The 61,849-nt window shown below is 40.4% G+C and overlaps 4 protein-coding genes across 6 annotated transcripts; 1 reads left to right on the forward strand and 3 right to left on the reverse strand.

Moving 5' to 3' along the window:
- Positions 1 to 635: 635 nt before the first annotated feature.
- Positions 636 to 8,540, reverse strand: crabp2a (cellular retinoic acid binding protein 2, a). The gene is made up of 4 exons (XM_084944860.1): positions 8,222 to 8,540; positions 4,727 to 4,905; positions 4,035 to 4,151; positions 636 to 1,290 (listed from the first exon to the last, which is right to left on the reverse strand). The coding sequence occupies exons 1-4, from the start codon at positions 8,301 to 8,303 to the stop codon at positions 1,237 to 1,239; spliced, it is 432 nt and encodes a 143-aa protein (XP_084800986.1). The 5' UTR covers positions 8,304 to 8,540; the 3' UTR covers positions 636 to 1,236.
- Positions 8,541 to 19,134: 10,594 nt separating this feature from the next.
- Positions 19,135 to 20,389, reverse strand: LOC146377772 (uncharacterized). Its single transcript, XM_084944362.1, has 2 exons — positions 20,273 to 20,389; positions 19,135 to 20,078 (listed from the first exon to the last, which is right to left on the reverse strand). Exon 2 carries the CDS (start codon positions 20,064 to 20,066, stop codon positions 19,488 to 19,490), a length of 579 nt encoding a protein of 192 aa, XP_084800488.1. The 5' UTR covers positions 20,067 to 20,078; positions 20,273 to 20,389; the 3' UTR covers positions 19,135 to 19,487.
- Positions 20,390 to 22,293: 1,904 nt separating this feature from the next.
- Positions 22,294 to 35,501, reverse strand: ca14 (carbonic anhydrase 14). Of its 3 annotated transcripts, XM_084943934.1 has the most exons (13): positions 35,319 to 35,501; positions 35,055 to 35,078; positions 31,538 to 31,717; positions 31,169 to 31,314; positions 29,679 to 29,774; positions 29,483 to 29,549; positions 28,278 to 28,435; positions 27,509 to 27,635; positions 26,328 to 26,351; positions 26,101 to 26,185; positions 25,883 to 25,924; positions 24,652 to 24,705; positions 22,294 to 23,108 (listed from the first exon to the last, which is right to left on the reverse strand). In XM_084943934.1, exons 1-13 carry the CDS (start codon positions 35,386 to 35,388, stop codon positions 22,997 to 22,999), a joined length of 1,185 nt encoding a protein of 394 aa, XP_084800060.1. In that variant the 5' UTR covers positions 35,389 to 35,501; the 3' UTR covers positions 22,294 to 22,996. The 3 variants fall into 3 exon arrangements, with proteins under 3 accessions (XP_084800060.1, XP_084800058.1, XP_084800059.1); XM_084943932.1 differs by lacking the exon at positions 25,883 to 25,924 and having other exon boundaries at positions 35,319 to 35,462; XM_084943933.1 differs by lacking the exons at positions 24,652 to 24,705; positions 25,883 to 25,924 and having other exon boundaries at positions 35,319 to 35,462.
- Positions 35,502 to 45,049: 9,548 nt separating this feature from the next.
- On the forward strand, positions 45,050 to 51,580 carry LOC146377774 (uncharacterized). Its single transcript, XM_084944793.1, has 6 exons — positions 45,050 to 45,288; positions 46,741 to 47,093; positions 47,242 to 47,317; positions 47,691 to 47,769; positions 48,122 to 48,305; positions 48,431 to 51,580. The coding sequence occupies exons 2-6, from the start codon at positions 46,743 to 46,745 to the stop codon at positions 49,001 to 49,003; spliced, it is 1,263 nt and encodes a 420-aa protein (XP_084800919.1). The 5' UTR covers positions 45,050 to 45,288; positions 46,741 to 46,742; the 3' UTR covers positions 49,004 to 51,580.
- Positions 51,581 to 61,849: the final 10,269 nt, after the last annotated feature.

Raw genomic sequence — 61,849 nt, forward strand, 5'->3', positions numbered from 1 at the left:
GGTGCTATATAAATCAAATTTAATTTAATTTAATTTGTTCCTAAATGCTTCCCTTTTGCCATAATATCACTTACAGCTCATTATTATACTTTTGGATTGGTGCATACCAGGTGTGGTGTGACCCAGTACTTTTGCCCATATAGTGTCCGCATGTCTAGGCCTTAAATATGTAAAGGTGGAATCAATCTTCTCATCTAACTCTTGACTGGAAAGTGAGTAAGTGGATTAAAAACACAACATATCCCTGAAGTCAAGCAGACTTTTAGGGCTTTAAAAGTATGAATCATTTAACCAACTGGCAAATAATATGGAAATAAAAGAAATGAGAGCCAGCTGCCAGGGAAACATTGCAAGATGAAACTGTGAGAGAAGAATAAGGAGGACATGTGGCACCGAGATGACTGACAGGGAGAGGGAAGGGAGGGACGGGAGGTTGGGAGGAAGCAAGACTAAACGGGAGGGGACAGACAAGTTATTCTAGTTGCAGACAGCTGACAGCAAACCCAAAATAAGATGGAGCCGTCTAATGGGCACACATTCTGCAGCTACACTCACAAACCATAAAACACTGCTGGCACTGTTAAATGCGCTTCTGCTCCTAATGGTTTTCAACACAGGAGAGCCAAGAGTCGAGCTGAGTTAATGTCGTAGTTTATTGTTTTCCCATAGAAAGTGTTGTTTCCTACGATCACATTTCGTATAAAAGAGACACAATGTAAAAACCGACACTAGCGTAGTAATAAATATAAAATGTCATCATGAGATAGAAAAAGGTTAAAGTTGTGAGGGCAGGGCAACAGAGAGGACAGAGGGACACATCAAAACTGACCCGGAGACTGGAAGAGCTCATAGATTGGTTTACACGTCTACAAATATAGTCTCACACCCCATCTCCTTCCACACACACACTCAAACACACACAATGCCAAATACACAAGATGTTCCTTAGCAAGTCTACATACAATGCAGAAGACATTTTCATGTTCAAATCTTCAGCTGGTCACGTTTGATGGGTCTGGAAAGACAGACGGATAGCACAGTAGCTAAGACTATAGTGCACATGTGACATGCTAGATATAATTACCACACCTATTATATAGTGAAGCTAACATTGATGCTGGAATAAAACTATAGGTTGCTATTTCTCAGCTCTGACAAAGAGGAGCAATGATGCAAAGCGGTGATGCTGTAGACACGGGGCGCGCTGAAAGGGCGAAAAGTGAGAAGTGCTCTTGTTCATTGTTGTCGTTCGTAGACTCTGGTGCATATCACATCATCTGCTCTCATGGTCTGAAAAGAAAGAGAGGGCAATGAGGGCAGTTAATGAGGATACTCGCACACACTGAGGCAAAGTACTGGCATGGAGTTAGCCATAAATTCATTTTTAAAAAGTTAAAACTTTCACAGAACAGCCATTCATGTTAATCCACCCTAAAAGTCCAATTTTTATTGCCTCTAGCAGTTATGACTAACATAATGTCACTGTGCCAAACTGTTTTGACCAATCACTGTGTATGCAAAGAGTAAACACACTTTTCTTGCTTTCCCTCTCTCTCTTACACACACACAAACACTACAACTACGCTGGCTTCTAAAAACCAGTTGTGGGTTTGGTGCTTAACAAGACTTCAGGAGTCTTAAATGTGAACTATTTACTGCCAGCCCTCAAGCTAGCATCTCCCCATAAATACTTACTGTGTTTGCAATTTCTTCACTTTAAAAACAGTTCACTCCAGACTGAAGCCTGCGTGGTATCTTATCTCTAGCTGAACTGGTTTGCTGGGTCAAATAAGAATTTTAATTAATGTAATTTAATTTAATTACATCTGAAAGTTTGTTTTAATCAACATGATGTCATGTCTGTGTGTAGGCAGGCAGGAAGAGAGGACCCAAAATGCAGGACTCACTGAGGCGGAAGTAACTCAAAACACACAGCTTTATTGCTGGTAAGAAGCAGAACAAAAAAACACTAACTCAACTGGAAGAACAGAATAACTAGGCAGGAGGCTGGCTGGCAAACGGAACACACAGAGGAAGCGAGGGTGAACAGACGTTAACGACGCGACACCGAGTAGGGGAAGACACAGACACTAAATACAAGAGGTGAACGGAGCGAAGAAGAAACAGCTGGGAGACACGGCTGACGCTGATTACACTGACGAGACAGGGAGAGCACAAAGCTGAACGCACTGACATAGGACACAGACCTACAAAATAAAACAGGAAGCACACGACAGACAGAGACACAGACTCGTAAACAGGCATAATGACGTCATGGGCAGACAGAGGGACATACGGCCAGAGAAGACTAAGCACAGGCAACCTAAACCAAACATGAGGGCAAGATAACAAAACCTAAACCAGAAATAATCATCATCGTCATCATCATCAACATCATCATCATCGGATAACTAAAGAATCAGAATATAATTATAATCAAAACAGTATCACCAGAGAATAAGAACTAATCCATAATGCAAAAATAAACCAAAACATAAGAAACACAAAATACTGGGTCGAACCGACCCAGGACCGTGACACATGAAGTGCTAGCTGGGTGGGGTTCCCCATTAAGTGCAATTATGCTTCTGTGTTTATGTTTTCATTAGATTAGTATTTTATTGTAAGAAGGCAGCAGATATAAGTGGACTCCAAAAAGGTTATTTGAGTACAATAACTCAACTCTGTGTGGTGAGTGTCTCGCAAACACATGCAGCTAATGTCAGAAGTGCAATGCTATAGCCCACGCAGCCCTCGTTGCTATAAACAAAAGAATATTTCTAGGTTTCACAAGTAAAACGAGATCCACGTAGCAGCTTTTGTCATGGTCTGTTCAGCCAGTTGTCTTGCTGTGACACAGAGTACACACTTTGTTCATGTGATGACAACTGAACTGTCTTCACGACAGCTGAATAAAATTTTGCTGATGGCAGAGTTTAAATAAGGGGAAACAACCTGGACTAAAGGACAAGCGCCCAACCCCCCCCCCCAAACTGCAGTACTGTGATTGGGCACTTGAGGCTGGCACCAAAAGTGAGCCAATCCCCACAGACTGTAATTAAAAGATGGGCATAGCCAACGTGAAGATAACCTTCTTATCTCCGTTTTTGACTCAAATGAGGACCATGATTTAGAAATAACATAATTATTGTGTATTAAAGTTAAAAGTGCTAACTGAGAGCATAAACTCATTGGGGGAGCATTTAATGATGTCATAGATCATGTGAGCTCAAGAGTTGTTGCACCCATAGACTTCTACACAGCTGGACTTCCTTTTGCAGCCAGAGGAGTCATGAGCTATTAGGTATTAGAAAAAAAATGCAGGGTTAAAGCATTTCTGCACTTGGTTTACGAGTCCTAGAACTGATGAACATCTATTTTATACAGCCTGTAGTTTATCCACATAGACAAAATAAACAGGTTTACAAACTGGTCTCTCAAGCTAATTTCCCCCTTCATGGCCACTATGTTAAGGGTGTAGCTTCTTTGACTGACAGGTGACTGGTAGCTCATGCAGATGTTGCTGGTTGGTGAATGCTGGGTTACTGAATTGGACCATGTCACTGTGTTTCTTGTGCTTTATGCTGCACAGCAGTTAGCAAATGTCTGTGCGTGTGTGATCCTGTATAAATTAGGGATGTCAAATTTCCTGAAATTAGCTGACAACTTCGCACCTCATCCTGTGGTCCAATTGCGATTATTTATGGCTACAAAATGATAAATGGGGATGTTCACAACGCTAAGGTCAAGGCTTCAAAGTGTACATTGGAGGCAGCACAGTGGCAATGTCCATTTTTTATATACAGTTCATAGTTCATTTTAAGATTTACTCCTTAGCCACTTTTTTAATAATGATCTTTAAAACACACATTTTTTAAAAAAATTAGTTAATTTCAAGTCTGAAAATTCAGTTTAGTAGTAGATCAGTAGTGGATAGTATACAATAATTTGTGAACTATAATCTATGGTAAAGCTTTGCACTTGTTAGTCTCCAAATCTAAACTCTTGCTCAGGTGATAGTTTGTGTGTTTTACCAAGATCAACTTGCTGTCACTGGTGATCTCTCGGGTCCAAGATGTCTTAGGCCCCTCTCCTTTCTGCAGAGTCTGCTCACAGCTGATCTTGCTGTCTGTTTCCCAACGTGGAAAACTCTGAAAAGCCATTAGACCCACGAATGAATGCACAAATAAATGGACTCACGAATAAATACAATGCCATTTATAGGGAAGGGAACTTAATGAGGGAGTGTCTAATGGAGAGAGAGCACAAAAAGGCATTAGCAGGGTGATCACTGAGAGGTGATAACTCGTGATGCGCTCATCGTTAGTAGAGCGAAGCGCTGGCTGGGTTGCATGTGTTTGCTTTGGAAACGGCTGAACAGAGGCCATCTATGGGAAATTGGAGAGAGTAGCGGGGAGAATTAGGGAGGGACAGAGGGTAGCAAAGGGCAAGTAGGGGGAACGGAGGGAAGATGGGAAGTTGAAAGGGATTGTAAAGTGTGTGAAGGAGCGCAGTGTAGCATGATAGGCCTTCAGAGACCAAGGGAGGGGTAAAGCTGTGCTATCAGTCCAAATATGATGAAAAGCCAAATTAAACAGATTGATGTAATCTACACAGCTCCCACCCATATCTATTGTGTATTTAGTTATGTATGTGTGTCTCCATGTGTAGTCCAAGAAGAGATGAAGTGCATTTAGTAATATATTCATGTCCATATTTTGTGTACCGTGCAGGGACGCCCATCCACAGTGGTCTCATTGAACTCCTGCCCAACAGTGAAGGTGATGTGGGTGGTTCGGACTGTGGTCGATGTTTTAATAGAGAGCGTTTCTCCATCCTGCGTAATCTCCACCAGGGGCTTAGAGGCTGCCTTCACTGCAATCTTGCGTAGCATCACGTTCACACCTACACAAACAAGCAACAGAAAATGCGAAAGAGCATGTGTGAGAAGAGATTTCCAGAAAAGACAACACATAATGACAAAAAAACAGTGACAATGCTCTTACACAGCTAAATGTGGTGCCTTGAATTAACACTACTGCTTCCACTAAAACTAAAACTATTCCCTGGGACATTGGTAAACTCAGTTCATGGAGATGGATCTATTTTTTTTCCTGACACAAACAAAGACAAGCAAGCCCTGTATCAGCTTGCTGTGTGGTTGTGTTTGAGTGTTGTTGTGTTGCTGCTTATCTGCAACGTCTTTCTGCACACACGGGGCAAAATTTGGAGCAGACTTGAAATGCACAGTGCTTTCCAATAATGATTGCACAGGAAACAATGAGGTCATATGACAAAGCATGCCTCAATCCCCCTCCACAGACTTAATCGTCGTTGCGACCATGCAAACACACGCTTACTGACTTTAACACTCACACCGTGATTGCGATTTGCACTTCCTGAAGTGTAATCTCAGTTATTCCCCTTTTTTCTGTTTCTAGGAAAAAAGCATAACTCATTCAATATTTTGTGTGACTGTAAAAGGCTTCTCCATACGGGGGTAGTTTGTGGCATGTTGGTCATCTGTATTTCACAATGATTTCACGAAAGAGTGACCAGAACAGCACTCCCAAGAAAAAGACAAGTCACGTAAAATCTAACTAATTTTAGTATTTGTTAACTTTAGCCACATTTATAAACTAATCTGCAGTATTATTTTTAATAAAATTAATTTCCCCAGCCTTTTTTCCCACTGAAATGTGCTTAAAAGTTTAAAAAAAAAATGTGAAGGAGGAAAAGGTTTGTCCGATAGTGATTATCTGAAAAGGGGAAGGAGGAAAAAAAATGATGTTACCCCGTGGGAAAAGAGAGGGAACAAGGAGAAGACCGGTGTGGGGGAGGGAGGTTGGGGGCCTGGGCAGACGAGGGGCAGCGGTCTGCGTGTGGTGTGCGAAGATCTCTGTCCAAGTGTGAGGGGAAATGTGTGTATGCCGCCCAGTGTGTATCTGCTGCGAGTTCGGTTTCACACTTCTCACCTCTCACACATTCCCACCTGTCACCAAGTGTAAATATATACAGAGAGAAATGCACAGTCATTTGCCATGCATTGGGCTGTCCAGCCTATGCCCTGTGTATAATTTGTATGCACTGTACAAGCAGCTTCATATATATATATATATATATATATATATATATATATATATATATATATATATATATATATATATATATATATATATATATATATATATATATATATATATATATATGCATTGTGAGCTTGTGGTGTGCAGATGAATGTCCACTCATTGGAAAGACATTATTTTGCAGGAATTACTTGCACCTTTTTTTGCTCCAGGTAATTATTAATACTTCCAAGTACTTAAATATTATGTTATGCTAATAATTCTCAACATTTCAGGGGGCATTTGCAGTATGTGTGTGTTTACATTGTGGAACGACTTGCTTTATTTAATTTGGTTATATAAATACTTTTTGCACCCCTCCATGCTGTGACGAGGTGGCAAAAGTTTGAAAATGTGATTATTTATTTACTTTTTATTATTGTAAATCACTGCACATCATAGCTGCTACTGTGCATTTATACATGTGCTTTATAGCTTTACTCACAATGTAGCCTATTTTCACTTTTTTTCCCCCACTTACACAGATAACATATGTAATGACTCCTTGTGCACGACCAAGGATAAAAGCCTAGAAGTGAAAATGTGGCCCCCATCAGTTTTTTGGCTTAGACGCTGCTGGCCTGCCAAAACCTTTGGAAGCCACAGAGGGATACGAAGGTTCTCAAGGTATTCCCCGCTGTTAATTTTTGTGACCGAAATTCTTTAATTCACACAAGTTTCACCACTGGGGGACAAACACAATTTCAGACAGACGGTCAGGGTCAGAGGTCAAAGATCATAGGGCAGAGGAAGCATTTGGGACATGGAGAGACGAGGGTAGAGGGAGGAGAGCTGGAATGAGGAAAGGAAGAGAGGATAGATGGAGGGAATAGGGTAGTAGGTGATGACAGTATGCATCCAGCTGTGCTTTGCCTCCAATGAAACCAGGGATCAGAGCCCATTCCCCTCTGTCAGTCATCCCAATGTAGAGGTAAATTAAAGGAACACACGCAGTCATGGGTGTGGATGTGTGTGTGTGTGTGTGTGGTAGTTACACAGCATTCCTGCTGTTGGAATGTTGTCTTATAATAATAACAAGAGATAAAATAATTCAAATACAAAGTGCACAAAGCAGGCGCATGGCAAGAACAATGCATTTTAGAACATATGCTAAAACCATTTAAGGAGAAATAAAAGAAAAAGAAGAGTATTTAAAAAATGAGGTGATGAAAGTATATCTTAAGAGGAGATTTAAAGGTTGCTACAGGCGCTCAGATCTCTCTTTTTATCGAAAAGTCATAGAAACGTCCTTTTAGACAGACAGTATACGCATAAAATATCCTGTCCTCGCATTATTGCGCACGGTGCCATATTTGCCTTTGGACAGAATAATCTGGATCAAACAGACGTTAAAACTAACTGATGATCTTTCATTTGTGTAGTGGTGGTACGAGATTCATGTAGTTCAGTTACCTCTATATGTGTAGGTAGCTAAGAGACTAAGATAAAGGCGGTGTTGTTGGCGCTTTGCGATAAAACGGATTCCAGGTGTGCACTGCCAAGTCATCTAATGAAAATTGGCTACTAACGACAGATGCGCGCCTGTAGTGCGCCCTACAGGCGCGCTCACGCACACACTGGCTGGTTTGCAAATGCGCCAGACAAAAAAACAGCGTGGATCTCAGCAGCAGGTATTTGTTCTTCTCTCGGACTGTCACTTCGGATAACGATGCCACTGTCCTGCACTGTATTGTGTCATAACGGTCCTCTTTAAAAACACACGCAAACAATCTGAGGTTGAGACACAGACAGATGTGTCGCCGTTTGTCTCTATTGTGTTAGCAGGGGAGGCCAAAAGGGGAGATGAGAGAGGATAAAAAAGAGAGGGGGGGCTGGCTGGGGGCCAAGAACGGAGTTTGGGGTTCTGCAGCAGAATGACAAAGACCCCCCACCCATGCAGTACGCTGGTGCACGGACGCAGAGGTAGACTCACAATGTGCTGAGAAAGCTACAGTTTGAGCTGACACATCTGATCTGTCTCTATGAACAGAACTAAATGCTTCATCAGGAACCACTGACGCATAAAAACGTTCAAACTGCCACTTACAGTGATGATGATTTAAGAAAAAAAAAAAACCTTGCTTCACATTACTTACCTAACACTTTCAAGAGTTCCTCAAAATTTTCAGAGCTCTTCATCTCCCAAGTGCCGGAGAAATCTGGGATTTTGCGCTCCATGTTCGGTGATAGTTTGCTTAGTGGTGTGGACTAGATAAGCTGTCAGGTCCTGGGCTGCAGTCAGTGCGCGTCTGTGCGTCAAAAATGAACAAGTTGTGTGTGCGCCAGATGGCTTGGATCTGTCCGTGACTTGGTTTTGCCTTCTTCCCGGGATGAGAGACCTACTGACAGCAGCTCTTATCTCATCTATCTAGCAGTGCACGTTATAAGCATTTGCACTTCAAATGAATGACACGGAGCGCAAAGATACTTGTGTAGGGATGCACACGCCCCTTTCTGAACGGACACGCCCCGGAGGCCGACAGATTACAGGCACAGGCCCACAGTGCTTTAACCTGAGAACACCCCAGCAAGCACTCTGTGCACTTCGGCCCAGGGAGACGCCGTTTGGAGACCCCTCTCATCCACACGCGCACCTGTCACCACCCAAACTAACCACTCCCCGAAACTCCCGCGTGCTCTGTTTATTAGGTGTTTAGCCACTTACTTTAGGCAATTACATTAACTACATATTACCATCAATGTTGTCATTGCAAAACAGAAAGGATGTAACCAGGTCAGTATATTGACAGAACATGTCGTCTTGGCAGGGCGGCGCAAAGGAAGAACAAGTCAACTGCCAGCCTGAAGAGATGGCGGAGCGGTTTGTGTGGGTGTGTGATGAGAGAGAGAGAGAGAGAGGGGCCAAGTTCATCTCCCAGCCTCCAGTACGCCCTGGTTCTGTGTCATAAAAATATAAGCGGTGGTAATGGGATACATCTAACGGCTGCAACTGGTGGGCTAGCCTGCGTCAGAGGAAAAAACAACCCGAACCCATGAGGGAAATATATTACGTGGGCCTGGGATTAAAAATAAGAGGTGGTATTGGCGCAGGTCGGCGGTGGCTCTCCTTATTAAAGTTTTTCGCCCCCCGCTGCCGGAAGAAAGAGGAGGGGAGGAGACGCGTCAGGCGGGGTCAGGGGCCCTGCGGGGTCGGAAGGTAGTCCTATAAAGAACACACGGAAATGCACACGCACACACACCCTATGTATGCGCGCTCACGCACGCGCTGATGATGGATGGCAACTGGACAAAGCAGACGTTAACTATTGACTCTTGATGGATGATCCCATCCGCTACACTGCACGGCGAATTAGCGCGAGGTAACCCGGGTGACTTTAAGGCGCGGGCATTAGCCCCCCCCCCCCCGCCCCCCGGCTTAGGATATAAGCTTCACGCACACACCGGCTCAGTGTCAGTGTTATAACAAAGACACAGTGACTAACAGAGGTGAATAACAGTGTCAGATTGATATTTGGTAACCTGATATGCGCTTTTGCGCACAGCCCTGCGTTCAGTTGCAGGGGATTGCATCGGGCCGGCGGGTCTGTTTGATGTGAACAAAGCTTGCTCTCATTGTTTCCTTCATCTACACACACACACACACACATCTAACATCTAAGTCACTAGCCACACACCATGCCACAATCACAGCATGTCCTCACAAGACAGCCATATTAGAGGTGTAATTTGCACTCCAGTCTTCTCTTTTTCTTCTTCAATGTCACTCATGTTTTTTGTAAGCTGGCTTGCCTCTTCTTCTTTTTTAAACTCTTTAACAGTTTTCTCTTATATTATTAAATCAAAACACCTGATAGTGAAGTAAAAAGTGAAGTTTATTACTGAGATCCATCGAAATCCGCATGGGAATCTTTATATTAAAGCACAGCATCTGTGGTGGTCTGTGGTGATCTGTGGTTCAGAAAAGAGGACATGATCACGCCCCCAGTTTAAAGGTGGCTGATTCAAACCACAAAGGTTACAAAAGACAGCTGGCTACCATGGAGTAATTCGTCTTCAGCGTCATCACAGGCCATTACTGCTTTAGCATGACATAACAAGAAATGCATCAAAGGCCACTGAATGAAACAGACAGCCATGCAGTATAGGACGATAGCCTCACCCATGTTGTGTGTGTGCTGTTCAGATTGGGGGGGGGGGGGTTGATAAAGAGCTCTGAAATGTGTGTGTGTGATGCTGCATGTCAGCACGTGATGACAAAGCAAAGCTCAACATTCAGATCCACTCAACCGTGCCCCGCTCCTCTCAGCCTCTCTCTTGCCCCCCATTCCTTCCCTCCATTCCTCTTTTCCTTTCTGTCTCTCCTTTACCTCATGCTACTTTCTGCCCCCCCTTTCTTCTCTTTTTCGACCTTCTCCACCTCCTCCTCCTCCTGTCAAGCTTTTGTTCTTTTGTTCTGCTTTGACACATTCCTCAAGCATGTTGAGGAGAGGGAAGAGGCAAAAACAGAAGGGGAGAGGATGGAAAGGAGAATAAAAAAGGAGGGGGGGCTAGTTAGTGAGAAAGTTAGAGACTGAAGTGCATGTCAATTTTTGTCTCTTTGTTGTGGGGAGAAGGATAGGGAGAGTGAGTCAGCAAGAGAGAGTAAGGAGATCAAAAGCCAACAGTGATGGAGAGGTTAAGAAACAGTGGATGAATGAAGGCGACAGATTAAGATCTGTCTTCGGAGGTGTAAGAAGTATTATTTTCCTGCTCCTGCGCCAACTTTATCTAAGCTATTTCCTTATGTTCCAGCTATTATCCTCACATATACTGTTTACTTCTTTTGTTCTGTCATCTTCATCTTTCTGTGTTCTTTCTCATACCAAGATTATTATTGGTAACTGATATCACCAACTGCCATCACAGAGACTGACAGGCAGGCTGCACCATGTGCAATCTAAACAGAATCTCTTGTGTCCTGTTTACAGCCACTTTTGGCTGTTATCAGCATGGCTACAAACATTCAGCATTTATAGAAACAATAACGTAAGGCAGCAATAATACCATAGAAGAAGAGTAGGACGCTGAAAGAAATTCGGGGTTCTGTTTGAGAAATAATCATACAATTAGTTTTGACAATGAAAATATTATTTCCAGCTTATGCACAATCAGATTTTTCAAACTTTCTAACTAATGTGACTAAATGACATCAGCAAAAGCTGATGATAACTAAGCCAGTGTTTTCATCAAATCAAATGCAGCAGCAGCAGCAGCAGGGGTGACACACATGCAGCTTCCAGGCCACTAAGAGTCCAGTAGGTCCCCTTGGCTGTGTGTCTTGTGTCTCTGCAAAGTAAAAACTGCAGAGACATAGAACAGACGCATCACTGGAGGTTTAGCTCTCTTGTCCTGCAGACACATTTGAGACATTGCCCATCTGCAACCTTCTTATCGATTAGGACATTATCCATGCTACACCAGTAAACCAGTTTATCTAAAGGGTTGTGCTGAAGAATTTCTTTGATTTATGACACTAGTGTTTCTTTGCCTTGACAACAGACAGCAAGAATGCAGGAAAACTCAGGTATTTGAAAAATTCTGCATAGTTTGTAGGACATCAAAGGTTGTGAATAATCATGATAATATAATAAACCCGTTTTCTAAATTAATCTTTCTTTAAATGAGAACCTTTTCAGAATGTACTTGTACTTCTTTGAACTAATAGAAAGGGAAACATTTGGAGATGTGCGGTTTCAGAGGTAGTGATGGGTTCAGTTTAATACTTCAATGGCTTGAAATTGGATCACATAGAAAGGAATGAGGATGCTAAATAATTGGTTATGTGGAGCCTGCTGCACTTTGCCAAATGCTATTAAGGAAGGTTCGTTCATTTCTGTGATGAGAAGCACAATTAATCTGAATCCTTTACACAGTTGTTTAATTAGAATAAAACTGGGCCGACTGTGACACTGACATCCTTGGTGATACCATGAAACAGTTAAACGAAATCATTTGGTTAAACAATCTATACCCTGCAATCTTCACAGTTGTGTCGCTGGCAGCAGAGAATTTCCAGCTGTATTTCCTTCTCTGTGTTACATTTAAAACAGACTGAGCCTTGTATCAACACCCTCCCTAGGGTGACCTGTACCATATCTCCACACTCACTTCCTCTTATGCTGCGTATTGTTTCCTATTTCCTCTCCTCATTCAAATGACACAGATTTGAACCATATCTGTGAAAGTTACAATCTACAGACTATTTACTGTTCCAAAGTTTCCTCATGTGGTCATGAAAGAAAACAGGAAAAAAGCTCACACCATATTAGATTTAATGCAAATTGTATCTAAAGTATGTCTAAAATGTGGGTGTCCTATTTCAGATGTCTTATCGTATTTGTGTTGCAATAAGAATAAAAAAATATAGCGACATGTATGCACAAGTTGGAGCCTGTGCGTGTGAATGCGATCAGTCGGGTTAAAGCCACACTTCAGTGGCATTCTCCACTTTATCATGCCGATGACCTCCAGTAAAAATTCTCACCCACTAACCTTAGTAATCCCAGATGTGAACTTGACCCAGGCCTTCCAAACTGCCAGCTCCTGGAAGTCATTATTCCTGGCCTTTACCCTCACAGGAAACCACTGGGCAAGAAGTGCACATGCATGCAGACTAACATTCCCCAAATTACCGTATCTTTCTTTTATGATTTAACCCTTGGTCCGTGTGGGCTTGAGACCTCCCCAAAGAGTCATGAGATGAATCGGGCGCCTTTTAGATGACTAATAGAACAGGAAAGAACACAAAACATTTACGTGACACAAGACTGTGTCTTTTTCTGTAATCTTTTCACTTTTAGCACAAAATGCATGACAGCTGAACCTCTTCCAGCCTCTAAAAATTACATGCCGAGACATAAATAAGTTTAAAGGGGGTCACAGCATTAAAACATTTGGGAACCCCTGCTCTGTGTGACTTTCACAACAGTTGCAGACACACATGTTCGCAGCCAAAAGTGTGTGCAGCACTGTTGGCTGCTGGCATGCTGACCCAGCAAACCATATGGGCCTGATTAGAGATGGCAGTATTTAACTGTGTACATGGAAGAGAGGCAGAGAGTTCAAACCAAAGAGCAGAGGAAAGATAAGAAATTAGAAAAGTTAAGAGCGCACGTCTGTGTGTGTAGCATGTTTAGATATCTTTGTCAGGACCAAAAATTGGAATTTTACTATCCTTGTGGGGACCAACAGTCTCTTATGGGGACAAAATGGATTTTTTTGAGACTCAAAATTAGATTTTTGTGTCAGGGTTACAATTAGGCTATGGTTAGGTTTAGGGTTTAAGGGTTAGGGTTAAGCGTTCATTTTTGATGGTTAGGAGCAGCAGCTAGGGAAAGCATTATGTCAAAACATGAAAACAAGTTTGTGTGTGTGTGTGTGTGTGTGTGTGTGTGTGTGTGTGTGTGTGCGTTTCCCCACATAACGGTTACTCTTTCCTTATTATTTTTCTTTGCAATGGAAATCATCAGACACAGATTGTTCCTGACGCACGCACACACACACACACACACACACACACACACACACACACACACACACACACACACACACACACACACACACACACACACACACACACCACATCATCATGCAGACAGTTTTGCATTTAAAGTATCACTAATGGACACTGTGTGTGTGCGCCTGTGTGTTGCATACATGAGACTGAACCTCTAGATGCCTGTGCCGTTGCAGCGAGACGCCTGTATTACTCACACTCTATTTGTATTGTCCTTCAGAGCTCCTCCTTGCTTTCGCCCCACTCCCAAAACCCCCTCTTCTCTTCTTCTCTCCTTCTCTCCTCCCTCGTCTTTGTGGTTCTAATTATCACATTTGTTATGAGCCGGTCTGGACAGCAGGAGAGCAAGAGCAGGGAGAGGTTGATTAGGAAGGGGAGGAGATGGCTGTGACTGTGAGCACTGAATGAAAAGAAACTGGAGAAATAGATTACGTCGAGCTTGTCTTTATTTGGTCCTCCTTGTGTGTTCAATGCTTGAAGTTTTCCCTGTGTTTCCCTGTGTACACTGTCACCTGCACTTCCTCTGAGGTGACAACTGCACTGAGTGATGCTGAATTGTCGTGCAGCCAACAGAAGACAGCAGATGAGAAGGATGAAGAAGAAAAGAGGAGAACAGTGAGGTCAGATAGGCAAAGAAAGGAACTGAGGGAGGCTGAGGTGTTCGTGAAGAAGGTTTTGTGAAATGAAGCTAGCATATGTGGACTGGAGAAAAATGGAAAGCTGCGAAGACAAACAAGAGCTGGTTCCCATACTTTTATTGCTTTTCACCTTATTTTATTTTTTGTTTTCCTGAAAACCCCAAAAAAGTTCAATAAAAGTCCAGCCCTGCTTTTATCGTATCAGCCCTCCTTCTTCTTGCATCCTACGACTCTGCCCCTCCACCCTCGCTCTGCCTCTCACTCCGCACTCATTCTTTTATTCTCCCGCTGCCTTTCCTCTTTGACCCGAGTCAACGATTGTTGTCCACTTTTGCTTTTTCCTCAGCCACGATTGTGTGTCAGTAGTGTCTCCAGAAGGCAATGTTCTCATCTGTTTAAGTTTGTCCGTGCATTTGTGCACATATGGATGTATGCACGACTGGACAGTATGTGTGCATGCGATGATGTCATAGATGAAGAATTGCTATAGTTAAATACTTGGCGCAGGTCACCCTCTGGTCACTGTTGCTGTGCGTGACCACAGTGTGTCCCTAAAGACTCTACAATTAACTGACACAGCGTCAGATTTATGCTTTATTGTTCTCTCGATTGCCTTGAATAGCAGTAGATCTGCATATCAGTGAGTTTGAGGCAGAAAACTGGAATATGACATTAAGCTCTGTGATTTCTTCACTCTGACTTTGCCAAAGACGTGTGAGAAAATAAATGCTCAATATGAGGTTAAAAAAGCTTTTACTCACCTGCCTTTGCAAAAACATGATGGGGAAGAAAGGTACGAGAGATAGCTATACATGAAATGGAAAGGTGTGATGAAATTTTACAAGGTGCAGTGCATAGAGATGGAGTCATCTGTGATACTTTCGGTGTTGCTGTACAAGAAAACCAAGTGAAGAATTGTCATTTCTTGTCAAATTCCAAGCAAGTCATCACTTCTTTTATTTTTGATTAACTTTTCTGCAAATCAATGAGCCTACTGTTTCATTCGCACTTCTATTCATTCATATCAGTGTAGTGTGGCTTTGTACAAGCAGATGTATACAAAATAAGCTCAATAAGAACTCCATAACTTTTTAAAGCATGCAAGAAATATTATCTCTTGATAATAACACCTCCACCCTGCTTATTTCGCTATTTGAGTCTAATGCTTACGCTTTAGAGGTGCTAAAAGTTCAGTGTTTTTCCATCATGTTTTACTGTAAATGGCTCAGCAGCACAAAGTTTTTGCTGGCGTAGTACCTGACCTCCACATTTGATACTATAAGTGACTGTCATTTTAGCTTGATAGCTTGACATACTGGGTGAGTGTACTGGGTTCTGTGTTGGAGTGGTTCTGTGGCTTATAAATTAACCTCCTCGTCTGCGTCTCTTGCCTGCTGTGTGGCACAAGGTTCTGTTTCTGGCACTTTACAGTTTCTTGTATATCCACTCCCTCTTCAGCTCATTTTAAGCTTTTTAAAGGGCTTTTATTATCGCTGCTACACAGATGACGTTCAGTTATATACCTCTTTTAAGCCCCAAGATGTTTTAAAATGACAAATTCTGCATAGTTTATAATAGACTCTATTAAAAGATGGGTGGCTGACAGTATTCTCCAACTTAATAATGAGAGGTTACAAACAGAAGTCCTTGTTTGTGTCCTCCAACATATGGAAACACCAGGTTTCCTCGCCACTTTTCCTAAATCTTCTGTCAGGAACCGTTTTTAAAAATAGTTTGGGACTTTATTTTAGCCTTTATTGTATAGGACAGGGACCCAGCAGGGCCCTGGGGTCATTTGTTCAGGCCCTGCTTGCTGTGCAGCATAACTAGGAGCTTTTGCAGTGGTCCCCAGATTCTGGAGCTCTTCCCTACTGAGCCTGAGATCTGTGGACTCAGTGGTTTAAAAAGCAGCTAAACGCTCGTCTTTGTCACCTTGTTTTTCAGAAACGTTTTGTCTGTATGTTTTCAGTATCTTGTTGTGATTCACATTGTAATTTTTATCCTGAAAGGTGCTATATAAGTAAAGTTTTATTCTATGTCATTCTTTTAAAAGGGGTCAGGTGGTCTCCAGGTCAGAGTTTAATTTTTTATTGTTATTTATTATTTTTTTGCACAGAGCCCAAAACAAGAGGGGACATTCAACTGAACGGTAAAAAATAAATAAAGACCAAAAAAATCCCAAAGTTGTTTATTCACAATCTGATCTGTACTGTCCCAACGTATCATATTACCTGTTATCTTACTTATATTTGTGGGATTCTTTGATCCAAAAAGGTTGTTGCACTTTAAAAACTCTTCAAGACTAATTTGCAAACAAATGTTGGAAGTTTAGGACGATCATCTCACAGAGACCGCTGCAACAATCTAGTCTCACCAACAGCAAGCGAAAATGAGCCAAAACTAAATTCTAGCAAAGATTAAAATGCATGTGTGTTGGAAGATTTGTTTGTATGATGTGTCATGTGCCGGCCGTTATAATGACCATGACAAAGTAGACATAGCATGGGAAAAACCTAGCAGAGTTGCAGATGACTTTTTAAGTATTGTCATTCTGCAGTTTACCATCAAACTTTATATTCTAACCAAGTTTATTAGGCTCATACGATGTGACTTGCAATAAAATACATGACCGATGAAATCTCACAGGATTTAGCTGTAGGTGCCTAAAAAGACTCTAAACAACTAAAAGTCTTTCTCTTTTAGAATAAAAGATGAAGGAACCTTTTATATTTTTAAATGAATTTAAGCCTGAAGGCTGTTTGTACTGTTATGCTCAGGCTTTTCTTGGATCCTGGGATTTTGGTGAGTAGCCTAATGAGCAACTCTCCTGCCATCTGGTGGTGGCAAACTGACGGTGCTGTGTCTAAGTCTTCAAACTCTTTATAACCTTTTGGCTCCACATGTAGAAGATGTCTGGGCATGTGAGCCTACTGTAACTAATCAAACTATTGTTATTAGTGTTTACAGGAGTTTAGTGCCCTCGGCTTTGCGTGACTGCAGGCCTGCTAATGCGCCTGCAGGGACAGGTGGAGTCCCAACACCCACAAGTCATCCTGATAATTTTGTTTGTGTTTTTGTCTCTCTGAGAACCAGTTTTAATGTGATACAGAGTGGCAGCAGTTCACCCAGGCCTTAATTTGTTGCAGAGCTTCTTAAGAAGGCTATGTCAAAGCTGCGAGTTAGCTCTTATGCTGTTAATGTTCATTTAACACCACAAAGTGCAAAATGAGAATAATAAAAGGTCAGCTCCAATCACCACAAAGCCAGTAGACAGATTTGAGCTGAATCCGAGCTACTTGGCATTTCTGGCTCTAATATGGGAAAAGTGTTGTTTGCCAATTCTGGCACAAAAATATTGAGCTGAGCCAGGCTTTGGTTGTGATAAGTTTTATGTGGGCCATGTGCCACGATACACCTGACAGTTGGCTCATGCAGCGGGGCCTGTGGTTGACTTGAGGCAGGCTTTCAGCCCACTCAACATTCACTCAGCCTGAGTTAACACTCGCAAAAAATAGCAGTGCCTGTGAACTGTAACAATCTACTATTTATCTTTTGCATTGAATCTTCTGTGTTCTGCGACCTGTGAACTTGTAAATAACGTGCCTATAAATGATTCTGTGCTTGTTGTTCTTCTTCTTCTCTTTTTGTCAAATGTCATGCAACGACTGGTACTGAACTGCACTCTGTACTGTTGTTTGACCCCTTCACAAGGCCAATTTTAAACGTCACAAAAACCCCTCAACCCATTTGTGTGTAAAATCAGTTTATTTTAAATTTCTGTGACACCTTTCTCCCTTTTCATTAACAAGCTGCGTCTAAGATACGTCACTTCACTGACTACATCCTCAAAAGTATAAAAAAAACCCTGAAGAGGTAGAAAGAAGTCAGCTTGGCAAACCTATGGATCCACTTCTCATCTCTGCTTGAAGCATAGCACATATAAATACTTTCGGTCCAGCGCAGCTACAAAGGCTTTCTGTGCTCGTTTTACTAGTTTCTGTTTTGCTTGTTTGTGTTTTCAAACTGGTAGGCTGTCCTTTACAAGGTCGAACGTAAGAAGAAGGCAGCAGAGGGTGCTAATCTGAATCAGCAGAGACCAGAGAGGCACTGTGGCAAAGCTGTGTTAAGATTGTGATTGAAAGCAGCTCATATGCTGATTTTTTTTTTCTTAATCTCAGACTACATCTGTATTTAACCACACCTGAAAACTCTTATTTCATTTAGTTAAACTGCCATCATGTGCATGTTAAGCTATTCAGCATGTCAGATAGTGATGAGCAATTTGAGTCTCGATTACATGCGTCTTCATGGTCTGATATTTCCTGTGGTTTCCCCATCGCATGCAATAAGTGCACACACAGTGAGGTACCGATACTTTCATCACTGACAGACGACAAACCCATTTGGTTAATTTGCTGGAAGGAAGAACAAAGCAAATATTAATTTCTTGAATTTTGAAACTGAACTACTGGATCTTTTTGGTGTGACGAGACTTCTTGTTATGAATGTATAATAAGTATATCAGCTGCTCCAAACAAAGCTCACCTAAACAATAGTTATTATCAGTCTTCTGTGCAGCTTGAATGGGTTTGCTGTCTAATTGCTGCACTTTCACTGTAGCTTTTGTGGACTAATTAGCAGGCACATCAGTTAAAATAAGACAAATCTAGAGACACAATCTTCACATGGTTGTCATCTACCTCATTTGTAAACATGAATCACTAACTACTGGTGGATTAAAATAAAAGACGTGGATGGATTGGAGCGATTCGTTGAGTTTGTGTCAGATAAAGATGAAAGAAAAATTCCTGCAGTTGCTTTTTGAGAATTTTTATTAAATTTACTCTTCGTGGGCTCATAATTTAGCACCAATAATTTTATTTTTGAATAATATTAGAGTCAGTCTCAAGAGAACATTGTTGTTATTCAAACCCTGCACACCATGTCTGCCATGTCCACAATCAAATTATTCAAATCAAACTCATAGACAGACTCACCTGAGCAGTACATGCATAAAAAAAGTAGCAACATTTGTTACAAAAATCCATCTTTAAATAACTGAATACTTGACTTTTTTTTTTGTTTGTTTTAATATTGCTTTGAAGTCAGAAACTCCAAATCAAATTTCATGACTGAAATGTGAACTGAATTGAAATGCCTTCAGATAAAAAAAAAACAAAACAAATCCATAACATTTAATTAATCAATTTAAAAAAAGCTTATAAGGAATAACAAAGTAAACAACAACCAGAGCCATGTCGTTTTTAAGCTGGGAGCATGGCTTATCCTGGGGTCCTGGCAGGCTTTGGCATTGTTATCAGGCTTCAGGTTCGTGGGGTTTCCCTCAAAATGGACCGGCACACACTCGTTGTCCAACACTTCACAGGCCAGGATCAGGTGTTTGGTTTCCTTCTGGACACTTTTGATACCACAGGTGTCCTTAAAACTTCTCACTGTGACAAAGGTGAAAGGCTGCTGGCTGATGCACAGGTTATCCTTGTACGTCTTCCCTCCATTCTTTGAGCAGACAGCCTTCACCCTCTTCAGTTCCTTTGGATCAATGAAGGACTGTGTGGGTCTGCTACAGTCGCCGATATTCTTAATGTAACTAAACCACTCATTTTGATCAAGGGTCGTAGGAGTTCCATTGCGAACGTGGCGATCCATGAAGGTTTTGAAGCCTTTTTTCCAAGTGGAGAGCTGGCAGGGAGCATCGCTCATGGCAACAGTTTGATGTCCCAGAAAAAGACAGACGGCAAGCGAGAGGTAAGTCTTGGGAGCAGCCATTACCCAGCGGTCCTGCAGAGAGCGAGAAGAGTTATAACGGAGCTATAAAGAAGTCGTGAACAAACACTTTACAGCTTTTCGCTGAACAGTACATAAAAAGCAGCTGAATTAGCGACAGAGCCACAGCTGACTGTCTGTGCAGTTTTTAAAACATGAAAACGGGAGCAGAAGTAGAAAACCGCTGCTTATTTGAGACAACTTCCTACCTTTTGCCAGCTGCTGGTTCTTCTGTGAGATATAGAAGTGAATATAGAGCTCCAGATGTGAGACGACTGCGCTGTCTTTCAGTTCTCTTCCTGTGCAGTAGGAGTATACTCCTACAGTAGTGGGAGTGGCCTGAACTTGTGCATTACATAAGGCCGACCACATGGCCTTGACTGCTATAAATACTAAAAATATAAATACTAAAGGTCCAGTGAGCTATTTTGGCTACTCACTGTGTGAGTCTGCTGCATTGAAGGGCTGCTTTTTGTAACACGTTAATTTAATTATGCAGATTCTTATCATGTTTCAACCAATACATCACTGTCTCTGTTTCGATAGCCTAGCCTATGTTCCTGCAGACGTGACCTTTCAATTATAAATCATCTGACATCGTAGTCAGCGTAAATTATAGTTAAGATTGAAACACAGGAATACTTAAAATTGCTTAAGATTTCATCAAAAGTCAGAATATGTTACAAATGAAGAAATCATATCTCATTTACAGTGGCTTGCAAAAGTATTCGGCCCCCTTGAACGTTTCCTCATTTTGTCACATTACAGCCACAAACATGAATCAATTTTATTGGAATTCCACGTGAAAGACCAATACAAAGTGGTGTACACGTGAGAAGTGGAACGAAAATCATACATGATTCCAAACATTTTTTACAAATAAATAACTGAAAAGTGGGGTGTGTGTAATTATTCAGCCTCCTGAGTCAATACTTTGTAGAACCACCTTTTGCTGCAATTACAGCTGCCAGTCTTTTAGGGTATGTCTCTACCAGCTTTGCACATCTAGAGACTGAAATCTTTGCCCATTCTTCTTTGCAAAACAGCTCCAGCTCAGATTAGATGGACAACGTTTGTGAACAGCAGTTTTAATGAGATCAGAAGATGTTTGAATGGCTTTGCTTTCGTGAGTGAAGTGTAACCAAACTTCCTCATTGTCTTTTCTCGCTTTCATCTGAGTTGTGATCTAATCTTCAGGCCTCCAGAGCACAAAACAACTGTGACATTAAACACACGTTTATGTTCATTTAAATCTGATTAATACACATAAAGCTAAGAAGGTCTTTTCAGCTGATTTTGCTGTGGTTCCACAAAGAGAGCAGGCCATAGTGAAAACATGGGGACCATGTAATCTCCTCTAATTTACTGGTACTACCAGTATCAGTACTGGTATCAGTCATGACTCTTAAACAAATCATAGGTGTCATATGTTGTCACTGCAGTCTGCAGGAATGATCTATGTCATGTGCAGCTGTTCACGTGTACGGTATGCTGAAAGGCAGTTTAGTTTTTTCATAATAAAGCTCCGTTGGATTACACCCTCGTCATGATCTCGTCAGCACGTTTGAGTTTAACACATAAGGCCCAGGAAGCAAGTTTGTGTCTCCAGCAGGAATCAACCCAGTGCCCTTCTGCTTACTAAGCAACCATGTTAACCACTACAATCCTGAGACACCCCCAGCTTTAAGTGTTTTACTGGTGTAGTATTTTGCATCATGAACACACACATTACTCTTTTTGCTGATATGTTACTTCATTTAAGAAAAATGCCTAAATAAGTTTGTTACATTTCGGTATCAAATATCAAAAGTGCCTCTTCAGTCTTTTCATTTTTTCACTGCAGATGTGAAAGCACCCTCCACCTCAGGTAGGAAAGGCAGAGGAAACAAAATTAGACAGCCTTGCCTCGCAGCTGTCATTTTACAGCTCTGTCAGGTTGTATCACATGAATATGACACGTGGCTCTGCTGCATCATGAACAGTTTTGTCCTGGCCCACTGCTCTATCTCATGATTTCAGATAAAACACACAATGGCCATGACATTTTGGGTTACGCATTCACTTTTTATGGTTAGGGTTAAGGTTAATGAATAGGGAAAACTTTATGTCAAGCAGCGTCCTCAAACTTCCACAGCTCTCAACACTTCTTACTTGATCACATGCAATCTTGCAAAACCACTTTGTGAGCCAGATATTAACACGCAGTCATATGTAATCAAGAATCGGCAAGTTTGACATTCAGGTGTTTTAATGTGGTGTCCATGTTGACAAGTTAGCTGAAAACAAACACATAAAGAGGACGTACAGCACCCAAACCCTCGATGGAATAACTAAATACACATAAATAAAACTGATTTACAACAAAATCTGCTGATTTCAGTTCAGAGCCAGAAATGTTCAGATATCGTATATTTTATACAAATAAAACCTGCTTCAACTCTCGTGTGTGTTGTTATCAAATTTTCTTCAATTCTTAGATTTTAGTGAAAAATAAAATAATTTTAATTACGATTATTAATGTGCCAAGTGACGTGTGCTTACAGTTCAAAGAACAAAGTGAACAGATAAAATACCGCCCCACTGTGATAAAAACAACAGAATGTTTATCCCCCAAAGTATTTACATGAGTCGGTCATATATTCCAGCCATGCATGAGCCATACCTGAAAAAAAACCCCAGCAAAACTGCATATTTACACCAACTGCTCCCTGTGCAAACTGAGGAAATGTCATACACCAGACAGAAATGGTCCGGGCAGCAGGTGGCGTCTCCTGTGTCCAAGTCCCTTCGCTTTTTTTATAAGCTGCTCCTTCTTCTTCTTTTAGCATTTTGTAAATGATAAAGTAAAAACATGTTGCTTCCTCTCCCCTGAGGTGATGTGGATCAGCAATAAACTCACTGATGAGAGGGACAGTGTTTGATGTTGCTGTGAGCTAGGGCAAACTCTGAGGTGACAGCAAGGACTCTTCTTTCTTTTCTACTTCTGAAGTCGAGTTCATAGCCATGTCTTGTTTTTCCTCTTTTTCCTTCCCTGAATCCTTTGTCCTGAAATGTCAAAGCGAAGAGTTAATCGCACATACTTCAAAACTTCTCAGATAGTTTTATTTTTTTTAAATGTCAGTGTAGTTTATCCAGAAGAGGTCGCTCCTTATCCAAAAATACAGCTCAGCCCCGGTAAGGCTCCATTATATGATTAAAAAACAAAAAAAGAAAACTAAAAATGATCAAACACGGGTGTTTTAGGAACCTATGAGGGCAGGGGATAAATTAGTAGAGTCAAGAGAAAATAAACTAGCAGAGGGGGACATGTAACAAAGGATGCCCACTGGATTTACTGTGTCACTGTCACGTTGCAGTACAGCAAGAGTACATTTTTTTCATCACATATTGTGGATATACTAATGACATTTTGCTTTAAATGTATATAAATATCCTTCTATCCTTATCCATTTTTTTCCACTTGAGTTCAGGGTCACAGGAAGGAGCTGGAGCCTATTGCAGCTGTCATAGGGAAAGAGGTGGAGTAAACAAGCCCCCATTCATATAAATGTCCTGGCAGTTCATTCAGATGTCGTAACAGAAGCTTTAAGAATCTGTGGATATATATCCTGTCTTTCAGGTTGGTCGTGTCATATCAACTGCCATGTAATACTTTAAAACACATTCATAGAGTTGAAAAGTTATGGTATAAAAATGTATTGTCTTTTTTTTTTTCATTTCCTTCCAGCTTTACTCTGTTTGGGAAACATTAAACATGTGATCTGATGCAATCCAACACAGAAGCTCTGTCAGGTTACTGAAGCAGGTTACTGGGGTTGACAAAATACTATTAACACCTTTCAGTAAAATGCGTTTCAGTTCAGTTCAGGTTTATTTATAAAGTATCAGATCACAACAGTAGTTGTCTCGTGGCGATTTATATCGTAAGGTAAGGAGCCTACCGTAATGCAGAGAAAAATCTGGTCCAGTCTAGAAAAACATGCACAGTTGGCCCCCTTATAGCTTCTGTGCAGAAATGTCAGTGCATTTAGAAGAAATCAGAGGTTGTGTCCCCAGAAAGCCTTGATGTGCCATTCAGACTCTAGTGGATCCTTGTGTTCTCACGTTGTTACACTGGTTTAAAACACAAGAGTATTTAAAAATGGAAAGCTATCAACTATTCGCAAGAGCAGCAAATGATGAAAAGTTTCCTGTTGCCACTTTAAATCAGCTAAACTTTAGCCAGTAGAGACAGATATTAATATTCCTTCCCATGTAAATTTACAGTTTAAGAGACAGTCCAACACAGTCACATATGTATCCAGTGAGCACTGAGTACATTAGAAGACAGAGGACAGAACTCTAACACCTAAAACTTTAGGATTAAGGACTACTCTTCTTACTAATGACAGATGTTTAAGAAATTCTAACTGTACTCTGGAGGCTTTCTTGGAAGTTAAAATGTCTCACAGTCTTTAGTAGGTACTCTAAGAATGCCTAACTCATGAGGATAAGTTATTGTGAATAGGTGGTTAAAAAAAGAATAAACTACGTCTGAGAGGTTGAAATTAAAGTTTTGAGGTCAGGGGTCATAATTTTGAACAGTGACCTTGGCATAGGAGCAGGCCGGTTATTGTGCAGGACATCCCAGCTAGAGGTAGAGCTGTCACAAGATCAAAAGATGGAATCACATGACAGGAACAGAAGAACAAAACAGAGAGTTAACATTTCAAAGAGGCTGTATGCAAATGTTTTCTTCCCACTGTGCTCTCGTTAGTCTGAGGGACCGGAGATGAGATTTTAATGTAAAGTTTAAAGCAGATTAACAAACTTGAAGCTGATGGTTTCCCAAACTCCTCGAGGGATCTAATAATCCATTTTGAGAAGTGCTGAAGAAAGCAGTGAAGATGTTAGCTCTTTCCCCCATGAAGACAACATTTGATGACTTCCCCTGTACCATCGTTGATGAGGTTTGACACCTGAGTGTATATTATTTGTATACACCCCCCCTCACCACCACCAACACAAACACCCAGTCATTCTGGAAGAAAGGCCTCAAATATGACAGAAACTGTTCAGCACAAAAAAGAGAGACAGTGGTTATAGTAGGCATCCAAGGGGAAAAGCGTTAAATCGCTCGGGCATGGGAAGAGCTCATACTTTCATTAATCAGTGGTAATCATGAGAGAAGGCAGCGAATTATGAAATAGGCATGTTATTGCAGCAGAGGTCAAAGGATCGGATTATTCCCAGCACTGATCTTAGTGCTAATTTTATCTTTTCATTTCTTTACATTTCTATTACAGCCCAACCAACACTGTAATGGTAAAAATGATCATATTTAAGTTAAAACCATCTGATATTGTAACTATATTCACTGATCTCAGAGCGCTGATCTCAACAGGAAGCTGCACTGTATGTTGGGTTGTATTGGATCACACTGATGCCTGTAATTTTTAAACCTTTCGAGGCTTCAATCATTAAAATATCAATCTTTTATAAACAGTCTGTTGTGCATACTGATATATTGTGTTTCTAACGGAAATTTTACTTGTTGCTGGATATATATGCAGGTACCAGTTTATCTGTGATAAATCAAAATATATCCACAGTTTTGTCCATGCCAGTGTATTCGTTGGACTCTAATTTATGTCTGCTTGTCAGCATACTGTAATTAATGATTTATATGTAGATTACTATGAGATCACCATTGTTTTCATTCACAGGGATTGAAAACAGAATGAATATGTCTATAAGCCGATCCAAGATCTGAGCTGAGGACGCCCGACACAGTCAGTGCTAGCCAAAAGCTCTGTCAGTATTCAGGTCAGGTAAAGCACCTGTTTACCACGACTGCTTCAAATTGGAGGAGTTTAAAAAATCTGCCAAGAGAAAGGAGTTGGAGTGAGGCGATCCCCCCCAAAGTTTCTACAGGTAAACAGTAAAGTTAAACCAAAAAGAAAAACAGAAAGACCACAATGTGCTTTTGAAAGAGTGGAAAGAAAAAACAGCAACGAGACTATGGAAATGACGAAGCAATGCAGTAAAAACCTCTTACCGTATTGTCTTCACGATGAAGCGAACGATAACCGCCAGGCCTACACAGCCACACATCACTCCTATCACTATGGCTGTTACTTCTCCTGCAGGGATGATCACAGAGACAAACAGGAAAGTAATAAAAAGTGAACAGAAATACAGAAATAAAGAAATTCAGCGAATTTAAAAAGTGATCCTACAAAAAGTGACAGCAAAGATATGCATGGAAATAACTGCTAGTCTTACCAGATGAGAGCTCCTTCCCTGATTCTACAAAATACAGAATAAATAATCATTTTGTTATTTTTCGTCTCACACGGAGTAACCAATCGGTTTATCTTGACAGTATCTGCTGTTCAACTCGTAGTGTTATGAAATGTTATGTCCACTCAGTCTTGCTGCCTTTTTCAAGAGTGCTGATATCACAGGCTTTCCAGTTCAGCCACTCATTACAATGAGCATTTTACACAAATTCTTTCTCCTTTGTTTTTGTCTGCCACTCTGTCTCTCTCTTTCACTTCTCTCTCTGTCTCTTTTTCCTCTTCCCTTTTCTCTTGCGATTACAATGGAGACAGTGTTCAGTTTCTAAAAAAATCCTTTTCTCCAATAAGCTTGCAAAGAAACACTTTTTCCTTTTCCATCACTTCCCCTTATTCTCTCTCTTTTTCTCTTTAATCATGCCATCCTAAGTTTATTGACTCTCAAACAAAGTCACCGGCAATCATTAGTATTCCCACATTTCTCCTCACTTTTCACGCTTTCCATGCATTGTACTAATTGCTTGCTTTGCTCTACATGGTCACCCAATGACTTTATTGTACTCATTGTTCTTTGTGTCACGAGCAGCAGATTGGCATTACAATCACCCAGTGTAGAAGGGCTAAAGTGGGGTAACACTTCAAAGCAGACTGGCTGCGACCTGTCCCAAATCTGCATTCCTTCAGTCTGAAAGGCTAAAAAGAATATTCTGCTAATATTCTAAACCAGGGGTGTCAAACTCAAATACACAGTGGGCCAAAATTCAAAACTAGAACAAAGTCGCGGGCTAACGTTAATATTTATTGAAATATATTTATTCCTCCAGATATAAGAATGAATCTTTTCTTATGGACTCAAACACGTTTTGCTGAAAAACTGAATATGGAATAAGCAAAGCTTAATACTAAACAATATATATATCTTAGCTGTATAATACCAGTAGGCCAGCTCTAATAGTAATTTGGTATGGCTTCGCGGGCCAAATGTAATTAGGCTGCGGGCCAAATTTGGCCCGCGGGCCAGAGTTTGACACCTATGTTCTAAACTAACCAAGTACCATTTTTCTAAGTGCTTATATGCAAATATGTGACTTCCTGTGCACCACAGCAACATGAAAGAGAGAATTTCATGTCTCTTTTAATTATCTGGTTGTAGTTACTCTGTCTGACCTGCAGAAAAGGAGGTGAAGATGACTCTGTGGTTGAGTGGCTGTGTTGCACGGTAGTTGTCCTGCAGCAGCATCCTGTCTGGTTCTTCAGCTTTACTGGAGTAAAGAATTTTCTCCAACTTCAGCAGCTGGAGTGGAGAGATAAAAAGGAGAAGAAGAGCAGTTACACTAGACTGCACGTGGAAAGCAAGTTTATATCCTTCTGGTAGAATAAAAGCTGTCAGTTATAGGGTAGTGCTGAAAGTTAAGTCAAAGTCACAAAAACATTCCAAGTTTACACTTTCTGTTACAAATAAAGAAAATATAACACTGCTGGAGTAGGACAGGATTTTTTTGGACCATATGCAGGCAGCTCCTCGGCCAGTATTTAGTGCTGATATGTCTGCCTGCATGCTGGGTTGATGTTCTCATCAGAGGCAGATACAACCAATGAGCATTGCACAGCTGCAGGATGCACTCATCACATCCACAGGAAGCCATAACATGTCTAAACATGTAAATATGTTGTTGGTAAGTTAATGTTTTGTTATCTTAAAGGGATAATAAGTGCTGTGAGATATGTTTTTACATATATTTATCATGATAAAAAATAATACATTTCACTTTGATTTTAAAGTAAAAATAGGATTAATGTTGTACTCAATATGCTCAATCGACCTGTTTCATATTAGTGAGGAAAAACATAACTAGCTGAGCACGATAAGAAAAAATGAGGCATGTTTGTTCTCTTTTTGCACTGTTTAGAGATTAGAGATTTTAGATGTGCAGACCTGGGCTACTGAGATTTGAACCCTTTTATGGAAAAGGGTCCAGATAACACTCTGGTGGCACGGCGGTGTTGTCAGGGAGCCGTTGTATCGATAGTATCGCCCAAGATCCTCAGGAAGCAAAGACTGCACGTCAAAGGCTGGGATGAACGCTTTCTGGTCTGATTATGGATGAAAGGAGAAGAAGAAATGTGTAAATACCCAAAACAACACGTTTTTTTTTATCCTCTTAAAACTTAACTGCTTTTAATTTAAAACATTTTGTTACAGTGACAAGCAGAGCTGAAAAGAACTGATTTATGTTTAATTACTGAAAATTATTAAATAGTGAGATCACTTAAAAGAACACAAACACTGTAAATGATTAAATGTAAAGAAACTGTGAAACAATGATGTGGTTTAAAAAAATTTGTAGGAGGATCCAGCTGAAAATGGACCCCAGCCTAAAACCTGTCTCACATGTCAATACTGTGGTTGAGTCCACCTTCTCTCATTCGAGGTGCCTGTGAAAAATGAAGCCCATCCTATCTAGATGCCACCTAAAGACACTGATCCATGCATTTATCACCTCTCGCCTGGATTTCTGAAGTCCTCTTTGGATTGGAATTAGCCAGGCATCCCTCTCACGTCTACAGCTGGTACAAAATGCTGCTGCACAATTTTTAACTGGTACAAGCAAACAAGAGCATATAATCCCAGTTTTAGCATCCCTTCACTGACTTCCTGTTAAGGTTCGATCCATTGTAAAATTGTTTTATTTGTTTTTAAGTCTCTTAATGGTCTTGCCCCTTGTTGTTTGTCTGAGCTGCTTCACCCTTACATGCTATCATGTACTCTTAGATCAGCTAGCCAGGTGTTTTTGACTCTCCCGAAGACATTTTATAAATCCAGAGGAGACAGAGCCTTTGCAGCTTTTGCTCCTAAAATGTGGAATGAGCTATAGCTGGAGGCCAGGCAGGCTCCATCTCTCGCTGTTTTTAAAAACACACCTTTTCTCCTCGGCTTTGACCCAGTGTGAGTTTCTGTCTTAAACTTTTACCCTTTGTATGCACCTGTACTATTTCTAATGTTCTTCAGCTCCTATGTATTAACTTATAGCTGATTTATTGTTTTATTTTTGTTCTCGTATTTTTTGTAAAGCCCTTTGGTTAGCTGTTTTCTTGTTTTAAAGTGCTTTAGGAATAAAGTGGAAGTGGAAGAAGACTTACCTGCGTGCCTGATGCGACTCAGATAGTTGAGGATGTTGTTAAACGCCGGGTTTGTCTCCTCACCTGTCTGGGAAAAGTCGGGCTTAAATGATCACTAAAATGCTCAAAATATTCCAGCTAATGAGTGTAAGATTTACACCTTTTACTTTTTTATGATTATATGGATAGCTGCTGTGTGACAAAATTGTTTCATTACCACAATGAGAATTCCTAAAACAGCCAAACCGTCTTTCTGGGTCATCGCTGCAGACATGTTTGGGTAGAGCTCAGAGTTGTAGTGCACGACATGGAGCTGGAGGGAGTAGGAGGACACGCAGTATTTTTAAAAATTCACTCTGACAAGGAAGAAGGCAGCAAAGAGAGGCTTGGGTTTAAAACTGACAGACAGAAAAAGCTGGATGCAAACTCAGTCCTGAAAAGCACTGAAATGTCTCATTATGCTGTAAAAGCCCAAATGCCAAGTTCATTTTTTAAAAATGATAATTGTCCTTTTCTTAGAGGTGTATCTATATTCAGCTCACATTCATCCTTACTCCACTCTTTTACCTTCTTTCTTCTACCTTGTTCACTCTTTCCAAATTTTATTCAGTCACCTACTCGTGTCTTTCCCTCTTTTAAATTCTGTATTTTTTATTTTTTTTAATTAACATTAAATCAACACAAATGTTGAATCTTGGATGTCATTTCCCCCGTTAGCCTCTCGTCAGTGGGCCGTTTCATTATCACAGTAAACCAAAATTAAATCAACAAAAAAAGTGACACAAAGATTTAAATATAGAATATAAGATCTTTAAATATACCGATGCAATTCCAAAAATAAATAATTGTATTTGTTAAAATAACATTTATCTTTATAGGAGGGTATATTATATATTTGTTATTAATATGTTATATTTAAACAAATATTTATATAATCTCAATCATCACTAAAAAATGAAAAACACAATCAAAAATAGTTTATCAGAGAATATAAAAAGTCTCTCATTTAATTGTGTCAATTTGTAGTTAAATGCTTACTGCATTTACTGCATGTGCCAAAGATAAATAGATACATTTTTAAAAAGAGAGTTGGTTTTTTTTTCACTTTTGATAGAAAAATAACTGAATTGACTGCTAAATCTCAAAGTGTTTTTCTATCAATCTTTGTCAGTTTTTTGACTATTACTTAATTAAAAAGTAATAGTTGTAGCACAGCTGTTTTACAAAGTAGTTTTATGCACACGAGAGGAAGCGATGAATTTCTTTGTGACTATTTCCAGCTGCAAATTCACACATTTACTGGAAAAAAAACCCTAACAACCAAGAAATCTGCCTGCCGCCATGCTGCCACAGAATTTGGTTTGACATGCACATTGCTTAATTGTGCATGTCACACATGTAATGGCAGATTCTAAGAAAACCCTTTTACACAAGTGTGTTTTATATACATGTTAAATCAGCTGAAAAAAACTTTTATATTTATAAAAATATTTGTCTTTATATTTATAAATGAATGAATAAACATCTTTATACTGGTCCTTGTTGTTTATTAATTCATTTATTTATTATTATTATTTTTATATTACAAATCTGTTTAGTCCATGCTATGTTAAGTGACACATCATGTATTGTGGGTGAGTTTCATATTTACTTTAACTGTATGTGTGTGGTTACTGGTAGTTAACAGTCAGATGTGTTTAAATGTACCTCTGCATCTGCACTCAGTCCGTTAATGGTGTGTTCACTGCCTCCGAGACTTGGGCCGTCATTGCCCCAGTGGAGGTGCATTTGTATGGCTGTAAAGAACCACGGCAGCCCCCCAAGTCCCATCCATTCTGGCAGTTCAATCACCACTGATGGAGAAATAAACAACACTGGTGGCTTGTTTCTAGGAAAGCGTATAATGAGAATCTACAATTTTAAAAGTGGATATAAAAATAGAAAGTTGCAAGTCATCTCTTATTAATCTCCTAAAGTAATTAATGAGCTATAAAAGTTTGCTGACCACATCTGACTCTAGTATAAACAGGCAGACCGTAAAACTGGAACGGGAAATGAGCTGGCTGCCAAAGTTACCTGTGTGTCCGTTATTGTACATAGTGAAGGGTTGGTTGCCGTGCTGGCTGTAGCCCAGCGGAGTCACAGGGATCAAACTGGGGTCGTATTTAGCCTGCGTGGTCATCACATCAACTGGAGACTGTGAGGTACCACCACAATCCGGGAAATACTCTGACCACTCACTCTGGCCGACTAAGCCTTTGACAGAGGAAAGACAGTTACACTGATGTCATTCAATCACACAGCTCACTGGCTCAGTGAAAAGCTTCTATTGATGTATCTCTAATTATGCAGAACAATTATTCGTCTATGTGCTCTTTAGGTTCACAGGCTCGTGGCAAAAACATGCACACATCCAAATATTTATGTGCCGTTGATAAAAGCCACCACTGCTGACAGTGCAGGACAATCCTGAACCAGTTTTGTTAAAACAGTCTAAATAACTGAAAACTGTTTGTTCAGAGAAACATTTCTATTTGTACTGTATTGAATTAACTCTACTGTCAAACACATTTTTTTTTTCAGAAAAGGCTGAAAAAATACAAACATGCAGGGAAATGGATCTAAACAATGAATCAAAGAAATCAGCACAGCATTAATTTTTATTAACCAGAGCAGTAGATCAACTGCTTAATCAATGTTGGTTGTCACCTGAGAGGATATATTCTAACCCAACTTTGAATGTCTGGTAATATTTATTTGTCCTAATATATTTATTTGTCACTCGTTTAACATTATGTAGTTGTTTAATTAACACAAATAATAGTAGCGCAGTGTCTTTTTTCTTATTTTGCATGACCACATTAACCATGTTGGACTCTTACTTGTCAGACTCCTCATAAATCAGTGTGGGCATGATCTCATATTGAAGGAGGAATGAGTGAGGAGTTGGAAAGACTTGTTTTTAGTTTTTTGGATACTTAGACCTTTGCTTTGTGTGTGTTTCTTAGTGTTAGTGTTGGTTCTTGTAGCATGAATAATGTTATTCTAGTGATGCTAGTGCCTCGTAAGGCTCAAATTGATCAAAACATATTAATACAAAGGTTACTGAGGGGCTACTCTGTTTATTACTTAGTAGATTTAAAATATCAACATTAAAAAACACAAAAGCAGTAATATGTGTTTTCTGATTACTAATGAAGACCTGATATGTTTTGATGATATTTGCTACTAAACAGCTAGTTAATGCAGATATCTGTGGTCAAAGAGACACAAAACATAAATAAACCATGTACAATAGATGTGCAATGATAGATAAGATTATACAATTACTTCTAATTTAACAAAGTGCATTATGATTGTTGATGAGAGTCCATTTTTTCATAAAATACAGTGCTTTTTAAAAAACATAAATACTATATTTGTACCATGAGTAAATTCCTACAGCTATAGAAAAAAAAAAACCCATTAAAATTGCTTTTTTTTAATATAAAATGTGATGCTTAATTTTGGATGGTTAACACAGATGATGGTAAATTCTGGAAAAACCATTGTTGTGGCACTGATAATTACTGACTTGATTATTGAATGACAATATCAGTATTTTATATAATTATAACCTGATGAGCATGAAAAACAAAGTATTAGTGTGTACAGAAATTGTATTTTTCTGTACATTTTTATAATAATCTGTACAAGATTCAGATATTTTTGCTGGCTTCCATAGGAAATTACTATGAAATGTCGGTCCCCTGCTCACATAATATCTAATATCTAATATCTGTTAATGTATAAAAGATTAAAGAGTATTAAGATTAATTATTTTTAAAGAATTTAATGGAAAGATGGACAGAGATACGCTGAGAAAGAAACTGAGGGAGAGGAGGGTAGTTGGGGCCTGGGTTCACTGAATTAAAAAGAGACTGGTCTATTCTATTGCACGATAAAAGAAACTTAGAAAAGAGGAAAGAGAAAGAGCGACATGTGAGTCAAAGAACCTGAATTTCAATTGCAAAGCGAGGAATGCTTTAGAAAACAGGCACACCACTGACACCTTTTACACACAAAAATGCGAGGTCTGTCATGTTATTTGCAGCTGTAGGTTCACTGATTCTGTGTTTAAAAGCACATTATACATCTGCAAAACCAACACTTCCTCTGCATAGACACAGTAAATTCAGAAGGCTTTGTTTCCACTCAAACACACAGAAATTGAGGAATTGAGGAGGGGACTTGACATTAATTATGTAAACGCATACCACATGTCCACTCCCACTGCTTTCTCCATATCTCCATGTAACCCCCACCTTGCCCTCTCTAATCTGCCAAATGCCCACTGCCCCTCACTAGCTACTCTTCACAGTAAAGAACTTCAAAGTCTCGCAGCCCCCTAACTGGTTGTCATGGAGGTCTCCATGGTGACTGGAGGCGAAAATTATGACCCCCATGCACCCACCCTACCTCTCAAAGCATGCTACAACCAGCCTGAATGCAGCTAAAAACAAAGACACATTGAGAGGCATGATGAGGAGATAACCGACTTTCCCTTAAATGTCTCTAAACTCCTGTGAAGACAAATCTCTGACATCAAGTGATTCTCCACTTCACAACCTTGTGCTTAATAAAACTGATTTTCTGCATTAGTAAACACACCGTATGTACTGCAACACAATCTTACAGTCGTCTGCTTCCATATCCAGTATAATAAGACCTAAACACACATGTATATACACCATCTGCCTCCTGGTACAGACTCTAAAGTTTGCTGTGTATTCTGCATGTACTGTATATCAGTGCTGCTCTCCTGAATACATGCAAAGGGTGCTAATCTGTGCACCCCATTCATTCCCACAATGTCTTTGTCTGCAGCATAGGCAGCCAGTGTGCCTCAACAACACAATAAACACATAGGATATTGTGCGCTGCAACAATACACTGTGCGATTTGCTTTGCTTTAGCTTCATCCCGTCCCATCTCCCTCGCTCTGTCCAACACACTGATCTTCGTGCACCTGCCTCTCTCCCAGTCAGCCTCTCTCTCAGGCTTTTTCTAGCTTTCTTCCTTTCAACCGGCCTCCACCCACCCCTTCATCATCTCTGTGTGGCTGCTGCCCTCATGCCAGTTTGCTGAACTGTAACTAATACAGAGAAGGGGAAAAACAGAGGGAGAAAGGGTGGAAGATATGGGAGGGGAGGACCTAAATCCTACCCCAGTTACAGAAGCTTTTACCAGAATTTTAACATTTTAGAGATCCAGATTTAACATGTGCAGCCAAGCGGGTGAAAACCCTGCTTAGTTGTTTCATGCGAAACTTGTGCAAGTCTTTGATGTCATCAGATTAGATTGCGTAGTGGATTACACATTAAACTGGACGAAATGTCTCTATTTGTTTTCAGGTCATTACAAAACTGACTTCAGGACTTTGCTCCTTATTTTTAAAGTGCTAAAAAAACAAAACAAAAAACAAAACAAAACAAACAATTGCCCCAGATATCTAACATACTCTAAACATAAATCTAGACAATGTTATGCTTACTATCACTCAATAAAATAATCTGTTTTTAATGAGTTTTTTAATGAGGGAACTTGAACTTACCAGAGTAAGTCCAGGTGATTTCCTCTGAAAAAAACAAAAACAAACGAAAGAGAAAAAATTCCTGAAATTTCTGTTTTGGTTAAACCAAATTTAAAAATTCACTTTGAAAAAAGAAAAGGCAGAGGATAAAAGATAAGAGCTAGATCAGGAAATTACTACTTTTCTTCTACTAAGGCTCAAACTGGAAAACCCAAACCATCAAATACCAGAATCAAAGCCAAAAATCTCACATGATGCCTGTTATTATGTTATTTTTCACCTTACCAGCAGCAAGGGCAGGCATCCACTGGAAAAACAGAAGTATTAGCAGCATAAAAAGACCCAAAGTGTCCATGTTATCCCGCTTTGCCCATACACAGAAGTGAATAAGAGCAGACTGAGAGATGAGGAACAAGCGAGAGAGAGAGAGAGAAAGAGAGGAGAGAAAGTGACGGGCTCCAGCAATCCCACCTGCCACAGCTCTGTTTAACAGCCAGAGTGTTGATGTCACATGCTGAATCCACTCAGGCACATAGTGCACTGGTCTCAGCAAGAGAGAGATGGACAGAAAGTATGAAAGAAGAGAAAACGAGGAAATCAGGGGCGAGACAAGGCCCGGTTTAGGGATCAGTTAGTGAGAATTCATTCAGAGTTGGAGGTGGAAAAAGACAAAAAGACAGGATGGAGGAAATTGGGTAAAAAATAAAACGAAAGAATGAAAGACCTAACTGATTAGGGAAGAGGAGAAATGGAAATGTGTGAAGGAAAAAAAGATGTCTGCTGTTTTAAACATAAGTTTTTTTTGGTAGGAAGAACTTCTGTGAGTTGAATTTGAGTCATTTAACCACACCTTCTGTATGCATGCTTGTGTATGAACTAGTATTTTATTCTACGCCACATACAGAGGTAATTTAGAATCAACAGTTAGCTGAACACACACGTCTGCGGAGTTCCTTGTTGATGCAGAAGGACTTCCTCTGGTGTCATTAGGCAAGATGAAAACTCTTTGAACAGCTGATTTGAACATGTAAAATTCACCAGAGGCCTGATAATCACGTTTCTACTTAGCACATCTAACCAAACATTAAACTGATCTTACTACTGAAACTTGTGAAGATTCTGATGCATTTAGTTACTGAACTTTAATCAATAGTGTCAATAATACCAATATTTCCTTTCTATGATGAAACTTTTATTTATTTGTTATAGCGTGACTCTCTTTTGCAAAAATACCCTGCCTAATGCAGGACAATCAACAGTGTTTCCACAGACACACAGACACAAATACACACTGTGAAAATACAGATGAAAAATATACAAATTGTACGAGATAAAGTCCAAAAATGACCAAAAAGAATAAGCTTCAAAGCCCAAAATATCAAAGTAAGACCGAATTGTAAACTACCCCCACCCCCAGATGTACTAGGATAAAAACAAGAAACCATAAACATTTTAGAAATCTGTCAAAAACGTGTTTAAAAGTAAAATTTATATTATTGTTGTTGTTATTGTTATTAGTAGTAGTATTTATTGTTAGTATTTAGTTAGTTTATTTATTTATTAGGCAAATAACAAAACTGAATTCACGGTTTATACCCAAATTTGAGCCGGCACACTGGACTTCTCTGAGAAATTAGAAATGAATCAAGCATAACTTTCAACCATTACAACTACAAGTTAAACTGGGTGGTATTCTTAATAATTTTTTAAACAATGCACATGTCTGAAGTAATTTCTTCCAGATCATTTCAAATAACATTTAATTTATTCGACAGCAGATTCCAAGGAATGCACACCACATTTGAAATTCTTTTTCCAAATTTCCCAAACTCTCCAGACAGACAAAAGGAGCCGAGAGAAGGGCCAAAGATGACACCTTAACAAAACTTTTTTCCCCATGCTAAATTTCATGGCATTACAGGGTTAGTGATGTTGTGATGATCTATAGGAGGCAAAATGACAAGAGCTATGCCATTGTTCACAAACTCTATGATCCCACATCAGCTGTAAAACCACATTGTATGAAATGAATGATGTTTAGCTGCTTTACATTGGGCAAGAATATAGATGACAAGAAAAAATTAAAAAGAAGAAGAAAGGAGAAAAAGGAGGTCATACAGGCAAAGAATAAAGGTGTTTAGTACAGTCAGAAGATGTGGATGAGTGAAAAACAGAAAGCTGAGAAGACAAACAAGCGCTGGTTCTCATACTAGTATTGCTAGTCAACCTTCTTCTATGTTTTGTTTATCAAAAACCCCCAAAAAGGTCAATAAAAGTGCAGTTCTGATTTTATTGCATCACCCCTCCATCTTCTCCCATCCTACGACTCTGCCTCTCCACCCTCACTCGGCCTCTCACTCCGCACTCGTTCTTTTATCCTCTTCCCTCCTTTCCTCTTTGACTCCAGTCAAACATTGTCGTCCACTTTTGCTTTTTCCTCAGCTGTGACTGTGTGTGTCAGCAGCCTGCAGGTGTGATCAATTTTCTTGTCTTTGTGACTTTGTTCACATGTGACTGCATGCATGACTGTGTGGTATGTATGTGCATGTCATATATGAGGTTTAACCACAGTCAAATACTTGACTGGAGGTCACCCTCTAAAGGCTCCGCAGTTTATTAACAATATGGTGTCAGATTTATGCGTTTTATTGTTTTCTATTGATTTCTTCTTGATTGACTTAAATGGCAACAGTAGCACAGTGTTTCTCTGAGCATGAAAAAACATGAAGTTCGATGATTTCTTCATAGAAGAATGCCTGTCACAAACTGAATCAACAACAAATTCATTACAAAACTAAATTACAAACAACGAAAAAACTGGTTCTTTCACCTGCTGCAGCAAAATTATGGGAAAATTACAGATTTTTTTGATTTGCATGGCCTCTCTTTGAATGCAATCTACTCTCAACACTGTCAGTTCTTTGGAACTGATACTCTGACTTTTGTTATGAAATAATAATAATAATGCCAGTTTTTTTAATAACTTACTCATGCTTCACTACAAACAATATTTGTTATTGAGATGCAATTGATGCAACTCTGCTTTGTACTTTTATCAGTCACATCTTGGAGATCATTCACAGTGCAGGTGACATTGGGGGCCATTGATTTTCAAATGTTCGTCCAATATATAACCGACAGCTGTTTCCTGTTCTTGGCAGACAGGAGTGGCCTCCACTGTGCTCTTCTGTTGCTGTAGCAGATCTGCTTCAAAGTCAGATGTGTTATGATTTGAGAGATGCGCTCCTGCACACTCCTGCAACCACTCGTGTTTGTAACGAGTGGTTGACTGACTTACTGTTGCTGTTCTGCTTAAAATCTTCTGGCCGTTCTTCTCTGACCTCTAACATCAACAAGATATTTTCACCCAGCAAACTGCTGCTCGCTTGATATTTTCTCATTTCAGACCATTCCCAATCCCAGCAGGTCAGCAGTATTTGAAACAATTAGCTGTGCCACTTTTATTCCCCTTTCTTCTTGATGCTTGGTTTGAACTTGATCAGACTCTACTGACCATGTCTAAATGCCCGAATTTGAATTTCTGACCTGTGATTGGTTGATTAGGTATTTGCATTAATGAGTAATAAAGTGGCTGCTGAATGTATGTAGTGTGACTGTAATGAACTATACAGTGGCTGCTGCTATGTTCATGGATTCTACATATTTTCTTTGTCTATTTTCTGATGCATATAGTTTCACGAGTATCATTTTGCTTTTCTCCATTTAAGCAGTTTTGTAAAATTTCAAGTACATTGTTCACATTTCATTTTTTGTGCCTGAAATGTTTTTACTCTACATTAGGGCTACATTTTTGCTGCACTCCATCCAAAGTCAGTAAGGTGCAGATAAAAGTAAAAAAAACTTTTGTTCACTGTTTCGTCATGTTTCGTCAAAGTGGACACACTTTGAGTAGATTGGCTACTTTGAAAAAAATGACCAGTAAAATTTCTTAAACCAGAAACAGACTCAATGTTACTGCAAAGAAAATATATGTATAAAAGCTGTTTATACACAGAGTTATCTCTATGTCCCACATAAAAAGATAACCAAGCTAAAAGCATCCCAGTGCGATCTTTACTTTTAAAGATATTAAAGGTATCCACATTTTGGAACTAAAAAAAAATAAAGTTTCAAGGCTTGTCTGTGTTTCCATATCTGCCGATCTGGTTACAAGCCCCTAATAAACTTGAAGAGACCACTAAAGGCCCACATGACTGCTTTGTTATGGTCAATAAACTTAACCCCTGGAGGTCTCCTGGATCCATTTCCAAGCATTAACTTCAAGGTTAAGTAATTTATTTGTGGTTCTCTCATGGATTCTGATTTTAAATAGAAAAACATTTTTTAAAAACCAGAACACAAAATTCCCATTTCTCATCTGGGGTCTTTCTGACTTTACTGTGTTTCTTCATCACGTTGGTGTAAGTCTCACATCAGGAGTGTCACTGCCACCACGTCTCATATCACAGTCTCATCTGTGCAAGTCAGTAAAACAGTCTAAACAAAGGATGTCAAACTCCTTTTACAATGAGGGCCACATACAGCCCATTTGGATCTTCAGTGGGGCAGATGAGTGAAACTACTCTTTCTGTCAGTGTAAACATCTTTAATTACACATTTAATCCCTGAGATCTTTTAATATAAGATAAAAAAAGTGCAGTATGTACAGCAGGTCTTGGTTTATCTTCATGATAAATGTGTAAATGTATGTCATGTAAACTACTATCCTGTAGTTTTAAAAGATCAAGTTTTTGTTGATTGATGAAAATTTTCTCTTTTTTTATACTGACATTTTTATATTAGACAGTAAAAAACTGGAACTTTTCCTGCTTATCTTTTAGGTAACTATTTTGGTGTAGTATCTTTATCAGCAGGAAAAGCTGTCAAATTTATAGAAAAATACAAAATTTAATGTACCCCTTCATATCAACCTAGCCACCTCTAGTTTTTTCTAAGAGTAACATCATATCAGTCACTGCCATTTTTAAAAAATCATCCCTTTTTGTTGTAAATCAGTCCTGATACTATGTGCATCAGAAAATAAACAAAGACAAAAATATACTTACAACACAGAAACAATTACTGTATAGTATGACAAAGTCACACTACATATGTCTGTAGTTCATGCTTGCATGTAATAACAGTGTCATAACATGCACGTGTGACACAAGACTGAGAATATGTGTTTGTAGCTGCTTCGACTGAACCTCTTCTGAGACCGTGTTTATATTTGCTTTCAACTGAAGAGCATATTCACTGCTACCACTGACAGCATTTAACGGCCTTGCTGTTTCATGCATATTTTAAAAACTTGAGAAGTGATTTGATTGAAAACACTAATGCAATGCTTCACAGCATTGTTTCATAAGCGAGAGATCTGTATTTCTTTCTGGAAAATAACAATTTGATCAGTTGTGTCAATCAAATGAGAAACAAATCAACACAATGACTATCATCTTTAGCAGTGAAGTATGTGTAAAACCAATAGCAGTGTGTACAAATACTATGAGAAAACCTGATGTGGGTTCTCACTGGTGTGAGATTGATGTGAGAATGGCGTCAAAATGATCAATAAAAACTGTAATTAAAAAAAGATGTTCGGTGTGAACACCAGGGGGAGCCCTATCCATGTGACATATTTCGGGCTTAACGAGCAGAAAATACACCCTAAAAGCAAATGTTATCGTCACTTCTTCCTGCAACACTGGAAAGATCGTTACAATCTTGGAACTGCTCCAAAGATGCCGAATAAAGAAACATCGACATTTATCTAGGTGAAAAATAGCGAATCACAAAAGTAAATAAATAAACTAGTGAAAACAGAAAGACTGAGCCCACGTGAATCCACTGCTTCACTGTGAACCGCAAGCGCCACCAATTAAAGTCTCCACGCTCTGATTAGCTGCACAACTACTTTTAAACTGGATATAAATCGCCCTTTAGGGAACAGTTCCCTTTAAAACCTCAGAGTCAATCCAAGCAAGAGTCTTTTGATCTAGATTACATCACATTGTGGATTTTTTTCAAAGATAAAACTGAAAAGGTTACATCACTTACTGCATCAAGCATAGAAACAACAGGAATTTAATTAATAAAATCACTGATTGCAACTATTTATCCCTTCAGATAAACAAAAGTGTGGAAAAAAAATCCCACCAGGTCTGCTCATAAGTGTTTGAATTATTTGCTATTTATGTTTGTTGTTGTTTTTTCGTGAAACTCTGATCTGTTCTCTTCCTCGGGTTGTTGACAGCGGTTTGTGTGACTCGTGACTATTGTTTCTAACATCTCTGGCACTGATCTCGCGATTTTAGTTTTCTCCACCTCCGCTGTCTGTCTCTCAGCTCCATCCTTTCACACAGTGCACCGGAGCGCTCAAACGTGAAGCACTTCAGCCAAATTATGCAACACTGGTAACACTTGCCGCTCTCCCATTGGCTGCTGAGTCTTCCACTTGGAGGTGTGGCTAAAGTGCTTCCGCCTGCCATTTGCCAAGTCTGTGCCGAGGGCGTGTCTGCCGGTTTCATTCACAAATCTAGCAGCGGAGCGTCTCTCCGACATGTGAAGATCCCTCTGCTTATTCTGTGGCACACATGTCTGCTCCGCAGATGTACGCCTGCAGCCTGAACAGAAGATGGATTCTGACTAGTTCTGAATGAAACTGTAATGTTTGTGGTGACAGCAACAAATATTACTACCATAATGGTGTCCTTTAGCACTTGTGTTATAGTAACATATGAAAAGGAGTCTAGAGAAATGTCCGTGTTAAAGGCACGAGGCTTAAAATAACTGTTGGATGTCGGTGATCTTCGAGCCCTGGGGCAGCAGTTCATTAAAAACAGGTGTGATCCTTTCACAGAAATTACTGCATCAGCTCAGGAACACTTCCACAAATTATTGTCTGTTCACATCCACAAATTTTCTTTTTTTCTTTAAACAAAAAAACACACATATGGCTTATATGTGAACATAATCCAGAAACACTGCTATCTTCTCTGTGCTAACCCTAATTTAAAATGTACTCAGGCAAGGATGTTGGACAAATCAAAATTTGAAGTTCTGTTTGGAAAAATGAACACAGCATCCCACAACTAAAGAGGAGAGAGAACATCCAGTTCGTTATCAGAAGTCAGTCAAAAAATCCTGCATCTCTGATGGTGGGTGCATTGGTGCCTATGGAATTGAGAGCTTGCAAATCTGGAAAGGCACCATCAATGCTGAAAAACATATAAAGGTTTTAGAGCAGCATATACTTCCATCCAGACCACATCTACTCCAGAGAAGGCCTTGCACTTTTCAGCAACATGCTGCATCTATTACAGCAGCGTGACTTTGTAGTAGAAGACTCTAGGTTTTAAACTTGCCTGCCTGCAGTCCTGCCTTCTACAAATAGTCAATACATCATGAAATTAAAAGTACAACAAAGAAGATCCAGGACTTTTTGAGCAGCGAGAATCCTATATCAGACGAGAAAGGGACGTTATTCCTCTCCCAGAAGTCCAAAAACTGGTCTCCTTAGTTCCCAGAGGTTTACACACTGTTGTAAACATGGCACCCCATCCCAACTTTTTTGAGACATGTTGCTGCTATCAAATTCAAAATGAGCTGATATTATTCTTGGGTTTAAATATTTGATATGTTTTCTGTGTTCCACTGTGAATAGAACAAGGGTTCATGAGATTTGTGAATCACTGCATCCTGTTTTTATTTACATTTTACTCAGTGTGCCAGTGTTTTTGAAACTGACGTTGGAAGCTGTAATCGCACTGTAGTTGCAAAATACATTGTGAAAGAGTTTGCGTGATACTTTGGAACTGATTCAAAAAAGCATGTCTGATTTGCCCAAAGGTGAGTGCACTATCACTGAGGAGCAGATATAGTAGTTAATAATTGTGAGGCAGGCGCTAAAATACCAGGCTTCAAACCAAATAGTAACTTATTTAAAATTTGAAACACAGTTTAGTAGTACTAAGCAGTTTCTGCCTGTTCTGCAATAAAAAAAAAAAATACTGTTTAGACACTCAGGTACGTGCACCCAAACACATAATAATTACAAGAGGGATGTACAGTGTGTTTCATGACATGGTCTGAATCTTTGTCTTTCTGATGGAGGACAAAGATACAAAGAGCACAAAGAGTGTATACTGCAAACTGTCTCCACTTTATAATGCAGCTCTTTGTGTCTTTGTCTTCCATTAGACCAATGACTTTTCAGTCCTAGTGTCTGATTCTTACCTCACCAAACAGGAACTTCAACTTTCACTACCTAAACATTTAAATGCTTTCACACTGAGTAAGAATTTATGTAGAAATGTCTTCTATGTAAAGTAATTGTGTAAATGTTTAATTTAGCTTCTATAATTAAGCGCTCTCACATCCCTCTTTGTTTCCCTCTAAATCATCTGCTGAACCCTTTTTATTACATTCATGCAATAGTCAGTTTTTACTACAAACAACCCAATGGAGCAATGCTCTGATTTCCACCTCAGGGACCGGTTTGACACACTGAACTTTGACCCACTTAATTGACAAACACATCTTCCATAGATGATACTTGAGCTTGTCAATACAAGGAATGATAATGAGAAAAGAGAAGAAAAAAAACATGGAAGGCAAGTGGAGGATGGGATTTGGGGGGATGGTCTTCAGCAAGCATGAACTCGAAGTAGGTTCAGTGAGTTCATGTGCTGTAGAGGAATGCTCACGTAGCACACATACGACCTTTCCTCTGGTTTACTTTTTGCCAAAGTTCACCTGTTATTGTATCCTGACAATAAGAGGGTCCTGTTTGCGCACCTGATGTTAAGGTTACTAAATACTGAGGGAGTTGACATAGTTGCAGGCCTGGAAGATGGTAATTGTCAATCTAACAAGGACACAGCCTGTTGTGTACATTGAGGAGGGTCAGTGGGTTCATGTGTATGTTAAGCATGGCAGTGGGGGAAGGGTAGGCCGTTTATCATAGGCTGAAACATGCTGGGCATTTCGGATCTAAAAATACAAGTCAAAGCCAGTAAAATCGTGGCCTTACAATAAAGCCTAATGAGGAGAGAAACCAGGAATAAGATAAGTATGTAGCATGTGACAAGATCATGTGTATGATCCATGTACGTTGGTATAATGCATTGCAAGTTTCAGAGGGAGGGTCAGTGAGTTCGCTGCTGTAAGGCTATACATCATGGTACTGGGAGGTGATTTGTTATCTGTATGAGTGCATGCAGCAGTGTGTGTTTTTAACTTAAACATGAAATGACACTGACACAAAGCAGGCTATCACACTTTAAATACGATATTTCATTGTTGGAAAATGTATCGCCTCAGCTCTCCTTCCTACTTTCATCCTCTGAATTCCAGTTTGTGACACTAGACAAACGAGTTGGTAAGCTTTAAACTGAGGAAAATACAAAAATGTTCACATGAGATTATGTAAAACTGCAAGAAATTTAGCAAATGAACAATGTCCGTCTAATATTGCGAGTTATGTAAGCCAAGATATCTCAGGGTGAAAGAATTGCACAGCCTTGTCCAGGCAGAGTGACCATCATTATAAGAAATGTGATTTTCTAGTCTGTTCTGGGCAATATAATGAAAAACGTCGCCCACTGTTTGTTTAGTTATTATTTTACCTTTGAGAGGCCTTATTTGCAAGCGGTTTTCGTGCTCCATGCGTGCCTTCTGCTGAACCTCTCAAGTCCCTTGTTATATTTATTTATTTATTTATTTATTTATCAACGTGCTTACGCTCTCGGTATGAGTAATTTTTGCGCACATCGCATGCATAGAACATACCGTGCACATCTCGGGACGACGTGCGTGCCTGCGTGTGTTTACACCCGCTCGCTATAGTAGAGCAGCCCAGCCCAGACGCCACACTCACGGGCGACACATGAGTGGGCAGGACCGTGAGTGCCGGGGCCGCCGTCCAGTCAGCGGAGATCACTGCGATCACTGGCTGAAAGGTTCAGCCAATGGCGCGCGCCGCCGTCGACACGGCAGCCAATGGAGCGCGCACAGAGCGTGGGCACGTGGATTTGCGCACATGTTGACGCTTGTAAACTGCCGAGAGAAAGAGGTAGCACAGGCACAGACCGATGAACGGCAGGCCGGGTGGTGTGTGTGTGACAGAGAGGTGATGCTCGGCGTCCCGATGCTGCTCCAGCCTCGGAGTGTGGACTGACGGACCAAAAGTAGAAGACAGAGCCATCCTCCACTATTATTAAAATCAGCTGTTATTTTTAAAAGCGCTTTACTGAAGGTAAGTATTTTTAAAAGCATTTTTTCTTTTTTGTTTGCCGAAGTTGGCAGCTTAGCCTGAAGGAATTTCCTGTCCTGTGCGTACCATCCCGGTATAATTCTAATATATCCTAAAGCTGTGTTGCCTAACGATAAATTGCTTTTAAACGTTATAATGATTGCTCAGATTTTCCTTCATGTTTAAGACAAGTAACTGCTTTGGATTTATGTTAGTGTCTGATAGACTGAACGGCTTTAGATGGCCTGAATGTACAGTTCTATTAGTTTCTCTTGCTGGCGTGGTGGTGGTGGGCACAGACACAGGCCGGCAGAAAACACCTGAGTCGCAGCCTCATGGTCTACCTGTGCAGGCTGTGGCAACACATCCACCAATCCAATCCTACCGCATCTCCATCCAGCTGGGGCTATAAACTAAGTAAGGGGTTGTACATAAACAGAAATAGCATCAAATTGCCTCACGGTATTTGAAGCTGTTGACTCTTTCACGTTAACAACGTGCCATTTGGTTTGACAGCCACCAGACATAAAATGTAAATGGAAAAGCACGCTGTCTGAGCGTTTCTTTCTCCTTTTGCGTTTGTGTCAGTCTCCTTCATTTGTGAGTGACTTTTGACTTTATTTTTCTGACGCTGATAAAGAGTTCTGTTGGTGTATTTCATTGCTGAGCATTTCCCAGTTTCCCCTGAAATCTCCCCCTCGGTATTGGTGTGATCAGAGATTACACAAGCTGAGAAAGAAAGGGGGAGAAAAACAAACAGATGAGAGAAAGGCACATGGCCAGAGATGCAGAATGTGAAAATGTGAGTAAAAGGAGGAGGAAGAGGGCTTGGTTTGGAGAGGAAAGGAAGAGGGGGCACCGGGCTTGTGTGCATAACGAACAGGATGAGCTGAAGGCAGAGCGGAGAGGGATGAGAAGCATACAGAAATACAGCCGAGAGGAAAGAGAGTGGTTTGCATGAGTGTGTGTGTGTGTGTGTGTGTGTGTGTGTGTGTGTGTGTGTGTGTGTGTGTGTGTGTGTGTGTGTGTGTGAGTGAATCCAAGGGGGGATGGAGCGCAAGCCTGAGACAGAGAGGAGGGGCTAGAGAGAGCACTGGAGGCTGTGGCAAAGAGAGAGAGCAGGCCTATTCCGATTTCACTACTCTACAAGCTCCCATCCCCCTCACACATTTTACTCTCCTACAGCCTCCAATCTCCTCAATGGAAGCCAGACATGCACTACTATTGTGTGCCTACTGCCTACCCCCAGTCCCAAACTAGGGCAGTGCTATACCCACCATTTTGAGTAATGGGGGTTATTATTTTTGGTAGCGAGGTAGGAAAATGGAGTATTGCCAAATGCTAAGAACTGAACTTCCTCTCACTTCAGACGTGCTGGTTTTCAATGTTCACCTAAGCCACACTTGTGTTTCTTTCTATCATCCTAACCTTTGAGCTTTCTTTCTGTCCCGATAGGGATGCAGTCGCAGGGCAGCACCTCCTCTCAGCCCTCCTTTGATTCCCTGAGCTCCAGTGACAGCCTCTTGTTCAGCGATTCAGAGCAGGCAGAGGACGACACAGACGTCTTCCTGACAGACAGTTCTCCATCTGTCATCATCGGGGGGTCGGGCGGCGCGTCAGCAAGTGGAAATGGGGGGTCAGACAGTCCCGGGTCACAGTGGACCTGTGACGGCTTCACCGACAAAGAGGAAGAGGAGGACTCGTACAGGTCACAGAGTGGCGGCAAAGCGGCTCGCGTCAGCCTGGGGAAGACTGATCCGGCGAGGCAGACCGCAAAATCACAAGGAGATCTGCTGTTTGCTCAGAAGGTAAGAAAGGTGATGGGCAGAAAAAGAGAGTGATGAGAAGAGGGCTGACATAGCAGTGTGTGTGCAAAGGAAAGCCCAGCAGATAGCCTCAGACAGCCGAGCCTAACCAAAACCAACTCGTAATCTGTCTTCCCTCCTCCTCTGTCAGTGTGCTGAGCTGCAGGGTTTCATCAGGCCCCTGCTAGAGCTGCTGAATGGACTGAAGAGGGGCCGATTCGACCGGGGTAAGCATCCTTTCTTCACCGTCTTCTGGGAGGCAAGTGTGTGTGTGCGCTCGCTGGCTGCTGCAGTTGTTGAGGCTGAACACAGGTTTACATGATCTAAGTGGCCTCAGTCCATTGAAATAGTAAGTTTTCCTTCGAGCAGTAGTCTGTATTGATGTAGCCTATCGATGCAGTCCACAGTGCTGTGTGTGTGTGTGTGTGTGTGTGTGTGTGTGTATGTGTGAAGCGAGTCTTCTCGCTGACTCAGTAGCTTGCAAGAGTTTACCGATATCATGAGTTAGAGCGTGTGCGCATGTGTGAGACCGTGCATGCCCACATATGCATTCATTCAGTGTGAATGCTGACTGAAGGATTATGTTCTTTTGATTGACAGGCTTGAGTAGTTTCCAGCAGAGCGTGGCGATGGATCGTATCCAGAGGATTGTGGGGGTTTTACAGAGACCTGACTGCGGGTAGGATGTCATCCAAATTGTCCCACCATCCATCAGCCCTCTTTTTCTCACTCTTATCAAGTCCTGCCATCATGGGATGTTTTAGCTGCATTTAAGAATTATTATCTTTATTAAACTGTGAGTTGATCTTAGATATCCTGCCTCACCGTGCACTGCATGTTTTATTGAACAGTCCTCAGGCAGGTAGAGTTACAGCTCTCACTGTCAGTGCAGAGAAACACCAAACTTCAGATGAAATTTTACCTAGATCTCTGTGCAGGATCATAAATATCCACGCCTGTTCCTACTCAGCAGCAAAGTCGTATTCCTATCTGCTCCTCACCTAAATTTTGTTCCTCTTTCTACATCATAGGGAGAAGTATCTGAACACTCTGCTCCAGGTGGAGATGATGCTAAAACTTTGGTTTCCCCAAATTCCCACTCAGCCTGTGTCTACAGCCTCCAGTGTCGCCACATCCCCTGCCCGATCCCTCCAGGAAGCTTCCGGCTCCACCCCGCCGCACAAACACAGGGATCAGTTACATATTCCCGTTAAGGTGAGGACACACATTCCTGACTTCTTGCTAATACACATAAACATTTCTCCACCCCACCAGCACCACAAATTTTACAAAAACCTCCCGTTCATATTCTGAAAATTACTCTCCTGTTTATTTTCCAGAAGCGCAGACTCAGCTGGACGGGTACAGACTCTCCCACGCCTTCCCCTGTACCTCTCAAGTCCCCCCATATCAGCACAGGAGAAAACAGGGTGAAGTCTGATCGCAGAGAAGGTGGACCTTCTTCCTCCCCATCACTAGCAGCTGATGCAAATCAGAGTTTGGCACATGCAGCCAGCAGCAGTCAGCTAACTGATGACAAAAATGACGGAAAAGACAGAGACAGCAAGGAACCAGGGAAGCTGTCAAAGTACCAAGCGGGTCAGAGCTCTAAGCCGAGCCTCACGTGGGTTCATGTTGCGCCCATCCTGTCCCCACGAAATACCTGCCTCTCACACGATGCCCTCACAGCCAGCAGGAGGGGGAGCCCGGCTACACAAGACAGCTCCATCTCTTCCACCACACCTTACAAGCACCCCAAAAATCTGAAGAAGCCAATCCGGTGCCAAAGCCAGCCTGTTGCTGGACAGCAGAGTGAGAGGGGGACCACTGAGACAACTCCGGGTGAGAGCCAGTCTCCTCCTGTTACACTTAAGCCTTTGCCTGGGGCGTGTCCCACCAGCTTGAAGACCTGATGTACTGAATCAGCAAAAGAACTGGCAGCCTTGCTTTGTTACACCACTGGGCTAAAAGCTGCTGCGACAGGAAGAAGGGAAGAGGCTGAAGGCCTGTGATTATACTTGCATTAATGAGAGGAAGTGAGGAAAGAATTGTTGGTGATAGATGTTGAAAACAATGACGGATAAAAACATAACCTATCATCCAGACCACAGTTAAAACAGACATTTCAAACAACAGGACATAAACAAGAACCGTTATCACACTTATAATCGAAACACGTGCGGAAAGGTGGTTGTCAATGTTCAAAAGCAATGTACAGGTAACGAGAGACATTGTAGAGTATTTAGAGGAGTAAGTGATCGCTCCTCTTCAGCATGAAGGCAATCAATACAAAAAGAAGAAATATTTATGTAGGTGACTGTTTCAACAGACATCTAACTTGAAAGAAACTGTCTGAAAATGGAACAGCCGATGTCAGTAATCAAAATAAAACCTTCCAGTGTTTATTTTGATGTGGTTGATGAGTGAGCTGATTCTAGTCTTGCAGCAGAAGACACGTTTTTCTCTACATTCTTTTGAATGGTTTGAAGAGGAAAAAGCGACACTGGGGTAACTAAAAAAATGTTGTTGCTAGTGATGTGAGAAATGAGGTGTAGTGTGTGCCGTGTCGGAGCCATTGGAGACGGTGGAAAAATGACATCACAACTCACGAATGTAATCCAAGAATTGTTTGGACACTCGGCTGGCAGATCATCAGCATCGAGCAGGAGTGACATCGCAGCGACCGGTGGTCACATAACTTTTCCTGTCGTGCCGTGGATCAGATGTTTCCGACGGCAAACCGACTGGCAATCAGTCTCATTACAATCCAAGACTTTTAATAGACCAGCGTATGGAGTTAACAAGGACCACTAAAAGACATATGTCTCTTGATTCAATTACACAGTTAATTTATTCATGTGTTGATCTGATACTGCATCTATTTATTGTTTGTATTTATTGGGCAGCTTATCACCTGCTGTGCGCTTGCATAGTTTGGCCTACAGTTCTTTTGAGGTGACTGGGAAGATGCTGTTGACATTTTTTTGTGGTTTTTTTATTGCTATCGTGAGGAGGGCAAAACAAAAAGGACGTGAAATCTTATGATTGGTGTCTTGGACTACTGTGCCTTTTTTACCAAATAGGATGTGTTTTTCAAAAAAAAAAAAAGCATTCGGTGCTCTCAGTGCATTCATACTGTGTTTTGATCGTTTGCATGTGTTTCACAAAACCAGTGCACAGTCAAACGCGAAAGCCAACGTGTAGTCATCCTTCTTCTAAAATCGCACACAGCTTAAAAACCAACATCATCAACTGTGATTCTTTAAAAAAAAAAAAAAAAAAATGGCATCCAGCTCTTATATCCCAACATCTACAGCTCACCTGAATGGCCTGCATCTCTGACTAATACACACACCAACAGCAGTGGCTACTATTTGTCATGTAGTATTTAAGTGTCTAGCCTTCCTTTGGGGCTTTTCTTTAGGTTCTGATCAGGAGAGAAACCGACTGAACGGCACTTAAAGATGGTGCTCTTGAAAACTTGAAAACATGGTGAAAATATAAATGTAAGGGAAGAAATCTTTCTTTGCACCACTCTCTACCGCTGCTATCATCGTGCTGATTTACATGTATCATTGAAGGCGTGCTCTTTAATTGGAAATCCACTCACAGCATTCATTTAAATGTTGAAGGGGTTCTTAGTAACCTGACTGGATTTATCTATATTGTAAATATTTGGACTGATATTTTTGAATTGGTGTGAGAGGTTCATATGTTATATACATAACTACAAATGGGGTGGGGGGATTTGCATTACTAGACTCCTCCAAAAAGCACCACACGTGAACACAGAGCCACCGGCAGCCAACATGTTACTGCCTGTTTGTTTTTGTTGTTTTTCTTAGTACGGAGTGTACAAACCCTCAGTCACTCTTATCCTGCTACAATACGCCAGATGATGACTCTTGATCAGAGGCTGGGGGTGTCTTCCACCACACTCCTGTTTTGGTTTTGGTTTTTTTTATACATTTGTGGTATCACAGAGAAGCCAATTGCACTTATTTTTCATTATGTCCTTTTTCATGTATGTTTTCTACTGCAGCGACCACTGCTTATTGGTCAGAAATAATGTCTTGTTTATTTCAGCTGCCTTCTTCTTCTACTACTACAACTACTTATTACATTTTAAAAGCTGACTGTAGTTCCACCTCGCCTCCCTTCCCCCACTCTGCTGCACTCGTCTGCCCCTGCCCTCTCCTCTCCTTCATCTCCCTCAATACCGTTAGTATATTTTCTTTCTAAACTAAACTCTGTCTTTCACTCACCCCATTTCTATGTGATATTACACTCCTTTTTTTTTTTTTTTTTAAATATTGATACAATCAAGGATAAAAAACCTTTTAATAAATGAAACCAATTTTTGAAAGATGAAACTGCCTGTGTGCTTGTTTACGCAAATCTTCATGCATTTATTTTGTGTTTTTTTTTTTTTTTGATTATGCAGCTCCCGATTTGGAAAGCAGCTTTTAATAAACAGATGTGTGACTCGATGGGGTGCAGATTTACAGACTGTATATTCTGAAGGCTGCGTGAGTGCACGAGTGAGTGAGTGGGGGTGAGGCGGAGACGATGAAGGCAGGAAGAAGAGGAGGGGCAGTGGGGTGGTGAGACTACAGCCTCTGTAATCTGACTGAGAGAGGTAGGGGGGCTGGCTGATCCTCCAACCAGCTGCTACATCAGAGTCCAAACACTACTTTAGCTTATATGTGTGCTCATGTGAGAGTGTTATAATGAGTAAATACCTTCTGGAGGTTAGCAGAGAAGAGTTGGTGGTCTCTGTAGCGCGGTCCTGCATTTCACACGAAAACAATTACCCACAGGCTCAAGTCTGATCTCTGCAGGCGACCACTGAGATTTTTAATTCCCTCTAGAAAAAAAAAAATCAAAAGGTGAGAATGAAAAATTGAGTGGCGCGGCGCTGCATCACCCACACCGAACGTGATGAAAGAAAATAAAAAAAATTCTGATAACCCAAACACACACTGGGAGGTTGCTAGGAGTAATGTTATGTAGCAAAATGTGAGTTTTACTTCAAAATAAAGAGAAAGTAAAAACTTTAAAGTTATGAAGCTGTGTACTAATTTAACTTCAATCTGTCTTTTTTGTTGTTTTCAAAAAAACATTGCTTCTTTTATCCTTTAATATTTAAATCTGGACTGGGAAGTTCTAATTCTGTTAATTTCACCAATTCTCAAAGAAAAATCTATGACAAGAAAATCAGACGCAACAATAGATGTTACACTGCACAAGGAGCAGAACTGGTGATTTCATGTATTAATCATCATTGCACTCTCTTTCTCCTTTTCCCAGCATCATATCCTTAGATACTGCATGCACACCAGGATGAGAGTGGCAAATTTTGGGAGGGTGTGGTTTTGACTTCTCTCTCATGCCATGCGGCACGTATGCATGCATGCATGCGCTGCTCCCCCCGTCGCACGCTCTGACACACTGACTGGCTGATTTGGTGATGGGCTTGTCTCTGACACAGTGACTATGCTACGTTACAACAACACAGACAGCCCTCCCTGCCTCCACCCCCCCCCCCCCCCTCGGCCCCCCCTTGTATCCATGCAGTTTTTAGCAGAAAAAGCCCTTGCCCTCCATCTCCCCACCGCTGCTATTCTCCCCCCCTCTTTCTACTCCGGAGGATGGAAACGAGGGGCAAGAGGAAAAGGACGAGAAGAGGATGTGTGGAGGGCACAGGGACGAAACTTGACCTCACTACAGTTTTGAGAACACTTTTTTTAACAAACAAAATATGTATAATTGTTCTTTTTCTCCCCAAAAAAGCTACATTTGTTTTTTGTTTAATCATTCAGTTGGATTATAATATTCTGTTTGCGCAGTATATTTTCACATAATTAACATTACAGCACTGTTCCCATTCAAGTTGTTTTCACTTCTCCGAGCATGTGTTGGCTTAATTTAGCATGTGTGTGTCCATCAATAGGATTGCACATAATGAACTTACTGCAGCTCTTATCCCTTGCTATGTAGGTTTTAATTGTGGGCCCACATCCTGTTACTGGTTTTAACAAGTTGATGATTTAATGGTGTCCTTCCAGTTCTGTTCTGTGCACATAATGAAGGGAACGACACAATGAGGTGCTTATTCACTTATTCTAAACACCCCTCCCCCATAATTTCGCTCCAGTACGACTCGCGTGAGGTGAAGTCACTCTCTGACTTTACAACTACATACACAGCCTCTTACTCACCATAAGTCCACAGGCGTTTTTTTAGTGCAGACTTGACCAAAAAACAGCCTGAATGCTCAATAAACCTGCCCAATCCTGAAATGGAAATCAGAGACATTTCGAAGTCCCTGCCTCGCTGGAGATCACAGCGGTGACGGGCCCTTGGTGTGCCAGGTTGAAGGGGTTGCTCTGCGCGCCATCTGTGGTCTCCATCTCTGTGAACAACGTAAAGACAGAGACACCAGGACTAAATTTTCAAGGGCGCACGTGTGTCTCATCATGACATTGTGTGTGTGTATGTGTGTGTGTGATATTTGGGGCACGGCTCAGCTACAGGCAAATAACATCCTCATCAGTTTCTCTGGCCTGAATGTGTTCTCGGGAGTCTGCTTGCGATGACACCATCCCACACGGCTGCTTAATTATTCAAGTACACTGAGTGAAAGGGAATCACCAGGTTCAGTATACTCATGAGGGGGGAAAGAAAGACACAGATGGCAAGCAAAGAGGGCTATAAATGAGACAAAAGTGAGAGATTAAAGCTTACTCCCTCTGAGTTAGAATGAAGCACCTGCACATAAACTGAGATCCTAGCAGCGTATGCTCGAAGTCAAGACAGCTGAGCCCCCTGAGAGTGTATCTTCCAAGATGATTTACAACCCCTGTCAGACACAATGAAATAAAACTGGGTCAGCATGATAAAATATACCATAACCATACAGTTGATGAATCCAAAAGCTTTGTGTGAGAACAGGGGGGATAACTTAACTAAAGTCATAAACTTTGCTCTGTAGTTCATTTTTGGAGAAAAGCAATAATATACATTAATAGCTGATATCAAGCTCAACGGCTGTTAAGACTGAAAGGAAACGCTTAAGATTCAGCAATAAAAGCTTTGCAGATACCGGACTAGGATTACAAACTAAATACCTGACATTCCAGTAATATAACAGATTAATTCATACAGCTCCCATCGCATGCCCCCATGATGCATTACTCTTGTTTTAGCTGCACAGGCAAATTGAAATCACTGTGTTTGCCAGTGTGGGGTCAGGGCATGCGTGTGCGCATGTGATGCTGTGTGCGTTTTTGTTTTTCCTGTGTGCACTTGTATAGAAATATCTGTGGTATTGTCATATTATGTGCTGAGGTGTCATTACATAATAGAGCTGGCTGGAGAGAGGGAATGGCGGGTGGGGGCTGTGGGGTGTGCAGGGCAGACGGCTCATGGGAGGGATTCAGGTTGGCCACGGGTGGTCGTAGCAGAGTGGGTAAATGTGAGAGACAGTGGTGTGTGTGGTGTTTACTGTCAGGCTCATCATTTGATTATCCACAGATTAAGGTAGCATTATTGTAAATTTAATGAAAATAATTACCCATGTTGGGTTTTTTGTTTTGTTTTTAGCCAAAATCAGAGTTAAAACCGAGAGAAGAGCTTTATACGTAAACCTGGCATTTAGCAACTCATGTACTACTTTTAGGCTGATCAGTGAAAAAGTGAAGCCCAACAATTTCAGCCATTTATGGAGGAAAAAAATACCAGAACCTTTTTAAATGTGATTATTCCTGTATTTCTCTCTTTTTTTTTTAAACATATTATTTGGAGTCACGTTTAGATTTTGCTTATTTGTCTCACTATGGCTTCCACTTTCCTATCAGAGAAGGTACCATAATTACAAAAAACCTCAATCGTTTTGGAGTCTTTTAGCTCATCTGTCTTCATCAGACTATCCTTGAACATTCAGATGTCACCCACTGGTTTTGGAGTTTGCATTTTGAAGCTTCAACTAGCTTTTTGGCTGCTGACATGTTGCTATTGTTTTTTGAGCAAGACATGACCATATGCGAACGAGATGATGAAGCGTCAATAGCAAGCTGATTCATAAACTGTATACGTGCATGGCACAGACACAAATATAGACTTATTAGTGTTAATCAACAGACTAACAACATACTACAATTTCACTCACCAGAACTGAAGCGCAGATGTCTTGGATGTTGATCTCTATCACCCAGCAAACCATATCATAATATGGTTTGCTGGTAATTTTATTAAAGACACCAACCGCAGAGACCATGTTTATTTCAGTAACAATGGTGAAGACAAAACTGCTAGTGCAAGTTTACTTTGTAAACAAAAGGAGTTTTTGTTGTATTATTCAAATGCCTCTAACCCACAGTTGAGGCTAAATGTACAACATTCAGTTATTTAGCATTATATTTAACTGTAATTATTAGGGGTGGGGGGAAAAATCGATACTGTGTAGTATCGTGATATTTTGTTTGCTAATAATGTATCGATACAGGGACAGCAGAAATTGATATTTTGTTACAAAAAAAGTTTTTGTGCTCTGACTTCAGAGCATGTTGATCCTTTTTCTGAGCAAGAATCCTGACATTCCTTCACTGTCCAAATGTGTTTAACTTTTTTTTTGGCAGCAATAAACATGACAGTTTACTTATTTTAATTTAAGACATGTTTTATTTTAATTAAGTTTAAAACTTTTTTATTTAATGTAAAATTATATTTTGTTTTAATTTACTTTCAAATTCTTCAGTTGCTGAAGGGGCTGCACAGTTTTCATAAATTGCATAGTTCAGAATAGCTATAATTGTACCAGATGGTTGCATTCAGTTAAGTTGGACTAGACTGTAATACAAACCGTTCAGTTTGTCAACAATAAAACTGACTGAAATGAGAGAAAGACTGAGTGTGAGACTTTGATATTAGATAAAATGAATATTGATAAAGTTTACCTTTATGTACAGAATCTGAATATCGCAAAATATTTTAAAAAATTGCAATAATATCGTATCGTGCGTTAAGTATGGTGATAATATCGTATCGTGGGATGTATGGTGATTCCCACCTCTAGTAATTATGTGCTTCACTCCCCACTGTCCTGCTTTTTTTCTCCTCTATCACTGCATGGACATATCCAGACTATTTATCTGTGCTTTGTCTTAAACACACTGTTCCTCACATATTTAAGTCACGGGTTCAGAACTTATTATTTGTTTCTTAGTTAATTGCATACAGGCTATAGTAAATTCCTCTCTGGCCTCTGGTCAAGTTCTGTATTACTTTAAGAATGCTGTTATTCACCCTAGACTAAGTTATGATGATAAACAGCATTCTTGATAAATTTCCACCTGGGTTCTGTGAAGGACAATTAACTGAGACAGCTCTTCTCAGACTATCTAATGATGTTTTGGCGCAAAGTGCCACAGGAATTGTTCTGTCCTCCTTATGTTGGACCCGACTTTAGCCTTTGATACAATTGCTCACCAGATCTTGCTTGACAGGTTGAGGTATTGGACCAGTGTGTTGGGATCTGCCTTACGCTGCCTTCATATCTTTCTGATCGTTCTTTTTGCGTGCCTGCTTCAAATTACAGGTCTTCCTTAAGTCATCTTCATTTTGGTGTACCTCAGGGTTCTGTTTTGGGGCCCGTATTATTTCTGGTTTACATGCTCCCTCGTCAGCACATTTTGAGCACTTTTAAAGACCTATCATATCACTGCTACACAGGTAATATTCAGTTTTATATCTTTTTTAAGCCTCATGGCGTTCGAAACTGCACGTCTTACACTGTGTAAAAAGCTGGATGGATAAAATGTTTTCTTAACTTAATGAGGAAAAAAATGAAATTCTTGTTTGTGCTCCAGAAAAGCATATAACTCTAGGAAACTCTTAGTGCATTAGACTCTTAGTTGATTAGACTATTCCAAGCTTTCCATCAGGAACCTCTGGGCAAATTTAGATTCTGGTTTTACTTTACTTTGGTCATGTTCAGTCATTGGTTCGTTTGTGTTTTTATCACTAACGAAATATTGCCAAATAGTACTATCTCACAAACAGAACTGGAAACTGTTATTCATGCTTTTGTTTCTTTGAGACTGGATTAGTGTAAATCATCACCACTTATTTAGTGTATATCTGTGTGTACATAGTGTATATATTAGTGTAACTCGTTATTGACCAGCCTACACAAAGCATCATTGGACTGTTTGTAGATGTTGCCAGACTTCTGAACAAATCACCAAAGTTTTCTCATGTCACACTGCTACTCTCCCAGCTCCATTGGCATCCCATTGACTCGAGAATACATGTCAAGATTTTGGTTCTCACTCATAGGGCTCTGAATGGTCAAGCACAAGTATACATCTAAGAACTTTTACATCTGTATGTCCTTAGCAGATCCCTAAGGTCATCTGACTGAGGCCTGCTGTGCCACATGCAAGGGTAAAAACTAAAACTTAAAAACTAAAGGTGACAGAGCCTTCTCTCAGTTGTAGCACCAGGACTCTGGAACTTTCTCCCTTTTAGTTTTAGGTCTGCAAACTCTGTTCAGCTTTTTTAAAAGCAACTAAAAATCTTTTACAACTGCTTATAATTAACTATTTTGATGTACTAATGTCTGATGTTTTTTGTTTTCTTTTGTTCAGCACTTTGTAATCAATATCTTTAAAGGTGCTACATAAATAAAGTTTTTACTTTGTGTGGAAGTGGGGAGTGTGGGGAAGTGGCAGTGGGGAAAATAATTATTTGATCATCTGCTGAATTTGAAGGTTTGCTCACTTACAAAGAAATTAACAGTCTCTTATTTTTATGGTAGTTTTATTTAAATGGACAGAGACAGAATATCAATCAAAAATCCAGTAAAAAAAAAAACAACACATTACATAAAAGTTATAAATTGATTTGCACGTCACTGAGTGAAGTAAGTATTTGATCCCCAAGCAAAAAATGTGTTACTGTTGGCAAGCACAGTGGGAAGAAATTTTTTGTAATTGGTCACCAGGTTTGCACACATCTCAGGAGGGATTTTGGCCCATTCCTCTTTACAGAAACTCCAAATCATTTAGGTTTCTTGGCTGCCACTTGGCAACTTGGACCTTCAGCTCCCTCCTCATATTTTCTCTAGGACTGAGGTCTGGAGGCTGGTTAGGCTACAAAATTACACCATAATCACACCAACATTTGTCACCTTCTCAACAAACTTCTTGCTGATGGTCTTGAGTAGATCTACAATCTTGTCCTTGATGTCATTTGACAGCTTTTTTGGTACTGGTAGCCAAAGTTGGATAGAAAAAAAACTGATTCTGTGAGCAGGTGTGCTTTCTAAACATAGCGAGTTAAGTTCAGGAGTATCTGTAATTGACTGAATGTAATTTGTGTGCCACATGGACACGCAGGCGATTTGTGGGAGGCAGAATTCTGAGTGGCACTTATTTCAGTCAATGGCATGCAAATCAATGCATAACTTTTATGTGATGTGTTTTTCTGGATTTTTGGTTGATATTCTGTCCCCCTCTATTAAGATGAAAATGACCACAAAAATTAGCAACCATGCATTTTTTTGTAACTCAAAGCAAAATGTACAAATTCAGCAGGAGAATCAAACTTTTCCCTACGGTACATTTAGTTGACTCTTTGACAACTGAATGCTTGTCTGTTTAACCACGCTTTCTATTGAAATTCTATTATTAATTATATTTTTATTGTCTTTTTTTTTATTTTTATGTCTTCTACCATACTTTTATATTGCTAGCACTTTATACATAAACATCACTTACTTTGTATTTTGTCACTCCGTAAGGGACAACTTCATTTTTATTGAATGACTTTCTTTTTTGTCTTTAGGTTTGTTTAAAAAGAATTTGAAACACTTGTCTGGTTCCCCCTTAGCGAGGTCAGGCCTCTCCTAGTGTCACTGCAAACTTTGCTCATTGCAACTGCTGTAGTTTGAAATTTGTTTGGCCTGGCATGCCTGGTGGAAAGCATTGCCTCTGTCTGTCAGGTCCAGCTGCCTGTGTCAGTCAAAGAGTCCATGAACCTAACTCCAGTATCCAGGTGGCTCTATACGATAGTTGCCTGATAGATATTGTTAGAAAAGGGCCAAAACATCCCTCGGGATTAACTTCTTTTTGGAGTGGGCCTAAAGTGGCCACTGGAGGAACTACTGCAGTTTTTGGCACTTCCATGCTGGCATCAGTTTTCAGCTCCAGAGGCAGCTACATTTGCACAACACATACAATGGAACAATAGTCACTGCTACTTGCAAATGTCACTAAATAACTGACAGCCAACAAGGTCAATTTTGCCAGCAGCAGTTATTCTTGGGCAATATATCAGTGAATACCTTAGTCTAAGGAGCTTGGAAAGAACTTCTTTAAGTTGCTTGAAGACATTTCACCTGTCATCCGAGAAGCTTCTTCAGTTCTAAGGTCAAATGGCGGAGAGTCCCAGATTTAAACCCAGTGGGAGTTTCCCCCCAAAGAGGGACAAAAGGACCCCCTGATGATCCTCTACCTAATCACATGAGCCAAGGTGTGAAAATGGGTGTGGGTCACAATCAGCCAGGGTTTCGGGTGAGCTCATTGTGAAACCTGGCCCCACCCTATCATGTGATTTCCTGAGGTCAAATGGCCCAGGGTGTGAGTGGTCGTTAAGGCGTCTGGGAAGGGAACTCAAAACTGGATTATAGATGGCAGACAGCTGGTGTCGTAAGCCATCGCCTCTGTTCAAAGATGGTCGCTCACAGTGGACATAAATGGCTTCTTTCACTCCTCTTTCAAACCACCTGTCTTCTCTGTCCAAAATGTGAACATTGGCATTCTCGAAAGAGTGACCTTTGTCCTTTAGATGCAGATGAACTGCTGAGTCTTGTCCCGTGGAGGTGGCTCTTCTATGTTGTGCCATGCGCTTGTGAAGTGGCTGTTTGGTCTCTCCAATGTGTCCCACACCCGTTTTCACACCTTGGCTCATGTGTTAAACTATCTTGCTTAAATGATGGTAAAATACATTTAATTTTCAATTGAAATAGTTGCTGAATATTTTTCTGCAATTCAGCTAATATATAAATCATTAAACTGTTTCAGATCAAAACATTGCATTGCAACTTGCGTTCAGCAATTTAAACAAAGAATAATTTACGACACTCAATAACCAAAACAAGTGATCAGTAAGACCTTGTTTTTGGAAAAACTAAATATATGACATTCTGATTTTCCTCAAGGTCACGGAGAAAAATGGTATCAAAGTGAAAACAACAAAAGGCGTTTGTTGTGGTGGAAAAAGCATGTAATCAAAATGCCTCAGATTTCCATGTATTATTCTGTGGTCCTAATTAGAGGCTTCCTTTACACTACTTCCATATTCACACAACTTGGGTTGTAGTGTGCTTGTAAACATGGACCTAAATATTAAGTACATGGGTGATGAATCGGCAGATGATGACGATGGAGGTGTGCTGTTCGGTAGGAGTAAATGAATGCACCCGTAATGACTAGCTGACATTTTGGTGATAGAGAAAGAGCATGTGTTGTAACTAAAGCATGCTGCATATGCACCTCTTCCTGATGGTTGCATGTAGCATTAGCACTGTGAGCGAAAGCATGGATGTGGCTTGCTGTAGAGAGAGCGAGTCATTTGGCAGCCTGGTATAGCCTCGGGCTCTCTGCAACTGATTCATGCTCACACTACTATAAGTGCACGCAGTTGACCCACATCATGCAAAGGGAGGGAAAAAAGTCAGGAGGCGGGCGTTCAGGGGAAGGAAATGGAGATCATCTGATAATCTCATGTTTTTACCAGGGGACTGGGTTCACGACTGAGCTGCGGTTAATAATTAGGCAATATTTATGACTAGTTTGAGTTCTGTGAAAATCATTGAAACACTGCGCTTTTAATATGAAGACAAAGCCCTATCATGAACCTTGTAAAGGAGAAGAATGTGAATACTCTCTGCCAAAGCTCTTCTTCAGCTATTCAATTTGGATTTTTATTTGCAATTCAGATCACTCTCTTAGTTCCCAGAATGTAAAACATTAGTTTTAATCCAGCCTTAACTAGTTTTGGTATTTGAAGTTGCCAGGGGAAAGATTTAACCTCTTAACAACCACCAAGTCACTGCTGATCCACTTAGTGGTAGGCTTATGCTGAATTTTACCAGCAAGATAAAGAAGCATAGTCTCAGAAACTAGAAGACATAACCTTCTAAAGCTGGCATCTCACACACATTTAGACTTTACAACTGCTTTGCTATAAGACTTCAATTTGAATGTGTAAACTAGAAGCGTAGAACTGAACCTAACCATAACCCCATTATTCCAGTACCTAATTATTCCTATTACACCTAATGTTCAGCTAGAGTTTCTATAAATATATTGCTCTGCAATTATATGATGCCAACAACTTGAAAGTCATTTAGCTTAGTTTGATTTAAATGGACAAAAGACTGCGTGTATCACCAGACAAATCTGCTAAAATAAATAAATAAATAAATAAATAAATAAATTGTAAGAACTTTTTCTATATATGTTTTAGTTCTTCGACCATCATTTTGTGCTGTTGGACAATTTTCCCTTAAATTTAAATCCAGGATCCAAAGACTGCCCTGCCTCTTATAATATGACCCAAGCTAAATAGGCAGGTTCATTAATGTGTTTTCGCTGGTGAAAATGAAAACTGATTGGGGCTTGTGTAAGGTTAGTTGAAGGAAAATGGGCTTGAAAGCGAACACGTCAGGACTGTGATAAAACGCAGTGTGCATA

The sequence above is a fragment of the Perissodus microlepis genome, chromosome 11 (genome assembly GCF_051167445.1).
Source record: "Perissodus microlepis isolate ML-2025 ecotype Zambia chromosome 11, ASM5116744v1, whole genome shotgun sequence".
Taxonomy (NCBI): Eukaryota; Metazoa; Chordata; class Actinopteri; order Cichliformes; family Cichlidae; genus Perissodus; species Perissodus microlepis.

What these genes read in the sequence shown, in the direction of transcription:
- crabp2a (XM_084944860.1), bottom strand. Translation starts at nt 8,303, where the DNA reads ATGGAGCGCAAAATCCCAGATTTCTCCGGCACTTGGGAGATGAAGAGC. An exon ending in GGAACTCTTGAAAGTGTTAG is followed by an intron (nt 4,906 to 8,221) that starts GTAAGTAATGTG and finishes TTGTTTGTGTAG; the next exon opens with GTGTGAACGTGATGCTACGC. An exon ending in TGGATGGGCGTCCCTGCACG is followed by an intron (nt 4,152 to 4,726) that starts GTACACAAAATA and finishes ATGGCTTTTCAG; the next exon opens with AGTTTTCCACGTTGGGAAAC.
- LOC146377772 (XM_084944362.1), bottom strand. Translation starts at nt 20,066, where the DNA reads ATGGCTGCTCCCAAGACTTACCTCTCGCTTGCCGTCTGTCTTTTTCTG.
- ca14 (XM_084943934.1), bottom strand. Translation starts at nt 35,388, where the DNA reads ATGGACACTTTGGGTCTTTTTATGCTGCTAATACTTCTGTTTTTCCAG. An exon ending in GTACAATAACGGACACACAG is followed by an intron (nt 31,315 to 31,537) that starts GTAACTTTGGCA and finishes TTTCTCCATCAG; the next exon opens with TGGTGATTGAACTGCCAGAA. An exon ending in CTTCACCTCCTTTTCTGCAG is followed by an intron (nt 26,352 to 27,508) that starts GTCAGACAGAGT and finishes TGTATTTTGTAG; the next exon opens with AATCAGGGAAGGAGCTCTCA.
- LOC146377774 (XM_084944793.1), top strand. Translation starts at nt 46,743, where the DNA reads ATGCAGTCGCAGGGCAGCACCTCCTCTCAGCCCTCCTTTGATTCCCTG. An exon ending in ATCTGCTGTTTGCTCAGAAG is followed by an intron (nt 47,094 to 47,241) that starts GTAAGAAAGGTG and finishes CTCCTCTGTCAG; the next exon opens with TGTGCTGAGCTGCAGGGTTT. An exon ending in AGTTACATATTCCCGTTAAG is followed by an intron (nt 48,306 to 48,430) that starts GTGAGGACACAC and finishes TTTATTTTCCAG; the next exon opens with AAGCGCAGACTCAGCTGGAC.